The 72,089-nt window shown below is 32.7% G+C and overlaps 3 protein-coding genes across 3 annotated transcripts; all 3 read right to left on the minus strand.

Annotated features, from left to right (window-relative positions):
- Window positions 1–18,977: 18,977 nt before the first annotated feature.
- Window positions 18,978–19,897, minus strand: LOC114383304. The gene is made up of 2 exons (XM_028342952.1): window positions 19,277–19,897; window positions 18,978–19,199 (listed from the first exon to the last, which is right to left on the minus strand). Exons 1-2 carry the CDS (start codon window positions 19,622–19,624, stop codon window positions 19,161–19,163), a joined length of 387 nt encoding a protein of 128 aa, XP_028198753.1. The 5' UTR covers window positions 19,625–19,897; the 3' UTR covers window positions 18,978–19,160.
- Window positions 19,637–21,990, minus strand: LOC114383868. Its single transcript, XM_028343591.1, has 6 exons — window positions 21,771–21,990; window positions 21,587–21,660; window positions 20,765–21,127; window positions 20,259–20,651; window positions 20,005–20,106; window positions 19,637–19,906 (listed from the first exon to the last, which is right to left on the minus strand). The coding sequence occupies exons 1-6, from the start codon at window positions 21,988–21,990 to the stop codon at window positions 19,637–19,639; spliced, it is 1,422 nt and encodes a 473-aa protein (XP_028199392.1).
- Window positions 21,991–27,784: 5,794 nt separating this feature from the next.
- Window positions 27,785–30,626, minus strand: LOC114383183 (cytochrome b-c1 complex subunit 7-2-like). The gene is made up of 4 exons (XM_028342794.1): window positions 30,425–30,626; window positions 30,174–30,331; window positions 28,962–29,009; window positions 27,785–28,049 (listed from the first exon to the last, which is right to left on the minus strand). Exons 1-4 carry the CDS (start codon window positions 30,516–30,518, stop codon window positions 27,981–27,983), a joined length of 369 nt encoding a protein of 122 aa, XP_028198595.1. The 5' UTR covers window positions 30,519–30,626; the 3' UTR covers window positions 27,785–27,980.
- Window positions 30,627–72,089: the final 41,463 nt, after the last annotated feature.

Consider the following 72,089-nt stretch of genomic DNA (forward strand, 5'->3'; position numbering starts at 1 on the left):
GATATGTGGTTACAAAGGCATAGAATTGCCAAACCCCACTACAGTAGAACAAAGCACCCAACAGCTAAAAATAAATAACAGAGAAAACCCCCCTAGGACAGTTCCTCCTGCAAGTTGCTAGACCATTGGTTAAAATGAATATGAAACTCTTTGTCTATTCCTTTTAACCATCTTCCTCTTCACTATCACATAACGGGCACCTATACGAAGGCAAAGTGATGTGTCTCTTCCTCAAGTTAGCCTTAGTAGGCAATCTGTTTCTGAAAATTCTCCAACAGAAGGCAATTGCTCTTGGGGGGATTTTCAGATTCCAAATAATCTTAAAAGCTCTGTCGTCATTAACAGATCTGCCATCATTCTTGAGGATATTGTAGGCTGACTATGTGGAATAGGTTCCACTAGGATCAGCCTTCCAAATAAGGGAGTCCATACTGGTTGGGCAAATCTGGACAGCATCAATCTCATCCATAAAGGCTGCTACCATATCGATTTCATGGTCAAAGAAGTTTCTCCTCCATTGCATCCTCCATTCCCATTTATTATCAACAAGAATTCCCATTAGGCTGATAGAAGAATCCTGCTGGTAGCTCACTTGATACAAAGTAGGGTATTTTTCTTGAAGAGTTAAATCATCCTCCCTCCATTTATCCTTCCAGAACCTGATTTTAGCCCCATTACCCAACTTCCAACACAAATTATTGGACAGCCTATTAGTGTGCTGCTGCTGAAAAATAGATTTTAAGTCCTTCCACCAGTTAGAGAAAGCTATGGAGTTTCTGCCATGAATCAGAGCATTCCAGCCACCATACTTGGACATTACAATTCTGGCCCAAAAGTGATTCTGATTAGTCGCCAATTCCCAGCCCCATTTGCCCAGCAAGGCCTCATTAAATTTCTTCAAATCTTTAATACCTGTATTATGGTACTATCATGCAAGTACCCTTTGCTCAATTAGAAATACTGTTGATTGTTAGATAATGCACTATTAAAATCTTACTTTCAAACCTCTTAGCCTCTTATGTTTCAAAAATTAACTTTGTTTCTGCTCCCACATAATTTAATTTTAAGCTTGGCAAAAGTTACTTGTATCTTGAATTGATTAGTCTGCTTCAAGTAAATTATGCCAATCTGCTTGAGTAATTTAAGGATATGTTTCTGTTATCTGAGACAAGGAAGCTAAAGTTTGCAAAACAAAAGTTTACTTGAGATCTTCTCTGGCTTCAAATGGTATAAGAGAACTTAGAGAACAAACATGAAATTAATCAAATAACAATTATTGAAAGGGCCTTCCAAAAATATTTCCCAAACAAGACTTCTTTGGCCTCTTCGAAGACATTATTTGGGTCAGCAAAGAAACAAATCCTTGTTTTATTATTTCTACTTTCTATCCAATATTTCTAAGGTCATTGATATTGTCTGAGAACACAAACTTCATATTTTCAGGTGTCTCTACCTGCAATAGAAACATACAACATATTCATGTATACAGCTCTAGTGTCTTATCTAAGCTCGAGTCCACACCACATCATGGAGTTGCTTGCTGATTGATTTAACAGTTACTTGGTCATCCTCACCATATAGAATCCAGAAAGATTAGTCAAACCTAACTTCTGGTATATGAAATTTAGTATTGAACAAAATGTTAGAAACTAAAATCTTCATAGGGTGCACAAGTTTATCAGTCTTATTTACAGTTTTCAGCCCTGTATTTACTGTTCCAATAGAACTTAAATCTTGCAGTTGCTGGGGTGGGGTAGGACAATTTTTAGCATGCTAAAAATTCATGTCTAGCAGTTTGTGCTGGGGACATCACAAATTCGTCTGCAGAATCCTTGGAAGCAGCATCTTTGTACGAGCAGGCAGAAGTTATTTCCTTGTTTATTGTGCCATGCACATTGTCAACAACTTTAACATAAAAGAGATGAAGAGGTAAGTTACAATTGCAAGTCTTAAGTTATTTCCTTGTTTAAATCACACCAAGCTGAATATTGTTAGGCTTCTTCCTTGTGTCAACTTGTCAAAAGGTGCCCTCTTAGGAACAAAGAGGATAGGCTTAAAGTCCAAGTGTCCCTCACCTGAGAAGTGTTTCACAGGCAAATGCTCTTCCAGTCATTGCTGAGACTCTTGTAGAAAGCATAATACTCCTCCTTTGTGATCTCCTCAGGCTCTGTCATCCAAATGGCCTTATGCTTGTTCACCAACGAGCATTCATGTGACACTTCCTTGCTGAGGAAAAAAAAAATGTGGCACTTCCTTAATCTTCTTTAAATTTTTTTCTTCCTTCTCCTTCTCTTCGTCAACATCCTCCACCTAAGTACATTAAAAAATTAGATATTGAAGTAAAATTGTAATTCAAAAAATAGCAAAAAAAATAAATAAACGTTTTAAAGTACTTCTTTAGATGTTATTCCTTATGGTTCAAGTAGCAATAACGATGACAATTGTATGCATGTTTTGTTTGATATTGATTTCATTTTTTGCATAAAACAAAGAGGGGAACGACCAACAATTTGAAAGTTGTACATTCAGGAACTAAAGAATTCAAAATAGCTAGTAATAAGAGGGATTTGTTTTTGGGATTTTCTCAGCACCAAGAGCGGCTACGCAAGAAGCTTGCACTTGAGGAGGGAAGGATGTTTGCAGATAATGAACAACTTTCTTAACTACTTGTCCTTCAGACTTTCCTGGTTCTTCTTGTTAATATGTACATCACAATAGTATAAGCTATGGCGTAAAAACATGGTCTATATTGACTTCTAAGATTGTTAGGGGTCAAAAAGACCATGTCCATAAGCCATAGCCTTATACTATTTATATTTACATATTACCAAAAGAAACAGTCAAATCTGAACGGCAAATAGTTAAGAAAGTTGTTTATTAGCTGCCAATATGCTTCCCTCCTCAAGTGCAAGCTTCTAGCGTACCCGCTATTGGTGCTCAGAAAATCCCAAAAACAAATCCCTCTTATTACTAGCTATTTTGAATTTTTTAGTTCCTGAATGTACAACCTTCAAATTGTTACTCGTTCCCATATTTGTTTTCTGCAAAAAAGAAAATTAATCTGAAACAATTCAGGCTGAATTGTTATCGTTATTATTACTCGAACCATAAGGAATAACAGCTAAACAAGTAATTTAAAATGTAACTTTTAAATTATGTGGTATTTTTTTAATTACAATTTTACTTCAATATCTAATTTTGTTAATCTACTTAGGTCGTTTTTTAAATATAAATATGAATTTAAAGGTGATCTACTGATAATATAAAGTACTTGCTAATCACAAATTATGATACCTATCATTTTAAATTTTAACTTAATTTTAGAAATATTAATAAATTTATAATAAGACAATTTTTTAACATGTGCTGCAGTGATTCCTTTGACTTCACTATAATCTCCCTGCCATAATTAAGAATTAGAATTAGACCTGGGCTGCAATGATTCATTTGATTTCACTATAATCTCCCTTCTCAAGCCTTTGATTGTCTATGTTAACTTCTTTGCCTCTGATATTGTTTAACTCTTCAACATGCCATTGCAGCAATTATTTTACCAGGCACATACATTTTTAATTACAATTCCTTTAATTTGTATAAGGATACAAAAATAAAACACGTGTAGCTGAATGGCAAATAAAAAATGAAGGAAGCATGAGACTGTCAAAATATTATGTTTATACATAATATGTTTATATATCATAGCATGAGACTGTCAAAATAAGTAAAAGAAGCATGTACGTTAATGTATTATTTTATGAAATCATTAGGCCTTAGTCTTAGCTTGTTTTCATTTGGCTTTATGGCTACTGCATAAGGAATGAGACACAGTCATATGAGTTCTTTGTCTGATTTGACAGTAGAGGATATGAACATATATATGGGTGCTTTATTGTGATATTATTCAATATATCAGTTTTTTTTATGTTATGCCACTGCTATATCTAGTAGTATCTATTTTCATATCTAGGATGCCTTGAGGGTGTATTCTGATTTGGGGTTTAGCCGCAACTTGATGGACTTCATGGTTACCACTAAGGAGCCTGAATTTCTTAGAGATGTTGATGGGACGGAACATAGTTCTAATTCAGCTGAACAAGTATCTGGTAGCTCCAACAGGTTTGTGAGTGGAAGATATTCCACATTTTAGGTCAGAGTGAGACTACTTCGAAACAGGATGGGGTTTCTGCTTCGAATTTGAAGAATTTTAATTCTGTTGCTGCTGAGCTTATCTAGTTTGAAGTTAATTGCTGACACATTTGATTGGAGTGATGATGCCTAGGCTTGTGAACTTTCCTTGCTTGCAAAATGTGTAGATTTGTTGTTAGTGCATTATTTGTGGATTTCAGATTCATTTTTAGTAAGTTTTTGGATTGAAGGGCACATTGCTTCTTGGTTGAATAACCTGTTTGTACATAGCTGAAATAAAATTTTCAATACTAGCACTGCTGGTCCTTTTTTTTGCAATTCTGTTACCAGCATTTGGTTTTTTGATCTGTCAATTTCTTGGCTTATTTTACGTAAGATTTTGAATTAATTTAAGACATGTTTCTTCGGAGATAATTAGGCATCAAACGTAAATACCTCTTACAGCATACATTCAGACCTTTTTTGTCGCCTTGTGAGAGATAAATACCTCTTCATATTTTTTTAAATTTGTAATAAAAGGTAGGTATTCTTCTATTTTAAACACTTTGACTATATTTTGTTTCTTCTTCTATCACATCATATAATTTATTATATTTATATTTTTTAACCATGTATCTCAATATTTAATTAGATGTTAGGTGTTAAATAGGTGGTATGATGTCCACAAATTAATTATAATGCATAGTTGGTAATTTGTGATAACAACATCAGCATAAAGGTAATTTGTGATTGAACCATGAAATTCTAGCACCCAAATTTTGGAAAACAGCAAATAGTATCTGCATAGTTGGAAGATGAATTCACTAATCACCTGCACCGACTTTTCTTTTGTTTTACTAGTGAATAATCTGCGTATGCCATAAGTTTTGATTATTACTCTGTTGTTTTTAGTACTGTGCAGAAAACATGGGAAATCAATGTTTTAGTAATGATTTCAAATTACTTAAGAATTATCAATGTACATGGATTATCAATAACATCATTGATAAAAACTCAATTTGTGCGAAGGCTGAAGCATGTTCTTAACAAACCATGAAAACAAGTTTTTCTACGAATTCATACTTTAAGGCAATAACTGTTATTAGTGAGTGTCACAATTTTTTTTTCATTTATTATTTCTTCAATTTGGATGTTAAATTTGATGGTTGTGACTGCATGGTAAACTTACATTATATGCTGATTGGATGCTTTTGCTTTACTGGGGGTATTGTGGCAGAACATTGTCATTAAACTATTGATTGCTAGTATTGTATAATGATATACATTTGGCTACCTTTTTCCACAAATTTTGACTAATGTATTTATGTAGGCAAAGTTTGATATCGCAGAAGCTACGAAGGTGAAGACGAAGGTTATGTCAACAGTAGCGACGAGATAGCGGCAATTTAAGTCCACATTGACTAGCAAATTTGTGTTTGGTAAGACTGAAGGTCAACAAACACAGGATGTTGTGACAAAATATGGACTAGATCCTGAAGCGTGGAAACAATTTGAAGAAACCCGCCTGACACCTAACTGGGAGGTTAGTTGAATCTATTTATGGTAACTTCAAATGAATATTTTTTTGCCAATTTGATTATTTTAATTTCAAAAAAATCTCCGCAATTATGTATGTCACATTACAGGGTATTAGGAAACGAGCACAATCAATTCAAAAACACAACGACTGCCCTCACGTACTTTCACGTGGGGGATATGATTTGCTTGAGAAGAAATTGTTAGACCAGAAACGAAAAAGGATACAAGAGGAAGCATTGTTGAGTGAAAATCCAGCAAGTGTTGATGAACCCCCATCCCCAATAAAAAGGCATGTTAAGTGGAAGGTTGCTCGGACTAGGGCTGTTGGCAATATGACATCTGACTCCGCACAGGAAATTGCAGATAAAATAGTAAGTTCACCAATATGTTGCAATGTTCATATGTTTAAGTATTTTGTAATGAAAATGACTGCACGTTGTGTATTTTTGTGTCACTTGTTTTGTGTAAGACTCCTTAGAAGAGCAGGTAACGCAGGGTTCGTTTGTACCCCATGGTCGGCAAGACATACTGAACACTGCCATTGGCCGACCTGACCATGGGGGTCGCGTTCGGGCAGCAGGCTCAGGTGTGACTATTACTCAGTACTACGGAAGGGCATCAAGGACATGCAGCAGCTCATCCACGTCCATCAGCCAACAACAACTAGATGAAGTTGTTGCAAGGCTTAGGGAAGACATGACTGGCCAGATTAGGGAAGAATTGAGGACTCAAATTAAGGAAGAATTGAGGACTCAGCTAGAAGAGGAAAATAGAAGGAGCTTGGAAATAATGACCAATGCATTGAAAGAGGCTATTAAAAAAGAGTTGTCAAATAAAGGATCCCAAGAGGCACTCCAAATTCAGCCGGACATACAACAACTAGGTGCGCGTGTCAGCACACAGGGAAGTAATGTTGTTACCAATGCGCAGGCTTCACAAGAACATGATGCTAATGCCATACCATTGATGGGACTGTTTGTGCAGCGTAACGATGGTACACAAAGGTTTGTAGAAATATTACCTTACTTACAATTGAATCGGAGTTTTGTTTTTTCTTGCAGCTGTAATTGTTGGGTTTGGTTTGTGTTTTGTTCATGGTTTAGTTTGTGTTTTATATGCATTAAAACAAGCTTTGTTTATGGTTCATTTAAGGTTGGTGGCCATGGGGAAAATAATGGAGGGGGATTCAATCATACACACAGTGGCATATGCAGATGATGTTGTCAGGGTAAGTGTAGAAACAGTTATTGATCCTGAGGCTGAGGTCCCCTATGCCACCTCAGAAATACAATATGTGAAGCAGGCCGTCTATACATTTGTAGCTTGGCCCACACACCTTGTGAAAGCTGTATTAGATGAGGTAACATGTTTGATTTGACATACGTAAAGTAAAACATTCATAGATTACAGTACAAATACTCACCCACTTTCATTAACCATGTAGCATCCACAAAGTATTCCACACAACGAGGATGCACATGTGCCGAAGCCGGCTAATGTGGACGCAGATGATCCATTGCGTGGATTGATGAAGTACAGTTTCGATATTTACGACAAGCCACTTGAAGTCAGCTTTGATGGGAGCTTTCTTGGAATTGTAGATGCATCTACATCGATATTCATCACATATTCAGATGTTACTGAAATAATAGCAGGAGACAAAAGTCTGAACATATCTGTCATACAATTATGGTTAATGTAAGTAAAATCCTTCATTTATTTATTCCTCATTCATTCTATATCATGATCCACTACAATACTTTCAAATCATGTGAATAGGTATATGCATGAGTGGAGTTAGATATTCAGTCAAGGTTTCATGTATGCATTCCTTGAGCCACAGTCGTTGGTTTGTTCAAAGGATAGACGCAGCGAATGCGAACAATATCTTGAAAGATGGCTTAAGGAATCTGACCGAGAGGTGTACATTGGACCTTACTTCCATCAGTAAGTACTATTTAACAAACATACTTCAAATGATGTTTGGGTGTATACGTATCTAATGTGAATGACATGCAGGGCACATTGGCAACTCGTAATTTTGTGTCCTAGGCAACATGTTGTTGTTTGGTTCTGTTCTTTGCGTAGGAAACCTGATATGCATATCAAAGCTACAATTAATAGGCTATCTCATACCATATAACTTTTTACAAGCCTTCTTTAATGGTCATTATTGATTGGCATTTTGTTGTATATGCGTTGATGTGGTTTTTTAAAAGCAGTGTAATGACAAAATTGAAGAAGACCTTGTCTCCTGAAACTAAGGCAGTTGCACCTAAGTGGATTGAAGTAAAGGTAAGTCAGCTATGTACCATGCGTTAGTGTTGTCTAGTTAAGTCATGAACTTATGTAATGTATACGATGTTCAAATGTTTTCCATATGTAGAGTCACGTTCAAACCGGTTGTTATGAATGTGGATATTACATAATGCATTGGATCTGGAACATCATAACCAGCGACATAAAGAGTGATTGGTCCATGGTATGCATAAACTTCAGTACAATTGGAACTGAATTTTTATATTTGCAGTACTAACTTACAATTATGAATACTTGTAGTGGTTTGCTAATGACACACCGTTGGACTTCGACATCATCACCACAATTCGAAAGAAATGGGCAGCATTTTTTTTAAAGACAGCAATAAGTCAAAACGGCTAATGATGGCGTTGGAGTATTTTTTTTCCTGTATTTGAGACAATTGTTATGTTATTTGACACAGCGGCTATTTTATTTTCGGTCATGCTACTAATATTCTGTTCTTAGTATTACCTACTCAATTTCATATAATTGTAGTAATATATTGTCTTTACCCCCTTCTACTGCATTGCATCTGCATTTGATTACCACAGCAACAATTTAGTGCAGCTATAGTACCACCAAGCTTGCCACTGCAGCAGTTAAGTGAACAAATGAAGTGTTATTAACTAATAAGATTTCGTTACTGCTTTCAGCCCTTTGATGATGATTATCGTAGCCATCATGGGTGCCTTCATCCTTTCAGAAAAAATATATCTTGGAGGGTAAGTACTCAATACTCATATTCACTCCCAATGAACATATCTTGTTTTAGGCACAAAGAAAGAAGCTTAAACGTTTTAATTGACTCACTCTTGTAGCATAAACTAAAAGTTTGGTGTTTCTTACATAAAAGTTGAAACATGACAATCTTAAAAAGTTATAGTCATTAGAGCATGTTAGGATTTGGGCTGATTTAGAGGTTCAGCGCCTCCAGAGAAGAGAATGAAAATCAGAGAAGTTCTAAGATAAGGAATTCCAGCTTTTTCTCTTATTAATCCTTCTATTATTTACATAGTATTTATAGATCCTTAGAAAGGAATAATTTCCTTCTAGAATTGGTATAATCCTAGGAATATAACTAATTTTGTTATGGATGCTTTTTCCTCAGATACGCAGCATCAGCAGGAGGATTGTGGAAGATTGTCTGAGCTGGCAATTTCCTATAGATTCCTTCAGACGAAGTCCTTCAGATAAGTGGGCTTTTTGACCTTCCTTTTGACTATTGTTTCTTTCTGCACCCCTGTGCTTGTGTGTTCACCTTCTATGTTTGTTGCTATGTCTATGCTGCCCTGCATTGAGGTTTCTCTGTTCATAACAGAGCTATAGCTCTGAAACAGTGGATTTATCTGCAGCTGATTTCAGGGGTCATTAGAGCTATTCTCATAGTAATGGGACTTCACTCTTTCAGGTTGAAGCTGTAGTATGTGTCATATATTGATCCAAACATTAACTATTACACCCTTGATTACTTATATAAATATATGGAACTTCATGAGACTTCACTCTTTCTGGGTTTTTTTTCGTTTTCATATATATATGTTTGTTGTATATAAATGTAGCTTTGTTTTTGAAATTTGAATGGCATAACACAAATTTCGTCAGCAGGAAAAATACATCAACGACGGTCGTATACTAAATCCGTCTTTATATTGTTCTTTTCCAACAACGACGGGTGCTACGGACACCGACGTTGATATGCTGGAAAACAACGTCGGGCCTTTCTAACCCGACGTTGAAATGGAAGCATACAACGACGTGTGTTAGGCTACCCGACGTTGAAATGGGACAAAACAACGACGTGTTTTGGCATACCCGTCGTTGAAATGGATCACAACAACGACGGGTTCTTTTCTAGCCACTGACGTTGTTTTTTTCCATTACAAAGACGGGTGCTAGTTGACCGATGTCGTTGTTGTCGACATACAACGACACCTGGAACAAAGACGGTGTTGGGCCCGTCGTAGATGCTGGTTTTCCACCGATGTAGAAGCTTGTTTTTGTGGTAGTGTGATATAACTGAAAAAGTGTTTTTGGAGTTAAATTTTTCATAATTAATTAAATAAATTAATACCTATCAGTTTATTTATCTCATTTAATTTGTATTTGCTTTTATTGTATTTCTTGTGATTCTATTCACGTCTTGTGTTTTATACTTTTTTGTAAATATATCTTTCATGTTTTTGAACTAATTATACATTTACTACTTGTTTTGAAGAATGTGTGGTTTAGCACATACCTTTCTTACACAATCTCCCCCATACACCTATAAGACGAGTCTTATACCTGGATTTTTAGTATTACTTGAGATAGGTAAAAAGGGTAAGTAGTGTTAGCTTTTTAGATGTAAATTCTATTTGGTTATCGGAAAAGTCTCTTGTAGAGTTAGATTTTTCTTTCATGGCTATTGTCACTTTTAATACTTTACCAGTAGTATGCATAATATTTGGAAACAACATTCTTGGCTCTTGGTACAAGATTTAGAACCATAGAATTACCTAAGAAAGGTACATCGTACATGTGTAATCCATAAAGCTTTCACCTTCTCCATCGTAACATTTCATGGCAACATCATACACGTTTTTTATCATCACGTTTCATCCAAAAGAACACAAGATAAAATCATCATAACATGCGGCATTCAATTCCAAGATTGTCGACCACAGACTAGTGAGACATTTCAGAGGAAACAAGGGATTAGATCTGAAGAAGACTTTACTACTTAAGGCTGAACAACCTAAAATGAGGAGCTTAAAGAACCTTATCAACAACTTGAAAGACATATACACAACACTTGAAGTCTTGACCCAATACCATGATCTTCCTTTGAGATGTTTCACTTTTCAAATTTTCAATTTTAGCTTTAATTTGACACATGAAAAATTTGACCAAATATTATTGCAATATCCCTTGGAAAATAGAAAGTCTTCATAGTGTTTGAGACATTATCCTTTACCAGCTATAATCACTATAACCTTAGAGGTTTGTGGAAAGGAGCTTACGAGGTCTGAGCAAGGAAAAGAAAAAGGTGGCATGGATGATTAATGAGTACTGCTCTTTTTAACCACATCATTGACTGCAAACTACACAAAATATTCCTCCTCCCTCACAAAACTTTTGCCAGATACCTCAGCATTGGGACCCTGATGGAAGGCCAGTCCATGTTTTTTCTCCCTAATGGCACCCACACTCTTAAACAAAGTCGGTGTCTTCTCTTGTCAACAAGCATCCGGACTTTGAAAACATGGATTCTCCGATAACAATAAAGTCTTATTCCACTAGAAAGGGTCGGCTATATGACTTATATGTATGGAGGAGGAATTACTCACAAAAATTGGATTCTCCAACACCATGAAATCGTCTTTGTTCTCATCCAACTCCGTTGGGAAAAACGACGTCATTTCTTGCTACATCGAATTCCTTGCCAACAACTTTCCGTCACCAAAAATTAATAACCTTGTGAACTTCATACCACGTTTGAAGACATGTTCTAGGCGCGTGTATCTCCGTAAAGTCACGTCAATTTTGAGATAAAAAAGCTGGAGCTACTATTGGTAACTTCTACATGAATGCGGATCAGGTCTCAACAGAAATCTTAATACTCTTTCATTCTTCAAATTGGTTCTTCCCACGAGCTCCACCTGTGAACATGGTCAGGTAGTGCATGCTGGTCTGGGAACAAAATCTAGGGATATTCAGGGGTCTCGATTTACTGGTGACCCAAATCGACTCAATTGGATTAGGTTTTGTAAAGTGTTCGGATGAAATCCAACTTAATCCAATTAAAATTCGATTTTAAATAGGTTACACAATATGTATTATTTTTTTGAACCCAACCTAATCCATACTATGTAATTAAATTTATTATTATATATAAATTAATTATTAAATGTAAAACACATCAACTTTTTCTTCTCCTGAATTTTTGTATGAATTTGGTATTAGTCTTTTCTATTTCTATCAATATGAAATTTTAAAAAATGGAATTATTATTTTTTATTGTGTACTAAAAAAAGTGTCGAATGGTATATATGAAGTATATGACAGTTGATAAAATAATTCTTGACCGTGATCTTTACTTGTTTTCTAGGTATAAATAAATATATTGTTAGTCTTTTCTGCTTCACAATCTATTAATAACAAAAATGAATTCTTCCAATTTTTAACTCATAATTTATCAAATTATTAAATTAAATCATTTATAATTTTTTCTTTTTAAATTATTTTTATATTTGATTATGTTCCCGTATGCTAATACAATATATTATTTTTATCTAAAATAAAAATATCGTATTGACATTAAAATCATTTTTATTAGTCAAATATTGTTATAATTTGATCTCTTTTAAGTGTATTTAATTATTATATATTTATAAAGTCTTAGATAAAAATAAATTATTATTTTAAAAAATATTTTTTACAAAATAATTTTAAAAAAAATATATTTAGTCTGATAAACCTAACTCGACCTAACCTGTTTATGATCAAATTACACATATTTAATCCAACTCAACCCATAATTTTTTTTATAGATTGAATGACGAATTTAGCCAAACCCACAATGAAACCCCTGACAAAACCCCACCATATTAAAATCATCATCGGAGCTTCTATGTTCTTGAAGTCGTCGAAGATTTTTCAATTGTTGCAGTAGAGATTTGTAAGGGAATAAGCGAATTAGAATTCGTGGATTAATATTTAGAATTTTTATCATGAATTATTATTCGGTTATTAAGTGTACTTTCATTTGGTTCAACTTTAAAAAATAAATTAAAATGAAAAAACATCTAGAAATTTATGTATAAATTAATTTTAACTTATGAAACATAATTATTTTATATTTCTTATTTTCTTTGGTTACAAGTATTTATGAAAAAAAACTAACAAAATAAGATAATTATTCATTTTATTTTCATAAGACTTAGTTGGCAAACATTTCTCTCAGAGAGTACAGGATTTGGAGTAAACCTTTTAGCAAAACAACTCAAGTCAATAGCTATGTGAAATCAAGGCTAAGCAGTAATTTCTTTTTTCAGTAATGGAATTTAAACTTAGAGTGCTGCTAAGTGCACCCAGCAAAATTTATAAATGGCAAAAATGCCCTTGGCCTTTTTTTCCTTATAATAGCTTTTTTTTCCTGCGCTTCACAGCTGCCATTTTTGTTCGTTGTTTTTCTCTGTTTTTGTGGTTTTCATATGGTATTGTCTCGGATTCATTGGTTCGTTGTGAATAGTTAGGTGCGGTGAAGGTAAAGGTGCATTGCGGTGGTCGACGGCGGCAAACGAGGTACACAGAAGGTGGTGGCTGTGTCACGAACGTACAGATTACTTACGAATCAAATTGATCTGTAAGAAGAGTAAGTATTTTTAAAGTGTGATGTTTTTTTAATTCAGTTTCCATTTTTTTAAAATTATTAATTTGTTTGTATGGCCATTTTTTGTTTAAGTTGGTTAGATGGACGAAGATGAGTGGATGTATGAAATAATGTCTAAACAAGCGGATATGGATTATGAAAATGAAGAAGCATGTGGTGTGAATGAACCACATGTTGATTGTTCCGATGCATTCAATACTTCTCAGGTTATAATGTTAATGTTTGTCACATATTTAATAAAATGAATACGGGTAGAAAACTTAAATTATGTGGATTGCTTTGTAGGTGTTTGAGTGCCGAGAGGATGTTTTGCGGTAGGCTCGATCCGTTGCTCATGAAAACGGATTTGTGGAGGTGATTTTAAGGTCGAACACAAACACAGGTAGTAGAGGAAGGACTACATTTGTGTTAATTGGTTGTGAAAAGAGTGGCGAGTATAGGTGTAGGAAAAAAGAATTTATCAGAAGAGACATTGGGACTAGGAAATGTGGGTGTCCCTTCAAGCTTCGTTGCAAGCCAGTGGTTGGAGGAGAAGGTTAGATGGTGAAGTTGATTTGTGGAGTGCATAATCATGAATTGGCCAAGTCATTAGTTGGACATCCATATGCGGGATGATTGACTAAAGTTGAAAAAACACTTATTGTTGATATGAGGAAGCCCATGGTGAAGCCAAGAAACATTCTGCTAACTCTGAAGGAACACAATGTCAATAGTTGTACGACCATTAAACAGATATGCAATGCAAGAAGTGCATTCCGTTCTTCCATAAGAGGAAGCGATCTTGAAATGCAACATCTGATGAAGCTTCTTGAACGTGATCAGTATATTCATTGGCACAGAATAAAGGATGGAGACATGGTTCATGATATCTTTTGGTGTCACCCTGATGTAGTGAAGTTAGTCAACGCTTGTAATTTGGTATTTTTGATAGACAACACCTACAAAACAAACCGGTACAGACTCCCACTGCTCGATTTTGTTGGGGTGACACTGACTGAGATGACATTCTCTTCCGGTTTTGCATATATGGAGGGTGAACACGTTAATAATTTGGTATGGGCTTTACAACGCTTCCAAGGCCTTTTTTTAAAGCATGATGCCCTCCCTAGAGTTATTGTCACTGACAGAGACCAAGTATTGATGAATGCAGTGAAGGATGTATTCCCTGAATGTACAAATTTGTTGTGCAGCTTTCACATAAACAAGAATGTGAAGGCCAAATGTAAATCACTAATTGCGCAAAAAAATGCTTGGTATTATGTCATGGATTGTTGGGGATGTCTGACTGATTGTCCTTCAGAACAGCAGTTTGATGAATGCCTGAAGAAGTTTGAAATGACTTGCACACCTTGGCCAATGTTTGTTGACTATGTCAAGGAAACATGGATAATACCACACAAGGAAAAATTTGTTTCCGCCTGGACTAATAAGGTGATGCACTTAGGAAACACAACAACAAATAGGTATGAAACTGTTCAACTATTTCTATTAACGTTGATGAATTGATGGAATTGTATTATTGTATATGTTTATTTTTATTTGTGTATTTGAAATGTAGGATTGAATCTGCTCACTCGTCCTTAAAAAGACTGTTACAAAATAGCATTGGAGACTTATGCAGTGTGTGGGATGCCATGAACAATATGATTACATTGCAGCACACAGAGATTAAAGCATCATTTGAAACAAGTACACATGTCGTTGGACATGTGTTCCAAAAAACCTTATACAGGAGGCTTCTTGGAATGGTTTCAAGGTATACTTTAAATCAGATTGCTGCTAAATTAGAGCGTGTTGACTATGCTGGCAAGAATCCCTCAAGTTGTGGTTGCATGGTGAGAACCACGCTTGGTCTTCCTTGTGCTTGTGAGCTATCCAAATATGTTAGTGGTTGCGTCCCACTGGATTCAATCCATATGTTCTGGAGGAGACTCAGTTTTTCAGACCAAGGGTTATTTGAGCCCGAGGTGAGCATCAAGGAAGTAATGGAAACAATATCCAAAAGATTCAATGAACTTGATGTTTGTGGCAAGTTTACTCTGAAGACTAAACTTTCGGAAATTGCATACCCTGATCAGAATTGGATGTGTCCTCCTCCAGCAAAGGTTAACACAAAGGGGACATTGAAGAAAGCTATGAGCAGGAACCCAAGGTCAACAAAGCGCGATCCATCTTACTGGGAGTATGTAGATGCCTTTGAATCTATGCAAAATAGCAATTCGTCGGTGAGGCGTACTGCATCATTCTCTGAGCAACCGAATCAAAGAACGATGATGCCCATGTTGGACCAATTTCAGCCATTTATGCATGACTTCATTGATAAGATTGTTGATGTCAAAGCTGATAGTAACTGTGGATATCGATCGGTTGTCGGTTTATTAGGTATGGGTCAAGACTCTTGGTCGGTGGTCCGCAACCATTTGCTTAAAGAACCTGCCAAATTCTCATAAGACTATATCAAGATCTTTGGTGGCACGGAGAGATTTGAGGAATTAAGGATGTCACTACTTGTTGATGGGTTAACCAAGGTATGTAATTTATGTATTTGATTTTTAAGACTTAACTTTGAAATTAAGTTTGACGTGTATATTTGTTTCATTCGGATGACTACGGATAAGTGGATGGATATAACGGACATGGGACATGTCATTGCATCAAGGTATAACATAATCATTGTATCCTTGTCTAAACAACAAAGCACGACATTTTTTCCTCTTAGAAGTCAACCGCTGGCAAATTTTTCATTGCATTGTATAATTTATATCGGTCATGTGTATGGCAATCATTTTGTTGAGGTACATTGTAGATATGAAGTGTTTTTTTTATATTTATGCAATGAGTTTTGTAGGATTGAGTTAACACTTTTTTCACATGTACAACAAGTTTATTTAAAAGAATGTTGTCTCTTACCGCCTGTAGCATTGTTATGGTCTAGCAATTGTCATCCGCAAGCGAAGTCATGGCCAAATCCATATATTAGCAGAATGCAGCATTACAAGAGCTTCATGATGTTCAAGAGAGACTATGTTGAGATAAATGATGATTGAACATGTAATTCAAGAGAGACTACGTCTACAACAAAATTATTACTTAATTCTAAAAAAGCATGTATGATATATCATTGTCTGAGTTGATAACACATTGTGAAACAACGTGTATGATAAATTTTTGTCTGCATTAACATAAACCGCGTGAAAGGACCTTGCACAGCATGACTACGCATGCAGATCTGATGCAAGCTAAAGCATGTCACGTCATTGGTGTAGTTTACAACACATACAGAAAGCATGTGCATGCGTATTTTTAATCTTTATAAAATGCAACACTGATATTAAAACTCATCTATATATATGACACAACCTAACACTGTAAAAAAATCACAAGTTTCAATTGTAACCCAACTCTTACAAAAAAAACTATGGCATTCTTGGGAGAGACAAGCAGTCAGACAGTTGAGAACTCCACATTAGGTTTTATTTTTCCAAATGGATCCATTGTTCACAATGACAGTGGTGTTTCCTTTCAAGCTTCCACTCCAGTTCCCATTCGAGTACCTAACGGGTGTGATTTTCAAACGTTAAAAACCAGAATACACAATACCCTTAAGCTAACCGACAAGCAATTTTTGGATAAAATTTACTACTGGTAGCCTTTCACATATGCAGGTAATCAATTTCGATTTCAATGTATGCAACTGAAAGATGATGTTGATGTTAACACAATGTTAATGTGTAATCATGAATTTTCGTTTATTGGTCCGATTGAGTTATTATGTAGCATTGCTAGAACCCCAGATGGTATTTTAAACTTACTTCAAGCTACTATGACCCCTACTCATGATGCCCTGCTATATTACAATGAGAGGTGGAACATGTCACGCCAAAATGAGTTTGTTGGTTACTCGTTCACAGGAAAAAATCCCAAAAAGTTTGACATTTCCACCGGATGTACCATGGATGAACTGAAGGATTTGATCAAGCAAGTTGCGCCTACTGGGATTCCCCCTTATGGTATTGATGAAACACAAATGGTAAGGCGATTGTTTTTTCGGAAACCAAGTTACCATGAGTATTCAGAAAAAGTTATAAAATTTGAAATAATTGAATTCAAAACCAACGATGATGTGATGAAGGTGTTGATTGAGTCTAACTACTAGAAAAAGATTGGGCCAATAGAAATTTTAGTTGTTTTCAATAAACCTGTACCGGAAATGGAGGACGAGTTGTCCTTGTCGCAAAATTAGCATGAGTTAGTTGTAGTATTTGATGTAAATTTAATTTCGTTCAACTATGTTGAAGTTAATGTACTGTTTGAATTCATGTATCGCATAATCATTTTTTTTCTGGAAATGAAAGATGACTTGTCGTTCTCTGTTAAATTTGATTTCTACTACTTTTACTTTTTTGTCTGTCTTGCAATTTTATTTTAAATATAAAAAAAAAACAACTACAACAACCGAAAAATAACAATTAATTATTTAAACTCGAGTAGTTCATTTCTTTTAAAGAAACTACTATAAAATTAAAATTTAATTAAAATACATTTTGCCATCAATTAAAAATAATTTAATGTTGAACTAATTAAAAATATTTAACAAAGTACATTTAACTCTGATGCAAAATATGGAAATGAAGAAAATAAATAAATTATATGAGTCAATTATTAATTTAATATGTTGTATAATGCTTCAAATGAGAAGGTTTTATTTTCAGTCTCTCAAATTAGAAGGTTTTATTTTTTAGTCTCTTAAAATAAAATATAAATGTTACGCCTAATTATAAAATTATAAAATATAAATACGGATTTTTACCTGAGGAGAGAAATTAAAAAAAAAACATTTTTTTTAATTTGGTAGAATAAAATTATAAAAAAAAATTAATTAGAAGTTTTTTAAGCATGTGTGTCCATGTTTTCAACTTCTTTATTTCAATTTTCATTTTATGTTTAATTTATTCTTTTCTACACCCTTTCCACAAATAATTCAAAATTAGATTCATTAAATTAGTTGTAAGACTCAAGATTTTGTGGTTCTTAATAAATTTAATCCAACGAAAAAGTTGTGTTTAAAAGTGTGTTATAACATTTTCTAACTAGAAATATCTACTTTTTACTCTTTAAACATCTTAAATAAATCTCACTATAACCCGTCATTATTTTTACTCTTGACAACTTGAACAAATTACCACTCTTAGCCAATAATTTTTAAAAAAGTTATTAATACAAACCCCACACATAATCTCTCAACCTTATGTTTTGATATCGTAGCATTTCTTAAAGGTACAAATATATTGACCCACATAAAATATTTAAGCATTGATACTTAGATAAGTACATCATGCTTCCCACACTCTAATTAAACATTCTTCCTCAGCACCACATCTTTTATTAAAATAAAATATTTTTTAGTCTCTTAAAATAAAATATAAATGTTACACCTAATTATAAAATTATAAAATATAAATACGGATTTTTATCTGAGGAGAGAAATTAAAAAAAAACATTTTTTTTAGTTTGATAAAATAAAATTATAAAATTTTATAAGCTAGATTAGGCAAAGGGAATACACAATCAATGGAAATAAATAAAACTAACATTACTAATGGAAATAAATAAAACAAACATTACTAATGAAATGGGTTCAAGTACAATATCTGTATATATTGAATATCAATATAAAATATATAAATAAACTACGACTGATCTGTGCGCCACCTGCGTCGAGACCTAACATATACTAGTTGGTCCTGTGTGACACTCCTGGCCATCCTGAGGCATTCTTCGATCACCTCATGTGTCGATGAGCCTGGCGTGACCACCCCTAGGCTCAGATGGCGCTCCAACCTCTCAGCAATCCCATGGCAAACTTCTTGTTAAATACAAAACAAACAGGTTACACAAATTATTATAAAAATATTGACGTAAATTATTAGTATTATTTACCACTGCATGTCTAGGCTCCTCCACAGCGGGCCTCGCAGATGTCAACGGTGCTCCTGCCTCCGGCACGTGAGGGATATCTGTCTCTGGGGCCTGAGTGGCAACTCGGGGCTGCGGAGCATGACCATCTAGTAGAGGATCTGATGGCTGGCCTGGTGTCATGAAAAGATGTGAGATGCGGAAGAACCAGTCCATGTAGTCGCTGGCACACTGACCTGGCACAACGCACACCTCACCTGCTGGAACCATATGATACGAATAGTGCATCCACCTGTCGTGTATATCATCATACGACACCCATGAATCGACAAGCGGAGCAGGAATGGTCTGGGTGTATCCAAACTGCCGCATGACCCTCTCTGGTCAGTAATACACAGCAATAGGCCCCCAGTGCAGGAGACCGGAATAGCATGAAATCATATGGAAGTCCCGAACCGGTCGGTGTTTCCCATATGGGATCCAATAGACATCTGGAATCTGGAGTCGGTCCAGGCGCTCCCTGTACGTCGATGTATGTATGCTCTTCACGGTCTTCTTCGTCGCAATCCACCTACAGGCACGCGGTGAATCCTCGTCGTAGTCTTGATAAGTAGTGGACTCCGCGACTAAGGGAAAGTGCTCATATATCCAGCACTATAGGGGTAACATCAAAATGATAAACATTAATAAGTCTAACAAAATTTAAAGTTAAACATTATCGAACCTCAACGAATGAAAAACATGTTTGTTACCTGCAGCAGTGTTATGTAACCGCCAAGTTGTCGACTACTGCTGATAGAAGCATCGTTCAGCTGGTCGTACATATGCACCCCCAATCGTACCTCCCGGACTGACTGAGGTCATGAAGGGCCTCCAAATACACAACATGAACATTGGTTGCACTCTTGTTAGCAAACAGAGTGCAACCCAAAAGATGAAGAAGATATGCGCGAGCCGCAGCTGTCCAATGACCTGCTTGGCATCGGCGCTCGTAGATATCACGTACCCATTGCAGGTGTACATACGATCCACGAAACTGCCCTGTCTCAACCCTGGCAGCCTCTGTAGAGACCATCAATAAGTCCACCAGCATCAGAACCGCATCATCCACGTGCAAGGGCTGAAAGATGTGCAAGTTGCCAACCACGGGCAGATGCAGAAGTGAGGAGACGTCATCTAGCGTGATCGTCACCTCTCCCACAGAGAGATGGAAACTAGATGTCTCCCAATGCCACCGCTCGAAAAACGAGGACAAAAGTCCCCGATCGCCAGTGTCTACTGAACACGCGATCAGAGGACTTAGTCCTGTCCCAGCAACTAGTCCCTCAATGGCAGAGACAGACCTGCCTAAACTATGGACCTTCCTCCCATGAGAGGATAACTTCAACTCAGGACGCTCCTGAATTGAAGTATAAAGGAACGCAAAATTCGTTAAAATCATCATTTAAAGGAAAACTAATTTTAATCATAAAGTATAACTACCAAGTAACTAAAAATAAATATTATAAATACCTCTCTCGTCCATACACCGCAAGCAACATGATCCGCATACTGGGTCAGCACGGATGGGTCGCTCGGACCCCCCGAAAATCCCTCATGTTCATCCTCAGCAGCCTGGGTGCCTATGTCTGCAGGAATGTCTGTCCCAGTGTCCTCTACATCAGCTGGTGCCATCGGGTCATCCGGAACTACGTCAGCCTCTACATCTGGCGTAGGGAGCACTGGCTCATCGTGCGCCGTAGTCACAGGTACTCGCTGCCTCCGTGCGGATGCGGTATGTCGTTGACGTTGTGGAGCATCATCGGAATCATCACGATCTCCTCTGCCAGTAACGTGACCTAAGGCACGACCTAATCCTCTGGTCCTAACCATGATCTACAAATCAATACCACAAATTCCATCACTGATTTCATTGACTCAAATTTCATTGGTCTAACGCAAATTTCATCGACTCAAAGTCACGCAAGTTGTCAGGATTTCATTGACTTTAGGGCTGTCATTCAGTCTATTATTTATTTGCAAAGTTGTCAGCATTACATTTATTTATTTGAAAAGTTTAGTTTAAATGTGTATTTTTTAGAAATTTTAGACAATTAAAAATCTATCAAACCAACCAGAATATATGCCATACCTCGTACATTTGTAATAATGCATGTATTAGAGGTATGCACCATATTCACCAAGCAGAATATATGTCATTCCTCGTACAATTGGTAGTGGCTCAGTTCCTAGGGTTTCCTTTGAGAGGAACAGTTCTTGAATTTGCAAGAACGTGGTATATATGATCCTATGCCACCTAGTTCCATTTTCCTAAGCAAGCAAGAAAGAAAGTACCAATGGTGGGGGAGAGGTCATTGATGGAGTTAGAGTTGGAGATGAAGCTGAGAAGAAGACTACTCTTGCCAACACTAGAATCACCAATCAACAAAACCTTAAAGTAGTAACTGTAGTTGCTACTTTCAACTCTTGAAGCAGAACCCATGTTTTCTTTCTTTCTTTTTGTAGCTTCCAAACTGACCAAGAATCACTCCACCATGATGATTATCGCTCACTTTCAAGAATTGAGAAACAAAAAAGGAAGAGAAGAGAAGATGAGACAAGGAGGTGAAGTTGGCAGGTAGTCCAAGCGGTTGAGAGTTTGGTCTAGGAAAGAAAACCTGTTGAGAATGGTTAGGACAAATGTCCTCTTTCGTATGCACTTTTTTTAATGTGTCATAGATTGGATTGAGTCCACGCATCGTTTCTTGTTGCACACAACATTTCTTTCAAGCATGTCGGCCATATTAGAGTTTTGTCTCCTTCCCACTCAAAACACACACTCTCCCCCCACTTGATTAACTTTCCCACACCATCATCATTTTTACTACTTCCTTTTTCTTAACTACTCACTCCATTTTATATTCCTTTATGTCCATGTATAAGAATTAATAAAAATTAATTTTAACCTATATGTTTTAATAGAATTAGCTAAGGTTTTTTAAGTTTCTCTCTAAGTTTAAAACTCTTTAAAATATGATTTTTTTTTACAGATTTGAAATATATTTTTTAGCATGAACAATGACTGATTTTTTATCCTAGATTAAATAAATATTTTGATATTCTTAACTAATTTTTTTTCTCTTAATATTATTTACCTATAATTGAGGGTAATCAGTAAATACGAAGGGATACTTACATGTGACTATAGCTTTGGTTAGCTTCTTTATATTGTTTTTAGGTATGAATAAATCTAACCAGGAATGCATTTCACATGGATAGGGATTTGTAACAGATTTTAGGTACCCACGGTACCATGATAATATATATTTTGTTTGCTGTTTTTTTATATATAAAAAATATCTATTTATCCACATTTCACTAAAAATATTTTATGCAGACATGTTTGTCCTAATCATGTTACTTTTGAACTTAATTTGCTGAGGTTGTCTAGGCGTTTGAATCAGTTTTTCGATACGACATTCAGTTCTAAGTGGCAATTACATAAAAGGAAATTACATATTTGCATTAAATCAAATTGAAATAATTAATATTCTCCAAAATGACATTATTTATCAAATATTTAGCATACATTCAGAGGTGATCCTAATAACCAAAATTCCTAATTTAAAAAAAAACTCACAATGTATCAAATATTTGGCAATTTTTAAAATGAAGTTGTGAGTCTTACGGATCAACTAGATCCGTAACACTCACATCTCCACTTTCAAATCAGCATTCTACACTATCGCCGGCAACAATGGTGGAAACGACATGGTCACGGCGCTTACCTCGACGGTGGACAGTGACGAAGCTCCCTCGACGGTGAACGACGGCGTTGCTCTTCGCGGAAGCCTCCTCAATGCACCACGGCAACCTCCTATTCACGGAAACAATGGTGGCAAGCTCCTCAACGAAGAAGAAGAAGAACCTCTTCCCGCAACCTCCTCTTAACGACAACGAAGAAGAAGAAAACGAAAACGACTGGTGACGTGAGAGAGTCTCGCGTTAATGCAGGAAGAAGAAGCAGAAAGCTTATGAGGAAGAACAAAAGAAAACCGCAGGAACAAGAAGCAAAAACGCAGGCAAGGTGGGAGAGAGAGTCTCGCGTTAATTTTAAAAAAAAAATAAGTGAGGGGTATGTGAATGTATGTATACATGATTTTGATGATGTCAAAAGAAGAATCAAACAAGGCTCAGAAGAATCAAACAAGGCTCATTTTGCTTCAAGATTAATACAAGATTGTTTCAACAAACAAAGCCTTGATTCAAGATTTCTTCAAGATCAAGCCTTGCCTCAAAATGAAAGGTTTCAAGTCATTCAAGGCACATGTAATCGATTACCAATACATGTAATCGATTACCAATGGTTTGAAAGTGTGTAATCGATTACACATCATATGTAATCGATTACCAGAGACTCTGAACGTTGAGAATTCAAATTTTAAATGAAGGGTCACAACTATTCAAGAAAAACAACTGTGTAATCGATTACACTAATTCTGTAATCGATTACCAGAGAGGATTTTCAAGGAATATTGCCAACAGTCATATCTTTTCATTAGATTTGTGAATGGCCATCAAAGGCCTATAAATAGGTGACTTGGGCACGAATTTTATGCAGAGAGTTTTGCTTGGAAAAAATGTCTTATCCTCTCAAAAGACAATGAGAGAGATTCCAAAAGAACTTCATTGTCAAATGCTCTCTCAAGAAATCCTTGATCAAACACTTGCAAAATCTATAAGGATTCTTACATGATCTTCATTGTAATATTCTTCTCTTGAAGAGAGAATTCATCTTTCATTCTTCTTATTCAATGAGATTGGTTAAGAGACTGTGAGTCTCTTGTTGTAAAGGATTCCTGAACACAAGGGATGGGTTGTCCCTGTGTGGTTCAGACTTTGTAATGGATTTTACAAATATAGTGGAAATCTCAAGTGGGTTGCTTGAGTACTGGACGTAGGCACGGGTTGTGGCCGAACCAGTATAAAACTGTGTTTTCCTTCTCTCTTCCCTTATCTCATTTATGTTATTGCAATCAATTTTGCCTTGCATGTTTATAGAACATTATTAAATTGATTATTGTTGCTTCTTCTGCATTCTAAGCCTATCCCTCTTAAGATTATTGAGGCCACAAGGTCTAACAAGTGGTATCAGAGCGGGATTCTTGTATAAAGTTTAAAAACTTCAAGAATAGATATGGCCTCATCCAAATTTCCATTTCCTGAGGGAAATTATATCAATAGGCTCTTATGTTCAATGGTGAGGGTTATCATTATTGGAAAATCCGAATGCAAATCTTTATAGAAGTCATAGATCTAAAGATATGGGAAGCCATTGAATTTGATTCCTTTATTCCTACAATGGTAGAGAGAAATGCAACTATATAAAAAAAAACTAGAGAAGAAAGAAGACGATGATGAAAGAAGAAAGAAGAAGATTCCTCTTTAGTCCCAAAATGCTAAGTGCGATCAACTTGGGCACATGAGATTCAATTGTCCTGTGTTTAAAAGAAGAATGGAAAAATCCGACAAGATGAATTTCAAAGAGAAGAAAGAAAAGAAAGGATATATCACTTGAGAAGATAATGTCATAAATTATTCAAGTGATTCAGAGAAGAAAATCATAAGTCTGGATATCATGATGAAAGACTATGAAAATGGAGAAGAGCAAAGTCGATACATTGATAGCAATTTCTCCAAACACATGACATGCATCAAAGTTTATTCATTTTTCTCTCCAAGATAAATGAATATGTGATTTATGGAGACAGCAAACGAAGGCCACATTTCTCCCCAAGAAAAGTGAATATGTGATATATGGAGACAACAAACAAAGGCCACTTGATCAACAACCCCAACAAGTAATATCAAATGATACCAATGGGTCACTTGTCTTTGATTGATTACTTTTGATGCTTATTTTCTACTTGAGTTTAGACTGTTCTTGATGATTGTGATTGAATTTGATTGACTGTGTTTGATGATTGATTGATTGTATTTTTGATTGTGTGTTTGATTGTATTGTTTTTTATGTTTGTTCCTGATTGAGTTTTTGATTATTTTTAAAGAATCTATGAAACTTTTGAAATTAGTTTCATGTTTTAAGAAAACTATTTCAAATTTAGAAAAGGAAATTTTGAAATTGAAATTTGAAAATTAAAATTGAAATTTGAAATTTGAAATTTGAAAAGTTAAATTTGAAAATTGAAAATTGAAAATTAAAATTTGGAAGTTGGAAGTAGTTATTGGAAGTTGAAAGTTAAAAATGGAAGTTGAAAGTTGGAAGGGGAAGTTACTAAAAGTTGAAGTTGGAAGTTGGAAGTTGGAATTTAAAATTTAAAATTTAAAATTTAAATTTTAAAATTTAAAATTTGAAATTTGAAATTTGAAATTTGAATTTTTTTTAATAGAAATTATTATGTATAGTTAGTTGATTATTAATTTAATTAATTTGATTTGAAATATTTGATGATTGATTGTCTTTGATTGTGTTTGATTGATGTGTTATTGTACTTATTTTTTCTTGATTAAATTTGAATGATTGTTTTAATGCCTTTTGGTATCACTTGATTCTAATACATTGCAACAAGTGGTAACATCTTTCTCCTCTCTATTCATGATTTGTTTTTGATGTTGACAAAGGGGGAGAGAAAGATAAAGGATAAAATAGTAAGAAAAATTATCTATTGTTTATGAGACAATTTGTTTACATATGAAAAATATGAAATCTTCAACTGTCTCATATAAGCAATCATTGCAAAACCAAGGGGGAGTAAATTATATGCGAATAGATATTTTTTCTTTATTATTGCTCCTAACCTACAGGTGGTTGTCATCATCAAAAAGGGGGAGAATGTAAATCATGAAGATTTTGATGATGTCAATAAGAATTAAGAATTTTCTTGAGAAAGGGGGAGAATGTAAATCATGCAAGCTTTGATGGTGTTGAGAAGAAATCACATGTTTGTCATCATCAAAAAGGGAGAGAATGTGAATGTATGTATACATGATTTTGATGATGTCAAAAGAAGAATCAAACAAGGCTCAGAAGAATCAAACAAGCCTCATTTTACTTCAAGATTAATACAAGATTGTTTCAACAAACAAAGTCTTGATTCAAGATTTCTTCAAGATCAAGCCTTGCCTCAAAATGAAAGGTTTCAAGTCATTCAAGGCACATGTAATCGATTACCAATGGTTTGAAAGTGTGTAATCGATTACACATCATATGTAATCGATTACCAGAGACTCTGAACGTTGAGAATTCAAATTTTAAATGAAGGGTCACAACTGTTCAAGAAAAACAACTGTGTAATCGATTACACTAATTCTGTAATCGATTACCAGAGAGGATTTTCAAGGAATATCGCCAATAGTCATATCTTTTCATTAGATTTGTGAATGGCCATCAAAGGCCTATAAATAGGTGACTTGGGCACGAATTTTATGCAGAGAGTTTTGCTTGGCAAAAATATCTTATCCTCTCAAAAGACAATGAGAGAGATTCCAAAAGAACTTCATTGTCAAATGATGCTCTCTCAAGAAATCTTTGATCAAACACTTGCAAAATCTATAAGGATTCTTACATGATCTTCATTGTAATATTTCTTATCTTGAAGAGAGAATTCTTCTTCCATTCTTCTTATTCAATGAGATTGGTTAAGAGACTGTGAGTCTCTTGTTGTAAAGGATTCCTGAACACAAGGGATGGGTTGTCCCTGTGTGGTTCAGACTTTGTAATGGATTTTACAAAGATAGTGAAAATCTTAAGTGGGTTGCTTGAGTATTGGACGTAGGCACAGGTTGTGGCCGAACCAGTATAAAACTGTGTTTGCATTCTCTCTTCCCTTATCTCATTTATGTTATTGCAATCAATTTTGCCTTGCATGTTTATAGAACATTATTAAATTATTGTTGTTGCTTCTTCTGCATTCTAAGCCTATCCCTCTTAAGATTATTGAGGTCATAAGGTCTAACAGAGTATTATGGCCTTTTCACTACTAGTGCTGGGTACACCAGCAAAAATGCTGAGTGCACCTAGCAACACTCTTAAACTTATCAACTAATGCAAACTACTAGTCTCGTACTAGACCAATAGGTTATTCCAAGGAGTTTCTCTACCAAAACATTATTTTTTAATATCACTTATATTTGTCCATGGTAGTATTTGTTGTTTGCAACAATTCATTCCCCAAATATTGAACTGAAGCAAATATTGAATTAGTTTGTTTAAATTTATTTATTGAAATAAACATTTATTTTAATAAAATATAAACAATTCTATTTTTTTAATCCGTTTGTCTAAACTATTTCGACTTAAAAAAATAATTTTCTAATTATTTTAAGAAACAAATCCTCTGTTTATTAAAAAAAACGTTTATATAAAAAACAATCATTTTAAAGTTACTTTTTTTTTTAAGTTTAAAAAAACTCACCCATTGTTGTTCTTGGAAACAAAAGCCGATGTAGACAAGACAAGACAGAGATGATCTTCAAGGATATATACAAGAAAAGGGCAATGATTTCAATAAAAGCAAAAGAACTTGCAAGCTATAAATTTCAAGGCAAGAAAAGTCTATTGTTGCCATTTATTATAAAATGCCTGCGGCAAGTTGATACCATTAAAAAATGCATTCCATATAAAGTTTATACCAACAAAGCTGTCCATATTTTCTTCTTAAAAGAAAACATTCTATCACAACATCAATACAATTTAAACCTCCCACTTCAATCAAAATAATTAATGCACTCAAGGAATGGATCGTTGATATAGGGGCAAACCTCCCAATGCTTCACGTTCGGCTCTCTCCCTCTTCACCTGCAAGTCATGGGTAGCAAAGCATTTAGTGACAATTTTAACAGTTATTTGGTTGTTGATTGTTTAAATTTAAGGATTAACACTTTCTTCTCACATGTACATAAAATTATCACAAGTGTTTACTAAAAGGAAAATTCTAAAGTATTCTGAAAGTAATAATTATCCAATCAAAAGATAACATGTAAGTTTATAATACTTTATAATAAAATCTAACTTGTTTCGTGAATTACTCTTGCATTATACAAGTAGCTTATAAGTCACAACTTAGTAGTCAACAAATGACCAGTATACATATCCAGTAGGCATACAGCTCACAAATCCATGCTTCATAATAGTAGCCAACTCTATCACAAATCAAAAGTCATGTGTAACTTCCTATCCCCCCCTCCACCTCCAAAAAAAAAATTTAAATCTTATCATTTCTTCTTTTCTATGATTTACCAATGTGCTGAAAACAGTTTGTTGTAAAAGTAGTTGGCATTACTTTGCCCAAATATAGTTGTGAAAGTAAAATTTAGTTTTGGACCCTTATCCAAACAAACTATTAAAATGCTGTTTGCAAGCATGGAGGGATAAACTATTCTGAGCAAAAAAGGGCTACAGATATGAAGTGAAACACAGGAAGTTTTAAATTTATCCTTACTTGAAGAATAGAATACAAGTGAATCATCAAACATGCTAATACATTTCATGAAACAATTGAGTTCTGTCCACAACAAGAGCACTAGCAATCCAAGCAATGCATGTTAGAATACTACTATTCACATTGTCAAGTTTTTTTGTCAGGGATTTTACAGGAGGAAAAGCATGGAGAATCAAGAAGGATGTAATCAGCCTCCATCAAATATTATAATGAAACACCCCACCAACACACACATCTAGTTATATATATCACTAGTCACTAGCACTTACAAGAGTCAGCATATCCTGAAGGTAGCCCCTGAATGGTGTTTGCATTGCCTGTCAAAAAGACGGAAACAGAAAATGAGAATTAAAAAATTAACATAATACTTAAAAGAGTCAAAGGCATGATGACCTTCATACATTCCCAAACATGGACATTAAATCCTCTCAGATACATCCTTAGAAACAAACACCACAAATATCCCGTTAGAATGTATTCACAGATACCATAGTTGCAAAAATTTGAATTGTCCAATATTATGAGCTAGTTTCACATCATGGTTGCGTTACAAAGACCAAACTTCTCGAACCATCAAATGCATTTCACATTCCCAAGTGATATATTAAATAAAAGTATGATTCTCTATATTCTCAAATTCAGACTATTCTAAGCATTAAGTAATAGACTCATACACATCCACCATCATGTCTTAAACCTAACAAACTGGATCCAGTCACATAGCAATTCAACACAAAAGATTTTCTTTTTCATCCATCTTGCTCGTAACTTTTCAACAAAAGCAACAAGAAAAAAAAATGGAACCAAGAACCCAAACCAAAAACAACACCAAGACCATTGTAAAGCAATTGATTCATACACGTCCATCATTCCTTAAAACTTAATTATTTGTACCCAGTCACATCTTACAATTTCAACATGAAAGATTTTATTTTTCGACCTTTTTTGCAACAAAAAGTCAACAACAGAGACAAAAACAAGAAGTACAAGACGCAAGAACAAAAAACCAAGACCAATACCCAAGAACCTGGCACCATAGAACAAAGAACCATGACAAAGGACAAGAACCAGAAATCAGAAAAAGAACCGAAAAGGACAAAAAGAAAAAAAGAACCCGAAGTCCAAACAATATATTCATGCACATCAACCAACTTTTAAACCCTAATTAATTGGACCATGTCACATCTTAATCTTAGCATTTTAACACACGGTTTTCTTTTTCATCCATCTTTCTTGTAACTAAACCTTGACAACACAGTAAACAGCAACAAGAACAAGTTCATTGAAACCAATAAATTCACACACACACACACATCCATCATATCTTAGAACCTAATTAACTGGACCCAGTCATATCTTAGCATTCCAACACAAAACGTATTTCCATTTTCACTCATCTTTCGTAAACTAAACCCAATACCAGCAATAATAACAACAACAATAGATATTAAAAAATAAGAAAAAAGGAAAAAGAAAAAAACCTGAAGATTGTCAGGGAGGTACTCGTGCTTCATGGAAAGATCGATGGCGCGTTTAAGACGCGCGTGGCGAGCGTCCACCACCTCTTTCGGAAGCCGATTCAGCGCCTCCTTCACATCTAGATCGTAGTAAGGATCGTACAAATCGTCATATCGGAGCCCTAATTAACAAAATCCAACACGATTTTCACAAATCAATCAAAACTAGGGTTTTGGAAATTCGATCGAAGAGAGAGAAAAAAGGGGGAACTAACCGTATTTGCGAAGCCGTCTGGAGAGGGATTTCATGTGCTGAGCGGCGAACCAGTTCTTCTTCGGATCCAGAAACCATTGAAGAAACGACGCCATGACTGTCTTTGCTTTCTCGCTCAATCGCTGAGAAAGAGGAACCAATGCTTCTTATTTTGCACCACACCACTCCGTTCTTTGCGTCTACTAGCCAACGACGTGTCGTTTGTTACAACAATTCCAATTTTTTGTTATATTATATATATAATAAAATGGCGAAACGACAAAGGGTTTTTTTTTTTTCTTTTCAAAATTATCAAATTGAAGTAAAATTTGAATGAATACTCATCTTCTTGAATTTAAAGAAAGTCATAAACTCTCTTAACACTTTTTTTTCATTCAAGTCATAAAATACTTTATAATTTTAAATTTTTTTTAATACAACTTTGAAGTTGTAAGAGGTTTTTTTATTGAAGTCATAAAATATTTTACGATTTGAATTTATTTTAGAACAACTTTAAAATAGTAAGGATATATTTTTTCTTTTTTCATTTAAAACTTAAATTTTAAATTTTTGGTAAAGTCGTAAACTATTTACTCAAAGTTGAGAATAGTTTTTTATTTTTAATTATTTAATGAATTAATGTATATTTTTTTAGGTTTATTTAATATTTTTCTATATTTTTTATATATTTTATTTAATTTTTTCTATATTTTTTTATTAATGTTAAGGATTATTATTTATTTTTTAAATTAAAAAAATAATGCAAAAGACATAAATTTAAATAAAAATATTAAAATGTAATACACATATTTATTTAAGAAAAATATTAAAAAAAATTTACTAATATTAACTTATAATTTATCAACTAATATTATTTTTTAAAAAAATAATTATTTTTTACAATTATCATTTAGTAAATTAATAATTTCATACAATATTATTAATTAATTTTATTTTATAAATTATTTTAATATTAACAACCTAAAATAATTTTGTAATAAAATTAGTTGTTAAAATAAAATTGATATAATACATTAATATAAAATGAACAATACAAATTAAATACAAACATAAAATCAATAAGTAGAAACAATATTTAGACTGTTACTACGATCATGTCCTCTATAGAATGAGTATTTCTTAGGTCTATTTAAATTTAGTTCGTTCATCTCATTATGTATTACAACTAGTGGCTAGCCTTCTCGCTTTGTCTCATTGCTTCAAAGGATAAGACATAAAATATGAACTCAAATATTGAGATCATTCATATTTTTGTTAAACAAATATGTGTAGTACATTTTAATATTTTTATTTAAATTTAAGTCTTTTGCATTATTTTTTAATTTACAAAACAAATAATAATCATTAACATTAGTAAAATAAATATTAAATATAGAAAATATATTAAATAAAACAATATACAAAAATATAAAAAATATTAAATAAAACTAAAAAAGAAAACATACATTTATTCATTAAATAATTAAAATAAAAAACTATTTGGGACTTTGAAAAAAAATAAAAATTGAAGTCGTAAATGGAAAAAGAAAAAAAAATACCCTTACAACTTTAAAGTCATTTTGAAAGAAAAAAAAAGTCATAAAGTATTTTATGATTTCAATGGGAAAAAAATCTCATAAGACTTTAAACTCCTAAAGTATTTTAGGACTTCAATGAAAAAAGAAAAAAAAGTCATAATATACTTGACGACATATAATTCAGAAGTCGTAGAGTAACCTACTACTTATCCCCTTTTTGGGCATTAATTTTAAATTTACTCCCATTTGATCATTTCAAAAAACAAAATGCCTCATTTCTGACGTTTTTCCATAATAAAATTGCCAATTTATTAATAGTATATAATCTATACCTATTATTCTATAACTATTATAAAAAAAAACATAATTACATTTGGTGTCATATTTCTTCTAAATATTTTTACCCTCAACTATTATAAATTACTACAACATTTTATTTTAACATCCAACAACAAACATAAGTAACATCTTTCAAAATAAGTTACATTTAATTACATATAAAGGTAATTTTCAGGTTGAAGCATGAAATGCCTTTTTTGCACTAGTAATAATAATATTATTCATTTCTTTCAAAAATTAATGCTAAAATGCCTTTTTATTTATTGTCTTTTTTTTTTCTTTTTAGTAACATTTGTGTTTAGTACTTTAATGGTTAAAAGTTTCATTTAATTCTATATCATTTTAAGTTGGACCAATATGATTCTTTTGTTGGTTTGAAGTTAATATTGTTAGTATTGTATATAAAAAATTAATTTAAAATAATTAATTGGAGCATTATTGTTGTTTTTAAATGTTATTATGATTATGATTATGATTTCAGTTTTTTGAGTAACTTGTTCTTGGTTTTGCTCTAAGGTTTATGCCTTTTCTATCCCCAAGCTCTCATAACTCTCTTTGGGAGCATCTTATCCAAATTGGTGAATCATTTTGTCATAACGTGCACCACGATGGGACGAAAAAATAAAATTAGATAACTTGTTTCCCAAAAAAAGGAAAACTTGGGAAGTCGCCACCAACATTTATTTAAGAAAAACATTGGAAAAACAAAAAAGATAAGGAATGGTCTACAATCTGAGAAAAAATGATTTGTGAGTCGTTTACACATGCAGAAGGTGTTAGCATCCCACGCGCCTGTCATGAAGACAACAACATTTAATCAAGTGTGCTAAAAATAAAATGACTTTTTAATTATTTATTTTCCCTTGAGAACATGAGTTATGTTTGTTATATTTTTTGTTTATTTAGAAAAAGAAAGAATTTTTTTATTTTTTTAGGATAAAAAGAAGGGAATTTTATGTTTTTTTTAGGTCAACAAGGAATTTGCCCTCGTTTCTACATATCCTTAGGTGCAATGAGAAAATCAGACTTACGTAGTTCTTTGTAGAAAAAGAGTTTCTGTGTTGGTTGATTTTATTTTTTTGAAAGATTTTGATTTTGCGGTAAACTTTGTGAAGTCAAGCAAGTCGAAGACCCAACATAAAGTGTGTGGAACGTGAAAAAAAAGGAGAATTGAGTGTTCATTTATGTGAGAATTTTACCCTTTTAGAGAAGACTTTAATTTTGTGGTAAATTTTGTGAACTCAAGCAAGTTGAGGACCCAACATGTGATTCACAAAATTTACTCACACATTATTGAAACACCACCAAACAAGTTCGAGACCCAACATGGAGTGCATAGAGTGTATGCATGTACTAAAAAATGCTAATATGGATTTGCAAAAATAAATAAATAATTGACATAGCACTAGGCAATCAAATAAATAGAATGGGGATAGAAAGAGATATAATAGGAGTGAGATTACACTTAGTAATTAAGTATGCAGGATTGAAACATGGGGTAAATAAGATGAATAACGAGATATTTACGATACATTATTAATTATTAAATAAATAGTAGAGACAATAAAGAAATAAAATAAAATAAAGAACTATTCACTAATATTTTTACAGAATGTTGACATGGCGGGCCTAGTCACCATCCTAAGTGGCAAGGGTGCATATGTAAAGTAGAGGGTGTAACCATCAGTTTTATTTTATTTCAGACTAAACAAAAAAAACAAAATGGCTAGGCCCAAACTGAAAGAAGGTGAATGCATTGAGAAAGAGGGTGTAAATAACAATTTCTATTTTATTTCAGATCACAAAAATGGGCTAGGCCCAAAAATGAAAAAAGGTATATGTGTTAAAAAAATGGTATAAGCAGTGGTTTCTATTTTATTTTCTCAAAAACAGGCTAGGCCCAAAATAAGAAAAGGTGCATTTTTTTTTAAAAAAAAGGGTGTAAATAGTGGTTTCTATTTTATTTCAGACCTCACAAAAATTGGTTAGGCCCAAAATGAAAAAAAAGAGCATATCTTAAAAACTCGGTGTAAACAGTAATTTGTTTTTTTGGGTTGGGTTGGAACTGGGTCAGGGTGACCCGACCCAACCCACGATTATGCAACAAAGTTAGAAAACCCTAGTTGCCTCACCCAAAAAATAGTGCGACCAAGGGGGAACCACCTCCACGAAGGGTGGTGCACCTCCACCGCGCCATTGGTGCAAGGCCCAATGACACAAGGCCGCCATGGGGTCGATGACAACAGCACGAAGAAGGCATGGCAGTGCAAACAAAACAAGAAAGGAGAAGCAAAGATGATGACGAAAATCGTGAAAAAAAACAAAAAACAAAGGGCAATAATGAAACGAAAACTACGATTCAATCCACAGGAATCTCACCGGCGGCTAAGGTGCCCACCGGCGAGATAGAACAGAACGAAGCAAGAGATCACGAAAAGAAAGAAGGAAGAAAGAAAGAAAGAATGGGGAAGAGAAGAAAGGAAGAACAAGAGATCGGAGGGAAATGTGAGAGAATGAGGGAATGAGGGGTTATCTGGTGACCCCTCTCTCTTCTCTGGCGACGTTGCCAAATGGCGCCACCGGATTGACCCATTTTTCATCCTCAGAATCCACACCTCCTATGTGCATTCATTCACATACTTTCCTCCTTTCCTCTTTTATGCATTGTGTTCCCTCTCTTGACCTAGTAGGCTCTCCTTGAGAGCCCAATAGGTTACACAACATTTTTTTCTTTTCGTTTTCTCTTTTTTTTATTGTTCTTTTTTTCATTTTTTTGTTTCTCCTTTTTTGTTTTTTTTTTCATTTCTTTTTTACTGTTCTTTTTTCGTTGTTTTTTCTTTTCTTCTTTTTTTTTGTTTTTTCCTTAATTCTTATTTTTTTTTCTTTTCTTTTTTTTTTCATATTTTTACTTTTTATTTTATTTTTTTATTTTTTTCTGGGGGCCAGGACAGAATTAGGGTCTAACACATTTGATGGCCCATGGATAGCATCAAGAAACTTTAATGAGGTCCCTTTTGCATCTAAGACTATGAGAAGTTACTTCTCTTATTCTTGAGCTACTACTTTGTTGATTGTCTAAATGCTTGTGGCCTTATGGACATTGACACTATGGGTGGTTTTTTTTACTTGGTGAAGGCACACTAATAATGGCTTTCACATCCTTAAGAAACTTGATCATTGTTTAACGAATGTTGTCTAGAGATTGATGTTCCCTCATGCGCTTGTAGAGTTTCTTCCCGTTCATGGTTCATATCATAATCCTATCTTAGTGTCCTTTCTGAAAGATTAAAGCAAGAAGTTTGAAGCTTCCATTAACAAGAAGCTTCACTACTACAAAAAGTGTTTTTTATGATGCGCCAACAACGACGGTTGCCAAAAACCGTCATTAAAGACAATGCGACGATAGTTTTGCAATTAAGTGGATTGACAATGAAGATGATTTTATAAAAATCGTCATGGAATCAAGAGTTTAATGACGGTTATTCAAAAAATCATCATTGAAGAGTGAGTACAATGACAGTTTTTTGAAAATCATTGTAGTTGTTCAACTACGATTTTACAAAACCATATTAGAATGGTATAACTTTTCATTCATGTGCCTCATTATTCTCTTAGTCTCTCGTGCATCTCTCTCTCATACTAATCCTCTCCTCTCACTCGTGCCTTCTTCTCTTCTTTTGTTTGTCGTTGTTGTCGTTGTCAAGACCCTTGAAGGTAAGAACTCCCTCGAAGCCCATTAGTTTTTTGTTTCTATTTGAGTTTCTCTCACTCTCGAAGGTTCCCCTCTCACTCAAGTGTTTCTTTTTGGGTTTCTCTGACCCTCGAGCCTCTGCACCCTCTCTCACTCAAGCTATCACTATGACCTCTCTCTTGTGAAGCTATGTTGTTACAGTTCCTCTCTTAACTCTCTCCGTCAAAGCTCTCTATAGAGGTAAAAACCCATTTACGTCATGTGTTTCTTTTCCTTCTGAGTGGGTTATTGGGGTTGAATCCATGGCCCCTTTGATTGCGTTGTGTGTGGCTAGGGCAACAATGATTAATTAATTTATTTTCTTGATTACTCAAGTGTTTTTTCATCTATGAACTTAGGATTCTTAGTTCTAAACTAGTATGAGCAAGATAGTGACCTATTCTAAGCATTAGGAAAGCACTTCATCATAATTAGGAAAACACAATGCTCTTTTATGCTCAAGTGTTTTTTAAAGTAACCAAACTAGTGAACTTAAGATCAACTAATTTTGTTCTTGTCTGAGTTATCATCATGAATTTGATGCTCAAAATTGCTAACATTTAGACGGTGTTGCATGATGAAATCAAAGGCACTTGTGAATATCATTCATTGGAGAAAGTTGACTATGGTTCAATAATAGCCAATGAGATTTGTTACAAGAAAGGAAAATTTATTATGTTATAGTTGAGTGCATTGAAGCAAACAATAGATGATGCAATTTGAAAATGTAGCTTAGTTATAGATACTTAGGTTACCTCCTAGTAATTCACTTCTTTAGCAATGCTTGTTACTCTAAAGTGGATGTATTGTTTTGGATAGGGTGGTAGTTACCATTGTAAAGATAGGAAGTTGGTGTATTTATTTTGATGAAGAATATCAAATTGTGTTTGTGAATACCTTAATAAGGGGTGACAATGTTTTTATTTAGTTTATGTTTGGACTATACTTATGTAGTGTGCCAGTGTCTATCATGTGTAATGACCATGTAACAATGATACGAAGTTTAAGATTTGATTTTCAATTAATAGTTAATGCAAACAACATATTCATGCTAGCGTGTTTTTCACTTCCCATCCTATCCCTCTAAAAGGAAAAATAGGTCTATACCCAAGATGACAAATATGATCTTTTAAGGCTGGTGTATGGGCTTAATTATAAGCAAAATGAGAGACAAAGTTAGTAAATGCAAACAACATATCTGAATAAGCCCCTTTGACAGTGACCTATTCAGAGCAATGAATAAACTAAAAGAGCATTGCACTTTAAGTCCACAGTTGATCTTAGTTTATTTTCAAATTATGTCACTCGATGTTTAATTATGCAATCAAATACAATAAGCATAAAAGAGCATTATGGTCACTTCATGCAGCATGTGGCAGGACTAACCTTGAGGGCTAGTTTTTTAGTTTATTCATTGCTTCATTTTGGAAAGCATTGCATTGTCTATTATTACCTTGTGGCTATACTAACCTTGAGGGCTTGTCAGAAACATTTCAACCTTCTTTAAGCCAAGAGTGCTCTACATATTAAAACAATAGAAGGAATCGATTAGTAGAGAAATTACAATTCATGAACCAAAACATTCTTAAGGATGTTGCAATCAAGCTATCAATCAACGATAATAGTAAAGGAAAACAGTTATGAGTCATTGCTTCAAGACACAAACACACACTACTACTAGCTTCCCTCGTGTTCAATAATGTTTCATTTGCTATCACATAAAAATGTCCTCTAAATAAACAACTGACATGTTTAAAGGATAGATAATAGAAGAAACAATATATTTGTGAAAATATTGTTACTCAAAACTCTAGTCTTGGCAACTAACATATTCAAATGCAACATTGGTTGTTGTTGTCACACCTATATGAGTATAGAATAATCTATATAGATAGAAAGAACTTGGCACGTATAAGTTTTTAAGCCCAAAACACAACAACCAAAAAAACATGATTTAGCGACTAAAACATTTGGTCGCTAAATCATTAAATTCCATGGCTAAAACAATTAGTGACCGAATTTTGTGCGTCGCAGAAGCCCTAGTCGCTAAGCCCTTAGGGACCGAATTCAGTTTCGGTCTCTATTTAGGACCGAAATATTTGGTCGCAAGTACATAAAATTCGGTCACTGTGTATTTGATTGCTATTTTGCTGGGTCTGTTTCGGTCGCTAATTCGATCACAAATTAACAGTTAAATTTTAGAAAAAATAAATTAAAATAAAATACAGTCGCTAAATAACTATTTTTTAAATTAAATTAGAAACAAATATGTTTGGTCGCCAATTTAGTTGCTACCTTCATAATATCATAAGAAATAGAAATAAATTCGCTTGCTATTGAATAATGAATTTTTAGATATAAAATAAATTAAAACAAAATTTGGTTGCTATTGAATAATTATTTTTTAGATAAAATTAAGAATAATACATTGAGTCCCTAATTCCATGGCCAATTTTATAATATAAAATGAATTAAAAATTAATTAGTCACTATGTAGAAATGAATTTTAAAATAAAATATACTAGTTGCACATTCAATCACTAAACAGAAATATGTTGTAGTTTTGTTTTTTAATTTATGACATTTTGACATGCTTAATAATTATCAACTATAAATATAATTCTTAATTAAACTATATAATGAAAGTTATAAATAAAAGTAGACATTCATAATGTGTAAATATATCTAATAACAAAGTTCTAATTTAAAGATTGATAGTGCAAATTCAAAATTTTCAAAGTTTAATAAAATGCAATGTCAAAGTTTAATAAAGTTCAAATTCATAACTAACATAACAAAATCAAACTAAAATGAACAATAATCAGAAGTCAATGGTCCTTTCACATGCCATGAGGACGATTAACTTAAGCATCATCAACATGGTGCTCAGTTCCATCCGTTGTGGTAGTCGATGGACTAGGAGTTGACATGATAGAATGAATATGCAAGTGTTGTAATATATGTCACATTTGCTCAATTTGATGATGAATTTGCTCATTTTGCTCTTGCATCTATTGTTATGTCTCCTAACTTTGCTGGTCATGATTCTCCATCAACTGCAACATCTTTTCCTCAAGTGTCCTCTCCTTATATGCCTTTGCCAAAAGCTCAACATTCAATTTAGTAATTGTCTCACACATTTCCTCTATTTCATCTTCCACAAGAGTAATAGAAGTAGATGGAGCTAATTTTGAGCAACTAAACCTTTTGCTCAAAGTACCTAGCCCAAACATGTTCCCCTTGTAATTTGGACCTCCAACAACATTCAAATATATTTCATTATCATTAACAAAAATAGTAGTGTTAGGGGAATCCTGTGTAGATTCCTTTATCGAATGTTGTAGGATTTCCTCTTAGCAATGTTGATATTTCTCCTGCAATATAAAATGAGATATGAAGATAAATTATTAAATGTGTAGACATATAAGGATTAATATTCAATAATTACATTGCAATGAAAATCAATGAAGCATATATATATATATATATATATATATATATATATATATATATATATATATGAATAAAGTGAAATTACCAGCTTTTCAAAGTGAGTTGCAATAGATATGGAACCACCACAATATGCTGAGGCTCATCTATCAACAGTTCAATTTGCCTTGGCAGTAAAGCTCTTGTTTAGGAAATTTGTAGAACCCCAATGTTGGTACAAGGTTGTTCGAACATTGGCTAGTATCCAAGTTGCTTTATCTTGACCATTCTTGATCTTGTTCATTGCATTTTTCAAAATGTGTGAACCTTTTGTCTCAAAAACAACTTTAATGGCTCGTTTTTCTGCTAGGTACCAGCTATACTCTTTTTGCATAAAATAAGAAACAAAAACTAAATTAGAAATTATACAAGAAACAATCCATTTTAAATTAAACCACAATTCAAATTACCTTAAACTCTCTAAACCACCTATTGTGAAGGTCAATTGATACCTTCAACCAACTTGCAGTTAGTTCATCAAAATTTTCCCTAATGATCCCTGATACGATATTAGAACATCCATATGCTGGTTGAAACCTATGTAGAAAGACATTGTCAATACCACATTTAAAAACATTTTAAGAAAAATTAACAGTTAAATAAAATGCACTTACTCTCCTTTATGTGCATGAATGAAAAGCCTCCGATCAGCAATATGTTCACAGTTTGGATTAGGTGGGTACTCAGGTGTAAGAGAATCATCTGATGCTAAAGGTGAAGCATCTCCAACAAGGGTAGTGGGAATTGACTCCCTTACAAAGGTCAGATTTGGTTGGTCTTGAGCTGTAGGAAGTGTGTTTAGTGTTGGTGCAACGACATGAATCAATGGCTCTGAGATTAATATGTGAAAGGAAGAGGTGGAAAGGTTGGTGGTAATTTAAGCTCCCAAACTAACATCACGTCTTCTATCACGATTAAATGTTCTGCGACCACCACCTCTACCTCTATCTGCCATCTACATGTTTGATTTTGTTACACATGTATATATATATACATACACACACACACACACACACACACACACACACACACACACACACACACACACACACACATATAAGAACAAATAAATAGAAAGTGAAGTATCACAAGCAATACACTTTAATAAATAAATAAATCCAACTTGTTAATGAAAACTTACATAAAGATGTTTTCTACACCAAAATAGATTCACTTATCTTCTCTTTCATATTCACTACAAGAGTAAAAGTAATAATTATTACAAACCACATTTGTACAAATGTATGTATGTATACATACATACACACACACAATGAATGTAAGGCATGTAATCAACTTTAATATATGAATTACCTAAGAAGTATTTGTATCATCAAAATCACTCTCAATCTCATTCACACCTAATATGCATCCATCCTCGTCTAGTTCAACCAAGTCTGGTTGTTTAAGTAAATCTACATCTATCTCTTCTCCACCTCCATCAACACCTACAAGAAATTCACTAATGACATTAGGGTCAACTTCCAACACTTCTTGAAGCCTTACAAGCTCATCATCTTGGTATGGAGCCTCTTGCTTAGTTAATTACACATTAATCTTGTGCCTTGGATATGATGGACCTAGAATTAAGACATTTAAAAACATAAGTTCTCTCTTTATGCATCTGCTAGGGGGAAGATTATATGGAGTTAATATAATCGGCCAACAAGAGTAAGTCTTCCCAAATTGACCATAAGGACTAAAAACCTATTTGAACATAACCCTAATTTGACATTCCTAGGGTCCAAACTAAATTCTGGATACATTCTATCAAAATGCTTCCATGTTTCACCATCAGATGGATGACACATGACATTCGGGTTCCTCAGATTCTCACTATGCCAACTCATGTGAGGTGTAATGGCCATTGAAAAGTACAATCTTTTTAGTCTTGGAATGAGTCAAAAGTACCACATTTTTTTAATAGGAAACTTTTTTCATTCTATTTCCTATTGATTGTCAAGTACCGATCACTTTTACAAAAAAAAAAAACAATCAGTTATACTCTGATATGAATTTTCTTTGTAATACAACAAGCATACGTTTAGGCAATAATCAATTTTCAAACAATCGAGACCCAATTTTTGCACCGACCTCTTAGCTTGATAAAAATTACCAACCATAGTATTGTTTTTTTTTGGCATGGTATCACCCATAAGTTGAACCATATTTAAAACACCCCTCTAACATATTATAATAAGATTTCAAGCTAAGAGAGGTCAAAAAAGCTGACAATTCTGAATGATGCTCACATCCTTCCCACAATGGTGCTTGCACAGTTGTAAGCATATCAAAGAACTCTTGAGCTTCAGGATTAGGATTTTCCTCGATACATTCTATCTCAATTACACCCTCTTGTTCTATATATTGGCCAATTGATGGTCCATCATGATCCATGATCATTTGCTTATAAGGATTCAATTCTTTCCTTCGCCCGCCACATCTGTAGTATGAACCTTGCAACACTACTAAAGGAAATTATGGTAACTCCTCACCGTGGTTTGTCCACCGGTAGTAATTAGGCATGGACCCTTCCTCATAAAGATCCCTTATCACATCATCCATAAACTTGAAAACTTTACATTTGCATTTCTTGCAGGGACACCTTGTTTGTTCACCTTCCATTTGAAATTTGTCATGGCTAGTAACAAATTGTAAGAACTCATACACTCCTTCTCTAAACTCATTTGTCTAACATTTATTAGCATTCAACCTCTGATACATCCACCTTTAGTTCTGAGGAATCTTCATTGATACAAACTATCAACAATAAATCTCCATTAAGAAACGTCAAGAAGTAAGAAAATATAATCATTAAATGGAATGATTTGGTAGTATTTAATGGAGTGTGTTCATACAAACACACAAGAGACATACTATTACATCAATCAAACCACCACTTATATATGTGTGAGGCACATCAAAACCTTACATCATTTATTTACAAAAAGATTTAAGAAATTATCATTTTGATATCCAAGAAAAAATTATTTAAATTTTATAATAAAAAAGTATTACAGTCCAACAAATTGAAAAAAATTTTTTTAATCCAGCACATTCAAGAAGTTAAACTCTAGTTGTAACCATAACTGAACAATTTAATACTAGTCAATATAAGAAATAATTTTAAAACCAAACGTTACACTTGATGGAATTGAAACTTTTTGGGCCCTCAACTCAACCATAAAGCTAGTGTAGTTTTTTCTTCTTCATGAATTATGAATTTAAGTTGCTTATTATTCATTTGAATTGTTTTAAATTTAATGTCACTGTCTTCACCATTACACGATTGACTATAGTGATATATCTAAAAAAATTATGTTGTAGGAACAATAATTATGTATATAAATTTTTATTATTAAATTTATGAAAATAATAATTATTTTCATAAATTTCATAAATTTTAACATTAATTTTATTGGACAGTATTTTTATATTTGATTCATACATTACAAAATTAAACCTAAAAAATTATGTTTAATAATAAACACGTTTTATATAAGAAAAATAATTTATTATTTATCTATTTAAATATAAGTTTATGGATATATCTAAAACTTGTGACGTTTATCTGTTTTAATTTAATCACTTTACTTTTGGATGTTAATTTTCAATAGTTCAATAGTTGTTTTTTGTTTATTACATTGGAATTAAATTATTTTAATTTATGATAATTTAATTTTTGTTTTCTTTTCTAATGTTTTTTTTATCTCCATGTAAAACATGGCCATTTATTTTTTTTTCTATCAGAAAAACTTAATGCCGTGTGTCACACGCAATATACTACTAGTTAATTTTTTTTAATGTTATTCATATATAAGTAATGATGGATTTAGCCTAGAATTTCTTAAAGTATTCCCCAAAAGTTGCGGTTGATGAGCTAAAACTTTTCCAAGTCCTCAACAAAAAAAAGTATAGTTATTTTTTTAATAAATTATGAATTTTATTATTTATCTAATTGTTTTAAATTTTAATGTTACTGTCTTACCCGTGACATGAATATTGGCTATAGTGATAGATCATAAAAATTTATGTTGTACAAACAATAATTATGTACATAAATATTTATTATTAAATTTATGGAAACAAAAATTCTTTCAATAAATTTTAATAATTTTTTTGAAGGAAATTTTAATAATTTTTATTGTAGAGTGTTTTTGATATTTGATTCATACAATACAAAATTAAATTTAAAATTTTATGTTTGATATATAACAGAATCAAACACATTTTATATAAGAAAGAAAATATATTAAAAGAATTTTTTTGTATAATTAAATATAAGTTTATGAATATATCTAAAACTTTTGACGTTTCTCTTTTTTGGTCACTCTAGCTAGGATGCTAATTTTCAATAGATCAGTAGTTCAATTTTTTTTTCTCTTTTAAGTTGATTATTACACTGGAATATATTTATTTTAATTTATTTATAATTTTAGTTTTCTTTTTCAATGTTTTTTATCTCCATGAAAAACATGGTCACTTATTTTATTTTATTTTTTCAGAAAAGATGAATGCTCTGATACACACAGTAAACTATTAGTTTTTAATGTTATTCACATATAAGTAATGATGGGTTGAGCTGATAATTTCTTAAAGTCTTCTCCCAAAAGTTAAGGTTGATCAAGATGATGCTTTTCCAACTCCTCCTCCACCACACCAAAAGCGTAATTTTCTTTTCTTCACAAAATGTAATTTTTTGAATATATCTGAAACGTTTTAAGTCTGTCTCTGTTTTGGTCACCCTGGGATGTTATATATATGGCTTGTTGGCAGTGTTAACCTCACCCGTATCAATCTAATTCAAATATATCTGTCACTTTGCTAGCTTTGTGATGATAACCACCAAAATATTAGATAACCTCACAATCTCTCCATGTCCATACTTATAATATTAGATAACTACATAAGTCAAACAAATAATATCCTTACTTACCTCCAAATCCTGCCTTTGGTATGGTCTACTTACAAGGATGAATTCCTTTTCCCCCAAAACTGATCCGTTTTATAATTTGTCATGTATATGTGACAAGGTACATATAATGAAACTATGCATTTGCTGGAACAAGATAAGAACTTATTGAGATGCACTTGGAGTTACATAGTTATTTACAAGCAATAATAACATCAGACAACAAGGTCAATTGGAATTTGAGGTTATCAAGTGGAAGCATCAGTAGCTCTTAAAATAAGAATAATTGAAAAAAATAAGCAACAGAGCATATGAGCCTCTTTATTCACCAACAATGAGACTCTTTATTCACAAAAAAAAACAGTGAGACTCTTGAATTATGCATTTTACAGCTTGAAACTTTGAACATACACCTTAAAAGTTCAAAACCAATAACGGAGTTAATAATTTTTTTTTGTCAGAATCACAAACTCCTAGTTTCATGTAATTTGGTAGGGACAAAAAGCCTCCGATGCTGAGAGTAATCATAAATAGCAGAAAAGAAACAGAGACCCTAGAGAGAGAAAGAGAGATTTGTGTCGAAGGAAGAGTTTGCTTGAAGAATAGATAAAATAAATAAAAAGTGGTATCTTAAAAGAATTGAGAGTATAGTATACATTTTATATATGTCAGTGTATGACTTTTTTCTTATAATATAATTAATTTTATTATTTTTTTAAAATATATTTAATCTTAAATCAAATTTTATAAAATGAAATTATTAATTTATTAACCGGTACATCACAAGGGAACACACACTAGTAACTTTTAATTAATTATTAAGTTTTGGTTAGTGTATATGTTACACTAAAGTCATATTGGACCTTATTGGATTTCAATCAATCATTAGTGTATATGTTAAACTAAAGTCATATATTGGACCTTGATTAGGTTTCATTCAATCATTAGTGCATTTGTTACACTAAAGTGATATTGAGCCTTATTGAGTTTTAATGAATCATTAATGCACATGTTTCACTAAAGTCATATTGGAAAGTGGTGAATACATAAGTAACACATTGAACCTTAATAAATCATTATTGGGCCTTGGTTGGTGAATATGTTAAATCAATACTTAATTACAAAATTCATCCCCCTATTTTGCTTATTTCACTAAATTGGTTTCCCTATTTTTTAATTCACTATCTTTGTCTTTGATTTTAACCATTGGCTATCAAGAAAATGTTTGAGGAATGACTAAAATCATGATCCTTAGAGTGAGTGACACACTGCTTTACTACTATACTCACGTGCCCATTTGAATATTTAGTGTATAATATAGTATTAATAATATTTTTATGTGAAAATAGTTCAAAATTTAAACTTTATTCTTTTTTAATTGATTATATTTTTATAATCTTATATTATCTTTTAAAGTATAATATATAAGATTATAAAAATATAATAAATTAAAAAAGAATAAAATTTGAATTTTGAACTATTTCCGCATAAAACTTATGTTAATACTATATTTTGCACAAAATATTTAAATGAGCACTTGAGTGTAGTAATAAAGGAGTGTGCCTAAGGATCATGGTCTAATCCTTCTTCAAGCATTTTTAAAATTCTTATTGTTTAAGAAAAACATGGTCAACTTGCTAGTCTAGTCAACGTTTAAAATTTAATAGGTAATGGTTAAAATCAACGACTTAGATAGTAAATTTTGAAATATAAGAAGACTCAGATAGTGAATTAACAAATAGGAGGATCAATTTGGTGAAATAGGCAAAATAGGGGATGAGTTTTGCAATTAAGCCTTAAATTAAAGTCAATTTGGGAATTTAGTGAATGCATAAGCAGCAGATTGCATCTTGTTGGGCCTTGCTCAGTGCACATGTTGTATTAAAGTCAAATTGGATCTCATCAATGCATAAATTCCACTTACACCATATTGAACCTTAATCAATCATTAGTGTTACACTTATGTCTTATATTTTAAAAAGCTTAATTTTACAAAATTTGATGATGACATATTTTCATAATATAAAGGGAATTTATTTATTATAATTTTTAAATAATTTTATAAAATAAACAATTATTTTGTACAAAACACAAATTAAAAGACTAATGATAAGCATGATTTATTTATCTTAATCAAATAATATAAATATTGGTTTGTTAATTTAAAAATATTACTAATATATTAATTTTAATAATTTTCAAGTATAAAATGTATTTAAGTATATTATATATTTATTATGATTTATAATAAATTAAAAATTTAGTTTCTTAATTTTTTTCAGAAAAAATACATTCAGTCACTAATCTCAAAATATAATTTAGTCTTCTAGCGACCAAAACAATTTCGGTCGCTATCATCATAACAGTTAATTCAGTTGCTTTAATACTATTGTATTTATAGATATAGAGCAACTGAAATAGCGACCAAATTTTTCAGCGACTCTTTATTTCGGTCGCTGGTGCAAGTTAGCTACTACGATTAAATTTGGTCGCAAGTAGCGATAGAAACTGTTCAGTCGCTATTTTGATTGCTAAATTGCATTTTTCTAGTAGTGTAAATTCTTATATATATATATATATATATATATATATATATATGAAACACTATTATTAGCAATAACTATAATGACTAACCTAGTTTTGTGTTAGATAGAAGTAAAGGAAAAATTAGTTGGGGACTAGAGTAATTAGTTAGAGGGGATCAATTAGATATATATGGGGAAAGGGTGAAACTGTGAAAGGATTCATTCATAGAATTAACAAGCTTGTAAGAAAGGGGGATCCTTAGAGGAAAGTCAATGTTTGTGTTCGTTTTCATTCAATAAATAAAATCATTCTTTAGGTTACTAACAGAACTAGAATATATTTAAGCCCATCCTGTGATCTATCTTCTCAACCTCACCCAAGTACACACATAAAAGGATCAAGTGAGAAAGAAATTCAAACTATCAAACACCATACAAACAATGTTTAATAAGTTTCAATGAGGAGAAAACACAATAAAAGCACCTTTGAATCCAGCACACTACTCCATAATCATCCACATGAATTTATTACTTATCCTCAAAAGGACTTTTGAACTCCACAATGTTGGACTGTCCACTCAAATGCTGCATGATTTGAATCTCCCTCTTCATGTCCTCCTTGTCAGCTTTGCTCATAAACTTCCTCCTCAAAATGGACTTATAGGCATATTGCAGGCCAATTGAATCCTCAGTGCAGAGATAAATCACCCTAGATTGGCCTCTCCCCAATTCTTTCCCAAGTGTGAGTGCTCCATAACCCAATCTTATATATTTGAAATCTTAACCAAATCATTGTCAGTCTCAATTTACTTGATTATTAGAAAGATAATGGGGTGTTGGAACATCAATTAAACAAATGCTCCATGTCTCAAATTATAAATGTGTCAATTATAGTAATTTCAATTCATAATAATGCATGTGCCGCTCTTTTTGGGTAATTATATGTTTATATTATAACCCTTTTTAATTATAGTAATTTTAGTTCATAATAATGCATGTGCTACTCTGTTTGAATTTGTTGTGGGATTTGCATAATGCTAGCTATAGATTTTCAAAACCTCATAGATTTGAAGTGTGAAATTAATTGCTAAGTAGAATAAAGCTGTTGTAGAAACAATTTTTATAAAGAAAAAGTAAAAAGAGACTCAAATAGGCTCTAGTTAGCCATAATTGAATATATGAGAAATTGAGAATCAACGTGATCAAATGAAAAATTAGGATTTCAATTTATGTAAGATTATTGGATGTTAATTTGCTCATCTAAATTCAAGACAAAAAAGATGGGAAGAATTTACTACATGCATTCAACTAAAACTAATTATAAGAGTATTTTACCCTTGATTCTTTGGATAAATGAAGCCATGCTAATCAATGAAATACATTTATTTTCAGTTTAAGTTGACTAGATGTCATTTTTCATTTAGGGTGATTAATGAATTATGACCTGTAGAGCCAACTCGAGTGGTTTTCCTTTGGGGTGATTAATGCACACACACACACACACACACACACACATATATATATATATCAATCATATTTCTTCTCAAATTGTTGCATTTATCTCTAAACTTTTGGTTTTCCTTTAGGGTGATTAAAACACTGCATTGCTCAAAATTACATGTACAACTAATTGTTCTCAAAATAATTTATAACTTTCACTTATTTAAAATAGTAAAATAATTACTCTACACGAGATATGTATTTGCATTAATTCTTCACTTGTTTAGTTAGTCTTCATGCTCTAAAACTACAGTGTGTTAGGTATAGTTTAGCAAATAGTTTGTGAATGTGCTTGTCAATATAATTCATTTTTTGACATTTTTGTTTTGAGCGTTCTGTCCCTGTTGTTTGTTAGATACAACCTTATGGTGTGATTTGTTTTATTGTATGGCTACAGTTCAACTTTTAAAAGCTAATCTTATTTATCTTCTTTAAAATTTCTGCCAATAAATTGTTCATTTTACTAGGTTTTCCTGTAACTTGCTTGTGAAGAAAATCCTTCTTTTATTTTACTTAGTTTTATGTGGAATTGCTAATCTGAAAATAAAAAGATTGACTTGTCGAAAGCTACCTAATCAGTTTTAGCTGAATTCCTGATATTACTAGGACAAAAGAATATTCAGCTTGGGCCCTAGAAATCCCAACAACTTTACACCTTTAGGCCCAAATGAATGCTTAGCTTAATTGTAATTAGAATTTAGAAGAGACACAAGTGTGGAGGGTAAGCAACTTAAAGATAAAGAAGATATATATCTGATATAAAGAGAATTGTGTGGAAGGTAGAGGTCATATTTTTTTGTAAGTTTCTTGGCTTAGAGCTAGGCCTATTATATCCCTGGCTAGGTTCAATTATTGTTAATTATGAAAGTGGCCGTTGACCATGTCATTCCAGTTCTCTATTGAATTGTCTGCGATTATCTACTAGCATAGCATAATAGTCAATCTAAGCAACAAGAATCACATATGTCAAGAAAAAAACTTTATTACTTGGTTTAAACTTTAGGATCTAATACTTTGCTCGATTCATTGATAATTAATAGGAGTTTGATTGTTTTTATTAAATAAATACAAATAATTACATTTATTCTCTCTTTGGGAAGCTGCTTTTGGTAGTTTGGGTAAACAATGTTCACTTTTTTCACGTTTTGTACAATACCAGCTGAAACATTATTCTATAAAGCCCTAAATGTAGAATGGTGGATTTTACCAATACAATAAACATAGAAGCATAAGTTACTTTAGCCAATCGCAGAGTTATTACCATTACTCTTTTTTGACAACTGATTTTTTAGAATCACACATATCTATATGGCTATGGCTGTAAAAGCATTTCCTAATTCATGGACACATGGATCAAAGTTGGATGAAAGCATTACGCATCAGTGATGAGTATAAGAATGGGGTTGAACAATTCATGAAATTTGATGAATGAAATGCATCAGTTATGGGTGGAAAATATTTTTGAACAAATGTTTTATGTCCAAAGATTTGTGTGACTCAAGATGGTCAATGGTTCTACAAGGAAGAACAAGTGGTATCAGTCACCAAAATGATGATTCAACACTTGATATTTGTGAGGCACCTTCTTTCTCCACACACATGCCTTCCATAATTGAAGAACATGAAGTTGATGATGTACATACAAATCGTAATGATCATGATGAAGGCTTATGGGAGAACATTCCTACGTAACTGCGTTATATAAAAGCAATGTTTATGATATTACATAATATGTAATCAATTTTTTTTAATTTGCATATTTACAGTTTATTACTTTTGTATACTTGCAATTGATGTTAATTTTAAGTTTGTTTTATTTGCACAGAGTCATGGCAACACCACCAAAGTCCCTTCTCCATTCATCAGATCATTTTGAGTGTACATCTAGGAGGACTAGACAATCCACATGACTCAAAAGCTTGACTGTTAGAGACTTGGATTAGCCCAGACCAATGGTTAATGTCAATCCTACCACTGGGAGAGGTTTAGGCCCACATAAAGAGAAGTTCCACAACTATTTGGAGTTGGTGACTTGAGAAAAGATTCTTATTGTTCATCCCAATTGGAAAATTATGTCAGAATCTCCAAAGAATCAAACTTGGGATGAAATTTTGGTATGTCCACTTAACTATCTATGTTTTTTAATGTGTTTTATTTAAGTTGAAAATGTTGTGATTCACTAACTCTTACATAACAATTTCTTATGCAGGGAAAATTTAATATTCCAGAAGCATCCAATGCCAAGAAGAAGGTGATGTCATTGGTGGCCACAATTAAGATGGAGGCAATTCAAGTCATCTCTGACCACCAAATATGTATATGCAGACAAGGATGGTCAAGATGATAAGATTCCTTGTGACCAAACTCCTTGTTTAAAGTATGGTCTGGATCAACAGAGTTAGGAGGAATTTGCTGCAAGTCGCAAAACCCTACTTGGCAGGTTAGATGTGGATGTATTTTTCTTTAAATTGAAATTGAAATTTATAATTTTTTTTATTAATTTGTTGAAATTCTATCTAATTTATCACATGGAATCATAAATAAGGCTTAGGAAGTTCAAAAGTACAATGATTGTCCACACTTACTGTCTCGTGGGGGTTATGAGTAGCTTGAGAAGAACCTCATGGAGGAGAAAAGGAAGAAAATACAGGAGGAAACAATTTTGGTTGGGGATTCAGCAATGCTTGTTGACCCTTCATCTCCCATTGAAAGACATGTGAAGTGAAAGTCAGCCCGCACAAAGCGATATAAGAAAATGACATTTAAGGCGGTATAACAATTTTCTTATAAAATTGTGAGTTCATTTTTAGTTTCACATGTAATTTATATAATAACAACATCATTTGATCAATCTACATGCCTTGTTTGTTATAGGACTCCTTACAAGAAAAAATGACATAGGGAAGCTTTGTTCCCTATGGTTGTCAGGATATAATGAATACTGTCATTGGACGACCAAAGCTCATAGGTCGTGTTCGTGCTGCGGGAGTTGGTGTGACAATCAACCAATATTTTGGACCCATGGGCTAAGTATGAGCCCACTTATCTTTGTACATATTAGATTTAGATTTTATTATTTTTGGGCCTTGTATTTAGGGCTCCATAGTGTAGGGAGGGTATCCTAGTAATGTAGGATTTTTCAGCCCTTTTATTTTAGGGCGCTTAGACTAGTTTTTGTATTAGGGATAATTTTGTAATTTCACAAGCATTAAGTGCACTATTTGATGTGTGTGTTGGGAGAGAAATTTAATTGAATTGGGAGAAGCCCAATCCAATTAAATTTTGGACCAAGCTAAGGGAGAGGTGAGCATTTGCTTGCTGCACCCCATTGCCACGTCATATAGTCACACTTTGTGCATGTCCTTCATACTTTACATGCCTCATGACATCTAAGCACACTTAGTAGAGAATCTTGAACTTGATTTTGGATTAGTGGGCTAAACCATAACTGAATTTTGGCTCCAAATTTGGCTCCACAAATTCAAATTCAAATTCAATTGAAATTTGAATTTCATTTGAATAGAAATTCAAATTTCCCTCCAATTTTTTGTGACACTCAGGCTATAAATAAATGCCTTTTGTGTGAATTTTTTCAACTTTGATCATTTGAGAAATTAGACTTCAAAGTTCATACCTCATTTGAGGCATAAAATTTGTGCCCCCTCTCTCCCTCTCCCTCCACTCATCTTCTCCTACCTTCAAGCTCTTATTCATAGCCTCCTATGGTGGTGAGCTTGTTCTTGACTCATCTTCTCCTTGAAGTGACATCTCCAATCACCTTTCCTTCTTCTCCATTCCACTGCCATTTAATCTTGAAGAAGCAAATGATTCAATTGATGAAGAAGGTCCAAGGCCTACAAGCTCTACTTGGAGCTACATCATATATATATATATATATATATATAATATTTGTCTATTACAATTTGTCTAGGTCTGATTTTTTTAAATTGCAGGTGGGATTTTCTATAAAACAAAATAAACATTAAAAAAAAATAAACAACATCGGTTTCTATAAAACCGTCTTAGAAATGGTATATTCTAAGATGACTTTTCAGAAAACCGTTTCAGAAAGAATATATTGTAAGATGATTTCTTTGAAACCGTCTTAGAATATACACTTTTTAAAAATCATCTTAGAAAGTATAAATTCTTAAACAGTTTTTTTGAAACCATCTTAGAATGTACACTTTCTAAGATGATTTTCAGAAAAATCGTCTTTAAATCCTCACGTTTTTTTTAACATTTTTAAAACAAAAATTAATACATTCTAAGACGGTTTCTAAAAAAATTGATGTAGAAATCGAGATTCTTAAATAGTTTAAAAATTGTTGTGGAAAGTGTTAAAAAATCGTCTTTGAAAGACTCTTTTGTAGTAGTACTTGGACATCTCATCATGATTACACTCCTTTGGTTGCCAACACTTGGGCGATTATTGCAAGTAATACTTTAAATAAGTTGGGGGCAATTAAAGATAAGTCCATCAAGTTTAATGTGGATATTTTTAGCAACATCTTTAGAAGGGAACATCATATTGAGGCCAGATTAAGGGGGGTCCATAAAATTCTTGAAAATGCATATTTTTCTAATTTGTTGTGTTGGAAAAAAGGGCTCTAGAAGGAATATGATCTTGTTTTAGCCCAAGAAGAGACTCATTGGTTTCAAAAATCTACAGAATATTGGGTGGAATTTTGAAACAAATGTACAAGGTTTTTCCATGCTCAAACTGTCATTAGAAGAAGAAGAAAAACAATTTGGCCTCATTATTTTTAGATTCCTTTTGAATTTATACTCTTCATATAAGAAAAATGGACTTGAATATGAAAAATAAATGTTCCATCATGTTTTCCCCTTATTTCATATTGGGTATGTGAGTTAGAAATTATATAAGTGTAAAATTTACTCACACAATTATTATAATTATTTTTTCCAAAACCATTATTACGATTGTGCTATAAAATTAGACTCATTTAATTATTTTAGAGTTAAGTTAACTATTTATATTTTTTCTTTTTTCTTATTTAAATATTAATAATTATGAAATATATAGTTTATTAGGAAATATTTGGTAATTTACTTTAATAAACTATAATATTTGATATGTTTTATTTTATAATGATAACCTCATGAAAAAAATTGATAATCAATATGCTTAATGTTAAAAAATACACATAATACTAAAAAAAATTCATTTACAATGAATTATTTATAATATACTATAAAATGATGCCAATTTTATTTTTAAATGTTTTTCAATTCACAAGTCGAATAAATTTGAATTTGAATAATTATAAAGTTATATTTACTATTTTTTTATTTTATACATTTTATATAAGTATTATATCACTATTATTACTTAGAGAAAGAACAAATCATGATAAATTTTAATAGGCTTAAAATGTTTGAAGATAATATCTGCTTAATTAAAAATATAATTAATATTTTTGCACAATTTTAATGTGATTATATTTAATATGATACTAAATATTTTTAAAAAAGATAAATTTATATATATATATATATATATTATAAATAATATTAAATGCAAATAATACTAAGTACAAATTTTAAAATTTATAATTTAATCAAACTCGTGTAACATTGTATGGGTATAAAATCTAATATTTTTTATTTGGACAAAAGTTTTTCTATAATTTATTGAGTAACAAAAGAGGGAGTTCTTTTTTTTTTTTTTTTTTATCTTGTCCCATTTCTATTTAGGTTGTGTTGTTCTATGATTTTTTCTCAAAATAAACATAAAATAATAGATATACTAAATTCTTCAATGCAATGGACAACCATAAGTTGATATGTATTTATTCTCAATCAAAAGTTTAGTCACAATTAAAGTTTCTCATCTCTCTAACAATGTGCCTTGCGGGGAAAATGATTCTTATGTGTGTGTATAGAAGTAGATAGGTGGAAAAATTATATATATATATATATATATATATATATATATATATATATATATATATATATATATATATATAAAATAATGGCAATGCAAATTTATTATCTAATTAAAAAAAATTCTAAAATAGTACTGAGTCCTTGATATGAAACTATATTAAATACTCCAAGAGAGAATTATGTTGTTCACAATAATTCTATTTGACTTGAGTTGGATTGTCTCCTATAGAAGATGCTTCTAGTCTTTATCGTAGAAAAATATTTTTTTTTTCTAAAACTACTTTGTAATAAAAATAATAAATATTTTTGTAAAATATTTTAATTAAGATTGTGATATAAATATTACTCAACAAAAATTTCATGTATCTAATTATTAAAAATAGAGTCAATTTTAATATTTAAATTTTATTAATTAATTAAATTCAAATTATTTTTTAGTATAAAAATTACAACCTCGTAATTTAAATGTTAAACAATAGAATATTTATATATGAAACTATTTAAAATGATTTTAGAAAATTTTTGTGTAAAAATAATTTATAAGTTTTCAAAATAAAAATAAGAAAACAATGAGAAAAAATGAAAAAAAAAATAAAAGGAAGGTTTAAGCGGGAAAATTTTTATTAAGGAGGTGACATGTGTCCTTCCAAAACCTTTCTTAAAAATAAGAGTTAATAGAATAGAAGTCTTTTCCGTGTTTATGTTATCACTATGGAATCACCATAAGTCTTGACTTACAATTTTTGTTTTTCAAATTTAATGTCTATCTTATCACTATCGGACTACGTACAAGTCTTAAATTATAAAGTCGCCTTTATTTTTTCTACAAACATGGTTTAATTTCTGAGTTAAGTACACATTTTTTAGTAGAGAAATAAGAATAAAAATAAACATTTTTTGGACTCCCAATAAACTTGCACTATCCTCCCAATCCAGTCTTTTATTATCCAAACTTTGGTCTGCTTGACCATTTAGAAATAAGGATGGAGTTGGGAGCACCCCTTTTGTACTAGGCTAACTGTAGTGCTGGAATCACTCACACTCTAGAAGCAGATGATTGAGCCTTCTTTGCCATGCTACTCCCAAAGCAGACAACTAAATAAAAGTGAGGTTCCAATATTCCTCGTAAATCCCACTAACCAAGAACCTTGGGCAATCCCTTAATTAAAACTCCTCCATGCAACATGCATCCCGTGTTGGTGAATCGAACCATCTAAATTAAATTTAATCCAAGAAGGTGGAGGCGAATTCCACTTCACCAAAATGGTTCTCTCCACCCTTTCATTCTTGTTAGTAAGAATAGTGATAGCACTCTGATTTAAAGCCAACGTTAGCCCATTGATGAACCTATTTGATCAGCTCATATAGTTTGAAATTTGCATTATGAATGACAAACTTATTCCTCAGTTTCCAAACATTGTAAACTACACATTGAAGAATTAATGGTTGGCCAACGTAAATATGAGGAATGCATTTTTGCATAAAAAATATTGGTATACTCTAGAATCCCCCAAGGAAATCCACATCTATTTTATATGAAGACAGTCCTTTATGATATGTAATGGTGTTTCATCATAAGCTTGGCAAATGGAATACAATCCAGCACTGTATTGATGGTGTTTCATCATAAGCTTGACAAATGGAACATAATCCAACACCTTAAAGGCCTCTTTGATGGTGAAGAAAATTTGTAGACTGCATTTAAAATGTCCTGAATTAGATTTTGCATCTTTGGCTGGCATTTGATCTTCCTAATATCCTTCCAACTTCCAAGGGAACACTAACATGGGTCATTAATAGATCTGACCAAATATAATCAATCTTAGTTGTGAAATTTTCATCTGAAGTATACACCAAAATAAATCTCTTAGGCCCAAATTCAAATCGGGGAATGATCATTGACAAAGTTTCATATATAACCTAATTAGGGAGAAAAGATAATAGAAAATTTAGATCCCAATTTTGTTGATCTGTAACAGAATCCTTTACTACCTTCTGACCATGATCTTGTGGAATAGGATTTATTATATGTTCCTCCAAAATAATCCTAGACTAACCAATAATCAATCCAAAAATTTTCCTTTCTCTTGTCCCCAATGGACCATCGCAATCCTTGAAGAATGTATTTCCATGTATTCTGAATGGGCCTTCGCACCTTCAAATAATTCCAATTTTTAGCAATAGTAATGGGTAAAGCATCATCACCCACATTGTATTTGCTTCCAAAACCTTTACCCATAAAGCATCAAGTGATTGTATTGATCCCCAACCAAGTTTCATAGCAAGAGCTTTTCTAAATGCACTTAAAATCTTTGATACCAAGTACTTCTTCCACTCCAGGCAAACAAAATTTACTCCAAGCAATAGAGTGCCATTTCCTTGAATCAACACTACTACCCCAAACAATTTTTTTTTCCAGCTAGTCACAAACTCCTTGCGATAGCAATATTGTTTGCATGACACTACCCCAAAAAAGATGATTCTACATAGGTTCTTTGACACTTTTAAAGACGGTTTTGAACTATCTTTGTAGTCAACGACGTGAAAAAGTAAAACTTTCTATGACGATTCCTAAAAAATCGTCTTAGTAAAGCTGCACATTCTAAGACGACTCTCAGGAAAATAATCATTTTAGAATGATTACATTCTAAGACGGTTCTTCTTAGAATATAATTTTTTTAAAAAAATTAAAATAAATTAAGGGTTCTAAGACGATTTTTTGGAAAACCGTCTTAGAATGCCTACAATCTAAGATGTTTTTTTTTTTTCAAAGAACCGTCTTAAAATATTTTTTTAAACAAAAAATTAAAATAATTTGAAGATTCTAAGACGATTTTTTGAAAAATCGTTTTAGAATGTAGACATTCTAAGACGGTTCTTTTTTAAAAAAAAATTAAAAAAACCAGACAACATATATATTTCCTATGTCTATTTGTTTCTTTTACTTCATAAATTATTTTATAAAGTAATTTGTTTCTTTTTCCTCTTCCTTTATATATCTTCTCATATTATAAATTAAATCATAATTAATTCATTATAAGACATTATAATTAAGATATACATATAAAACAACACGAACTAATAGAATATAAAACTACTACTATGTAATTTAATTTATACAAAATCAATTAATTTATTCTATTAACTTTTTATAAAATAATTAAAAAAAGTATGCAACTCTGCTGTATGCAACACCACATTCAATCAATCATGAGATGATTTTTTTTTAAGCAACCTTTAAATTACCACAGATTGCATGTGTAAGTGCCGAGTTGATGGTTGTAATCTTTACCTTCATAATCTTGGAACCATAAATTCTATACCTAACACGCTTTCCAACAATCTCAGCAGCCAATATAATATCTTCCAGCATTGCCTCATGTACAACAATAAGTGTTCTAGTGCAAGGACCTGAACATCAGAACCTTTCTTTGGTGGTCTTACTATCCTCCTAGTGGCAATCAAGATTACGTCCTACACGTTTAAGGGTCATTAATATATAACAAAATGAAGCATCACATATTTTAAAAAAAAATTATAGGTGACGGGAAAAGAGAGACAATTTTTATGGTTAATGTTATTGTGCCAAACAACTAGCTAAAATACAACGATTGAAAAGAATGGAAATTCTACTCATTAGCTGGTACCTGGAATGGCAATGTCCTATGCATGTAGAGTATCTGCTCAATTAATAATTTGGTGACCATATATCAGAAAATTAGCAACTAAGTATTTTATAATTTTTTTGATAATTTGGTGACCATTCATCAGCAAATTTTCTCATAGCAAAATTGTATATGTGAATGAAGTGTTGATACAAGCCAATAAATGCATGTCAATTACAAACATACCCGTGTAATGAACATAGTTTGACGATGACAAGTATCCTTATGCCTCCCGTGTGTGTGTGTGTGTATATAGAAACAAAAAGTACGCTTATGCCTCGAGAATGAGGTGTATACTTTAGAATTGATTGTGTTTATCTTTAGGACCATGTATTGATAGCATTACTATTTATCCATCTATTCCTTGTACTCTCTTCAAAATAAATTTATTCCCTATATATTGAGTTTGATAGAGAATGGGTGAAACAATGCAGGTTGGAGGAAGAATAGTTGAATATAAAGGGTTGACAGGGTATAGTTCTGCATATGTCTCCCATAACCCATATTGCCTTAACCTGTCAATTAAAATCCACCACAAGTCTATAACAATTATATATAAGTAGTCTAAGTCAATTTACAAGCTTTTCCATAGGAAATTAATCTGTCCATTGGAATCAATTTTGGCTTTTGAAAATGAATTCAATTAGAATATATCCACCATAAAGGTTTTTCTTACATATTGTCATGTTAGTTAACTTCTATTAAAAAAAACTATTTTAAGAATCACATTTAAGATAACTTCTTATTGATTGACAGTCCTGTAAATGTCTTTACACTTGCATTCTATGAAAATTCAACTTTTTAAAATATGCCCATAATATAATGACAAAGAAATCTTGCCCTAAGATCTTTCTAAACTAAAAATATCAAAAAAAATCCTAGATTGAATTTTTAATCATTCTAAAAGTTTAAAGTTTAAATGTATACAACAAGCATAAAAAGGTGACTAACTTGTCAGGGTGATTATAGAGTTTGTTGATATATTTGTCCAGTTCCATCTCCTGCATTATTATCATTATTAACACATAATGTCACTTGATGTACCACAAAATGAAGCAAGAAATTAGCACTTACACACATTTAACCATAAGGACAAAATGAACTTAGCTAAATTGTTTTATGATATGAATTAACCTCTTGAATTGGTTTGTTGTGATCTTTCAGGTTCACAAAATCAGTGACCCCAAATTTTTTGGCTGACCAAGAACAATGAAATGGAGATTTTCATCGGTAAGTGACTAGCAATGTAATTAACCATTTAATCTTTAAAATATGCAAAATAATTAAATGAACAAAATTCATGTAATTGAAAATTTCCCTAGAAATGGTACCAAATTAAACAAACTATGTTTTATAGAGTACAAAATATCAAAACTAATACATATGGCTCAGCCAAAAATTGCTATGCACCACCACCTTTAGCCTTGTATAATTTTTTTTAGTAAACTAATAACATATTCAAGTATCACTCCTTTCAAAGGGATAATAACCATTAACCAAAAGTTATAATTGTCTATCTTAAAGCCAAACATAATAACTAATTACAGCACTAACTCGGTATTCAAGTTTCAGGTTGTTCATGATTAATAAATATTACATAGTAACTAATTTTTTGCCACATATACAAAAAACATGAACAAGTATGCAACAACAATACACACAATAGTACTTAAAATGGTTTTAGAACAAAACAGCAATTTCACTCATGCATCGAACTCTTGAGTCTAGTTCAATGGATTCCACATGACAAAAGAAAGGCCAAAAATTTTCAAATAAACATGTTTACTTCTTTGTGTTTATAATTACTTGCCACTTAATGGGTGGTCCTAAATTAAATGAATGGTGTGCAGGAGTATACTAGTCAATGGAAGAAATCATTATTATGAAATGATTTAAAAATCCAAGTCCATGTATGTAAACATTCCTTTGCTGGGCACTATAAATTGAACCTGCTATGAGCTCTCAACAGTCTCAAAATGTATCATGCATGCATATAATAAATGATTCAAATTCATCCAAATTACCCCCATCCATGAAGCACAACATTAAATAATACCAAAAAAGAGCAAAGCATGGTAAATGAATGCAACAAACAAATAGAAGGTGAGGATGAAGAACAAATCTAACACAACAAACATAATGTCACGTCATGTGTAGCTAACCAAAAAACAAAATCCCAATTCCGAAGTTGAGACATATTGTTTGACATGATTTAATAATTAAAAAAAAAGGTTAAGAAAAGGAGAAATGAAAAGAATGAGAACCTTTTTTTCTATCACCGTGGCAGTTAGCGAAGGTGGAGACATAGGCGGGGTCATCGGACAAGTAACCTTGGGGGGCGGAGCACGTGGAGCTTGGATTGGGCGATGAGGGGCAGCGATGAGGTTGGAAAAAGAAGGAGATGAATGGAATTGGTGATGTGTGGCGGCAGAGGAGAGGTTTAGGTTCCCCATGTTGGCACTCTTCTTAATGATTGATCCATCCGTCAGCCTCACCTCCAAAAGCTTCACACCTCCGCCCCCACGCGAAGGACATGTCCGGGGCGTTATGGCCGTTGTTGTTGCAATTATATGTAAAAAATTAATAAATACATTATCAAAAGAGTCATCAAGATTGTTTGCAACATTTTGTAAAACTAACTCGAATGTGGATCTTAAAAACCTGGCAGAATCCGCAGTGTTGCGAGCCATTCGGGGAGGCGTGGTCGTTCTCCAGCGGCGTGGCGAGGATGCCAAACGAAGCGTAGGAGGGACCAAACGCGAAGGCTTTGTGGTGGTGGTGGGGAAAGTGAAATGAGCTGAGGAAGAAGGAGGATGGAGAAGAAAAAAGTGGGTGAATTAGGGTTTTTGGAAAATAGTATATAAAAACACACTCAATTCTAAGACGGTTTTTAGAAAATCATCTTAGAAGACAACCTTCTAAGGCAGTTATCACAAAACCTTCGTGGTCCAAAATTTCATATTTGCAAAATTGCCACCGCTTGACTTTCTAAGACAGTTTTCAGGAACTATCTTAGAAAATACATCATAAAAAACTGTTTTTGTAGTAGTGTGGTGTATGTAGGAAAAGTTACAATGATAGATTGTGCCAAGACTGCTCTACCAATAAAAGATAAAGCCTTCGCACAACAATTACTCAGTCTCCTTTGAGTACATTCCAAAAGATGTTTGAATGTATGCTAACACTTGCAGCCATGGAGTAGAGGAATGCCCAACTTATGACCTAAGTCATCAATAAGGGAAAACCCCAACATGTCACTTAATTTCCCATCAATAGCATTAGTCACATATCGAAAATGACACACCTATATTTCCTCAACCTAGAAGGGTTTCTAGATGTCCCAAATGTAAAACCCAAAAATTTACAACTTAGACTATTGTAAATACTACGTATGTGTGCTATGTGAAAGCTTAATTGATATTGAAATTAATTACAATGATGATTTAAGTTAAGTGATTTATAAAGAAAAAATAAATAAATTATATGTATATTATTTTCCATGTGATAAGTTTTAATGAAATTTGACTTGAATTAAAATCAAAATTTTGTACCGTATAAATTTATAATGTGTAGATATTTTAATTATGTTTTGCCTAGAGATTTATCATTTTTGGTTAAAGTGAGATTTCCATTTTTGGCCAAAGTCTACTTTGGCCAAATATAATCAAAGTTGCAAAAGCTAGAACACCCTTTTTTAGGCATAACTTGGCTGCCCACACGAAGCCCCATCAACCATCAAATTTGTGTGAACGCACCTCTAAAACCCCTTAAAGCCTAATAGTTCACAACCTAAGGCAAAGTTCCTAAATATCTAGTTTATGAGAGAACAAAAGAAATTGAATGTGTGTGTGTGTGTGTGTCATGGATGCTGAGCGAGAGAGAGAGATGGTCATTTCCCTTTGTTATGGCCATGGGGTTTGAAGGAATAGAAAAGAAAATGTTGAGTTCTTGAAGAGGAGTTCTTGCCTTGACCTTGGTGTTCTTGATCTCTAAGTGATTATTTCTTGTCTTACCTGCAAGATTCATACTCAAAGCTTAAGGTACAAAGGAGCTATCTTTCTTGCTCTTGCTTGTTCATGGAGTATTCTCCATTAGATGTGTTGTAGGAGCATAGGAAGTTAGCTTTCCACAAATCAACACTTTAAGTCCCTTTTCCTTTAGATTTTGTGTTAAGGTTATTAGAACTTGTAAACTATTGTTATTTTAGGTGTTCAATGTGTGGAAACATGTTGGATAGGTTTGAGATTCCATTTGGGTTGATTTGGAAGCCATTTTAGGTGTTCAGTGTGTGGAAACATGTTTGATAGGTTAAGTTTCCATTTGTGTGGAAACTTGTAAAATCCTTTTTCAAAGCTTTGCTAGGTTGTGACGCTTAAGCAAATAGTTACTTGCGCTTATGCGAGATGACCTGCAGGGGAAAATGGGCTTCTAGTTTTCAAGCTGGAACCAAGCTTAAGTGTGACTGGAACCAAGCTTAAGGGTGACCAAGCTTAAGCGTAGGCTGAACCAGGCTTAAGCGAGATGACCTGCAAGGGAAAATGTGCTATTGGATTTCAAGCTTAAAGCGTAGAGTGAGCCAGGCTTAAGCATGGTCAAGCCAAGCTTAAGCATGATTAAGCTTAAGCATAGGGCGAGCCAAGCTTAAGGGTGAAACCTTGCAGAACGTGTATGAATGACTTCCAAATGGATTTCAATTAGAATTTCCTTAGTGTATAAGAATTATGAGATGCATAAATAGGTTTTTAAGGTTATGTTAGGATTTAAGTATGAATTCCTTGCACTTTAATTGATGTTATTGAATTGTTATTGTCTCAATTAGAGATTGGGAGGACTTGTGATCATCGGGCAAATGGTGTGCTGGAAACTTTGGTTGGTGTGTACTTGTATGATGAATTTCAAAATTATTAGTGTGACTAAGGATTATGAAATCCTTGAGGGGGAGCAAATAGACCAAGGCATGAGTGCATTTGTAGAAACTAGAATTCAACTCTAGTATTATTAAAGACTCATTATGATGAACAATGAATAAAGACTTAACAAGAGTGCGAATCTAATTGGACTTAATAAACTTTACATACCTTTGCATATTGGAGTACATTATTATGAAGTGAACTTAGAATGAGCCTTAAGTCTTTTGCTTGGAGAACATAAATTACGATAAACCCCACATAATCTTGAGTGAATAAAAACTTACATAAAACTTAATAAAACGTGGGATGGGACATGGATTCAATTCGTGGAAATATGTGAGAATGCCTTGGGCATTTGCTTGTGGTTTATAATGTGTTTAAAATGGTTTAATGTCTTTGTTGGAAGGAAAGAAGGAGAAGTCCTCTTTTCCTTGTGTGAGAATCATGATGGATACATTATACTCATGAATGCATGACAAATTGTGGATGCTAGTTGGAGAGGAAGCATGGAAGTAGTCATGTGGGAAGTTCTGCTTGTGTTATGATGAGAGGTAGGGTTGGAATAATCACCTAGTGTACACTACTAGAAAAATTAGTTTTAACATCACTACATTAATGTCTGTTTTAGATAAAATCGATGTTGACAAAAACGTGGTGACATACTTGTAAATAACACGACTTCATTAACATCAATTTTTCAAAAAGCCAATGTTAACGAACTAATGTTAACATCAGTTTTTATGGAAAACCAATGTTAATGAACTACTGTTAACATCGGTTTTCCAAAAAACCAATGTTAACATTAGTTCGCTAACATCGATTTTTCAAAAACCGATGTCGCTAGAGACTAATGTTAACAACGATTTTTTTTTATAAAATCGATGTTGATACTTTTATATATTTAAATCTGAAGCACATTTTTAGTACTCCCTCGTTGTCTTATTTCATTCAAAACTTTCCAAAGTCCCTCACTTTCTAAGATCATTGTGCAACCCTAACGCCGCTATTGTCATTGTCGCTTTAGGTCCCTTATGCCACTATCGCTTGAGCTCCCATATGCCACCACCACTTGAACTCCTTTACGCCACCACTTCTTTGCTCTTCTTCGCATGTTTGGTCTCCTTGTGTGTTAAATAAAACAGGTTTAATGCCTTCTCTTCTTCTTTGTTCTTCACCACTATTGTTTGGGTTTAACATTGGGAAGGTTTGGGTTTGTGACACTGTTGAGATTGGGAGGGTTTTCACGCATAGATAGGTTTTGTTGCTTGTATGTACTTAGGCTAAGAAGATTGTTGCTTTGAAGTTGAAGGTATTGATTATGAGTGTATGAATATAGGTTTTTGATGATGCAAAAGTAGAATTAATACAAGGTTGCTTCAACAAACATTCAAAGGTTAAACATTGCTTCAAGATTAATTCAAGGTCAACCAAACAAGATCAAGAAAAAGATAAGGCCTCAAACAATCTCATTGGTTGATAAGCTTTTGCCTCAAAACACATTCATTCCAACATATCAAGGCACTGGTAATCGATTACCAGGCAGTGTAATCGATTACCAGAAGACAATTTTGCAAATCTGCTTTTCGAAAGGGTTTTGAAATTTGAATTTTGAAAGTTGTAATCGATTACCATTGGTGTGTAATCAATTACCAGTAACGAAACTCCTAAAATTAAATTTGAAAAATCATGACCCTTCAAAATATAACTATGTAATCGATCATCAGAAACTTGTAATCGATTACCAGTGAAGAATTTCAAAAAAAGCTTTTTGAAAAGACACATCTCTTCAAACCATTTTGAAAAGGCACGAAGGGCCTATATATATGTGTGTCTGACTTCGAAAAGCAAGAGAGAGATATTCTAAGAGAACTTAATTTCCAAATGCTCTCTCAACAACACTTGGGCAAACACTTGCAAATCTATTGAGAATTCATCCAGGAACTTCAAATTCTATTATCATCTCTAAAAGAGAGAAATTTCTCTAGGAACTTCAATTTGTATCATCCAATCTAAAGGAGAGAAATATTTCTGTTCATCTCAGAAAGTCAGTTGTAATCAAGAGACGGGTTGTCTCTTGGAGAATCTTTGAACACAAGGGTGAGGGATCCCAAGGTGTGTTCAAATTTTGTAAATGATTTACAGAGATAGTGGAAAATCTTAAGTGGGTTGCTTGAGGGCTGGACGTAGGTACGAGAAGTGGCTGAACCAGTATAATTCGAGTTTGCATTTCTTTCTTCCTTTATCTCATTTATGTTATTGCAATCAATTTTGTCTTGCATGTTTAAAGAACATTATTGAATTGATTGCTGCTTCTTCTTCTGCATTTTGAGCCTATCATTTAGAAGGGGGTTAAAAGTTTATTAGTGGGAAATTTTGAAACTTAATTCACCCCCCTCTGAAGTTATTGAGGTCACTTGTCCAACAAGTGGTATCAGAGCAGGATTCTTGTTTAAAGTTTAAAAACTTCAAGAATAATTATGGCCTCATCCAACTTTCCATTTCCTGAGGGAAATTCTATTAATAGGCCTCTTGTTTTCAATGGTGAGGGTTATCACTCTTGGAAAACCTGAATGCAAATCTTTATAGAAGCCATAGATTTAAATATATGGGAAGCCATTGAAATTGGTCCCTTCATTCCTGCAATGATAGTGGGAAATGAAACTATAGAAAAACCTAGAGAAGAATATGATGATGATGAAAGAAGAAGGGTTCAATACAATTTAAAGGCCAAAAATATAATCACTTCTGCATTGGGCATAAATGAGTATTTTAGAGTCTCAAATTTTAAAAATGCAAAAGAAATGTGGGATACATTACAAGTAACCCATGAAGGCACAACTGATGTTAAAAGATCTATAATAAACACTCTCACACATGAATATGAACTATTTAAAATGAATCCAAATGAGACCATACAAGATATGCAAAAGAGATTTACACATATAGTTAATCATCTTGTATCATTGGGAAAAATATTTCCTAATGAAGATCTCATTAACAAAGTGATAAGATGTTTAAGCAGGCAATGACAACCAAAAATAACAACAATTACAGAATCAAGAGATCTTACTAACATGTCTTTTGCAACTCTTTTTGGAAAGCTTCAGGAACATGAAATGGAACTTATGAGACTCCATCAACATGAAGAGAATGACAAAAAGAATAAAGGAATTGCACTCAGAGCCTCATCATCTTCTATTCAAGAAGAAAGTGACAAAAAAGACTTGAACGAAATAGAAGAAGATGATGATTTCAAATTTTTTTGTGAAGAGATTCAATAATTTCTGAGAAACAAAGGAAATCAAAGGAGATCAAATATCAATCCAAAGAAGAAAGGATAAAATTCCTCCTTATCCCCAAAACGCTATGAATGCAATCAACCTGGGCACTTGAGATTCGATTGTCCTATCTTTAAAAGAAGAATGGAAAAATCTGACAAGAGAAATTTCAAAGAAAAGAAAGAATACATCACTTGGGAAGATAATGACATGGATTCTTTAAGTGATTCAGAAAATGAAATCATAAATCTGGGTCTCATGGCCAAAGACTATGAAAGCGAAGAAGAGGTAATGTCTTCAAACTGTGACTTATCTATTTCTTTTGATGAACTCCAAGAATGCTTTAAATGATTTGCATAAAGAATCTATTAAACTTGCCAAGTTAGTTTCATATTCTAAGAAAACTATTTCAAGTTTAGAAAAGGAAATTTTGAAATTGAAATTTGAAATTTGAAATTTGAAATTTGAAATTGAAATTTGAAGATTTAAAAATTGTTATTGCCAAATTTACTTTTGTTACTAGTTCTACTTTGTTAACATGCTTTTACTGTGGTAAAAAATATCATAGTGCATCAACATGTTATATTAGAAAGAATGATAGTAGCATAATGGTATGGGTTCCAAAAGGATCCTTACTCAATACTAACATTCAAGGACCCAAAAAAATTTGGGTACCAAAATCAAAATATGATTATATGAATGATGGACTCCTTGAAGCAAAGTTGGCACATTGATAGCGGTTGCTCTAAACACATGGGGGGAGATGCATCAAAGTTTATTCATATTTTCCCCAAAAATAGTGAACATGCGATCTATGGAGACAACAACAAAGGTAAAATTGGTAGAGTTGGAAAAATAGGTACGAATCCCTCTACCTCTACAATTTCTTTTTTTTTTTTTACTTATTATGGTCTTAAGCATAGTTTATTAAGTATTTATCAATTATGTGATGATAAAGGCCTTTTCATATTATTTGATTCTCATATATTCCAACAAGTGGTATCATTTTCTTTTGGGCCAAGAAATGATACTTTGAACAGTATGACATGCTCTACTCTTTTAGTTCATTATAAACTGCTAAATGTTTTTCTTTTCTCTGCTCATGATTTGTTTTTTTATGTTGACAAAGGGAGAGAAATAGATAAAAGGTAAGATAGTGAATTATCTAATTCGTTTGAGACAATTTTTTTATGAGATCTATGAAATCTTCAACTGTTTCATATAAGAAATCATTGCAAAATAAAGGGGGAGTAAAATGACCCAAATAGATATTCTTTTTACTCCTAACCTACAGATGGTTGTCATCATCAAAAAGAGGGAGAATATGAATCATGCAGGTTTCAGGTTTTGGTGATGCCGAAAAGAATTCACTTGATAATGATTGTCATCATAAAAAAGGGGGAGAATATGAATCTTGCAGTTTTTGATGATACCAAAAAGAATTCACTTGATAAGGATTGTCATCATCAAAAAGGGGGAGAATGTGAATGTATGAATACAAGGTTTTGATGATGCCAAAGTAGAATTAATACAAGGTTGCTTCAACAAACATTCAAAGGTTAAACATTGCTTCAAGATTAATTCAAGGTTAAGCAAACAAGATCAAGAAAAAGATAAGGCCTCAAACAATCTCATTGGTTGATAAGCTTTTGCCTCAAAACACATTCATTCCAACATATCAAGGCACTGGTAATCGATTACCAAGCAGTGTAACCGATTACTAGAAGACAATTTTGCAAATCTGCTTTTCAAAAGGGTTTTGAAATTTGAAAGTTATAATCGATTACCATTGGTGTGTAATCGATTACCAATAATGGAACTCCTAAAATTCAATTTGAAAAGTCATGACCCTTCAAAATATAACTGTGTAATCGATCGCCAGAAACTTGTAATCGATTACCAGTGAAGAATTTCAAAAAAAGCTTTTTGAAAAGACACATCTCTTCAAACCATTTTGAAAAGGCACGAAGGGCCTCTATATATGTGTGTCTGACTTCGAAAAGCAAGAGAGAGATATTCTAAGAGAACTTAACTGCCAAATGCTCTCTCAACAACTCTTGGGCAAACACTTGCAAATCTATTGAGAATTCATCCAGGAACTTCAAATTGTATTATCATCTTTAAAAGAGAGAAATTCCTCTAGGAACTTCAATTTGTATCATCCAATCTAAAGAAGAGAAATCTTTATGTTCATCTCAGAAAGTCAGTTGTAATCAAGAGACTGGTTGTCTCTTGGATTGTGAGAATTGTAATCAAGAGATGGGTTGTCTCTTGGAGAATTTTTGAACACAAGGGTGAGGGATCCCAAGATGTGTTCAAATTCTGTAAAGGAATTACAGAGATAGTGGAAAGTCTCAAGTGGGTTGCTTGAGGACTGGACGTAGGTATGGGAAGTGGTCGAACCAGCATAAATCAAGTTTGCATTTCTCTCTTCCCTTATCTCATTTATGTTATTGCAATCAATTTTGTATTGCATGTTTAAAGAACATTATTAAATTGATTGTTGCTTCTTTTTCTGCATTCTGAGTCTATCATTTAGAAGGGGGTTAAAAGTTTGTTAGTGGGAAATTTTGAAACTTAATTCATCCCCCTCTTAAGTTATTGAGGTCACTTGTCCAATATTGATCCTTGAGCATTTTTGTTCTTATCACATGATCTCTTAGAAAATATATGTTTTGTGAGCATTTATTTTAGATGTTTCATTGCATATTAGTTTTCATTTTTGATTTTTGACATGCATTTGGCATTGCCACATGAGCTCTATTTTTGAACATGTCTCTTATTGCAATACAATAGCATGGGAGAGAGATATTGATGCAGAATCTTTGTGTTTCTTTTGGTAGGTTGTATTTTAAATTCAATCCAACGTGTTGGTTTTTATTAATGGCTTAATCATTTTGATCTCTATCTGACCCTGATTGAATATAAACACAATTCTTATTACAAATAGTTTGGTTACTTTTGTATAGTGTTTAACTATATATTAAAATTATAAAATAAATAACTGAGACTACTATTTAATTTATAGTATTTTGTTACCTCTTATTATATGGTTATGCATGTGAGTTGGACTGATTGGTTGGTAGCAAATATAATAAATTCCTTAATTAAGATATCAGGTTTGATTCCTGATTTAGGTATGAAGTTGTAAAGAAAGATTAATTAGGTGTCAGATAATAAGAAACTTGAGAACTAATACTATATATTTACTTGATCATTTCGCTGGTAGTACCTAGTTAGTTTATTTTACATGTGCATGGATTCTTGCTGAGTTCTTTTTTTTTTTTTTGCATTGTAACAAAACAGTTGAAGAATTGGGCATTAAGGAGCTTCTGCCAGCATATTGGAAACCCAATCTCCAATCTAGTGATTTGATCACAGGGGTCTATTTTGCTTCAAGTGGCTCAACGTACAACCCTTTGACATCAATATTAGAGATAATAGTGTTTAACTATATAGCTTTAGTTTTTGTGTGTTCTACTTGATCTTGTTCTTCCATATAATTTTTTAACAATATGTATGTCCATATTACACTTTACCAACTTAGAAAAATTCGTACAGTTAAGGAAATGATAAAAAAAATTACATTAAAAAAGGTTACACTATAGTAAAATCGTGTAACTTGTTTAAATCTATAATGGTTGTGTGTTTTTTAATAACATAGATAGCTATAAGTGAATGTATGCTAGTGCTAACTAAAGTGATTTAAGAAATAATTAAGAAGCCAAGCTTGCTAACCAATATGTATGCCTTTTTTTGTCTACCATATTACCAACCATCCCTCATCTCTTTTTCTGCCATTCCAGTTCTAACCTTTAAATTGTTGCATATAATCTATTATGTAGGCAAACATTAGTGGTTAAAACGTTATTTTTTTTGTTAATTCAACATGTGATTTTTTATTTTCTTTATTTCTTTCTTAATCATCATATCCATCTTATATCTATTGTATATGATGTATCGGATTAGTTTGCATCATATTATACACCCTCCACTACCTATAGAACAACTGTCACACCTTTGAATAACCAAATAAACATTATTTTACAGACAAAGATTTGTTTACACCAACCTGTTACAAAAATTAAGTCCTTTCTTTTCTTTTCTTTGTTTTCCCTTTTGTTTACACCAACCTAATTAATTAATTTTTGTAAATGTTATGTCATTTGACTAGATAAGGTATAGATATTAATGTTCAATGTTGAATGTCATTTGTAGGAAAATTTCGTTTTACACTCGACATTGTGATCACAAAATTGATTGTTGGAAAATTGTTTTGTGACTATCATCACAGATACGAATGTCGTTCATACTTTTTTTAGGCTATTTTTTCTTACGACTGATTTTTTAATTTCTTTTATGTGATTAATGACTATTGCGCTATATACAATTAATGTTCATTCTGAGTGAACCTTGGTTTCCCGTTTGAGATTCAATACAATGATTCTTCCAAATAATTTGGATTAATAGTTGTATTGAATCTTGAATTGTTTGTTTGGACAGTTTGGAAATAGTCATTTTTTTATAATAGATTCATACGTGTAGGTTAACTTTATTTTTTTAAAATTTAATGAAATTTTGGTATAGTGCACTTCACTTTGTTCTCTGGATGCATACTTGATTGTGGTGGAGTTCATGTCACCACTTTCATGTTGTGTACTTGGAGATCAATGTGAAATGTTGCCGAAATTTCTTCTTGAATGGCATAGGGTCACACCTTTAATTAAAAAAGTGAGGTTTTCATGCATGGAATCACCAACTTTTTGAGAACCACAGAGTTATTAATTAGATGAATTGAAGTTGGATAAACACAAGTGTGGGGTATCATGGTACAAAGTGAAGGATGATGACGAGTGTAGCGATGATGAAAGCACAAAGAAAGGCCCTCTAGCGAAGGTGTCATGGTATATTTTGATCATTCCAATGTTTAAGTGTTTGTTTGCAAATGAAGATGATGCAAAAGACCTCACATAACATGCAAAAGGGAGAAACTACGATGGAATTCTCCGCCATCCTACCAATTCCTCCAGTGAAAGAAGATTAATCATTTGTATCCTAATTTCGGGAAAGAGGCAAGAAATCTTAGGCTTGGACTCATCACTGATGGAATGAATCCCTATGGTAGTTTAAGCACTCAACATAGTTTGTGACCTGCTTTGCTAGTAATATACAACGTGCATCTATGGTTTTGCATGAAGCAAAATACATGATATTGTCTATGATGATATACGGCCCAAGACAGCCAGGAAATGACATTGATATTTATCTCAATCCGTTGATTGAAGGCTTGACAAAGTTGTGGGACGAGGGGGTTGCCATGTATGATGGGTATCGAAAGGAGACATCCAAGTTATGTGCAATGCTATTTTGTTTTGTTTTTTATTATTTGAAAAGGATTTGATACAAATAAAGTGTTGATTGTCATTGACTAATGTTTATTAACTATGTAGGATAAACAGGGAGCTGAGGGATCGACAAAACTTGTAGATAGGCCGAAACCTGATGACAATCCTCTATACCAGATGACATTGATGATCCCACAGCCTTTGGTAGGTGTCGTGGGATGCAACTGTGTTTGGGGTGTATAATGATAACTTCCCCTTGTACATAAAGCATGAAGATCTTTCTGAAATAGCACATGATAATCAGTGTCTAAACATCTCTATTATACAAATATGGATTCTATAAGTCACTTTACATTACTGTCCATTACCTAAATGATTGTTTTAAATTGATGCATACTTTACTTTATTTTAACAACGATAGGCATATGATTAAGACAAGTATGCAAGCAGGGAATGCCTCTGTGTATGGATTCCTTGAGCCAGAGTCCATACAGAGATCTGGGCAATCACAATTTGAATTAGAGGGTTATATTACGAAATGGATGC

The sequence above is a fragment of the Glycine soja genome, chromosome 14, assembly GCF_004193775.1.
Source record: "Glycine soja cultivar W05 chromosome 14, ASM419377v2, whole genome shotgun sequence".
NCBI lineage: Eukaryota > Viridiplantae > Streptophyta > Magnoliopsida > Fabales > Fabaceae > Glycine > Glycine soja.

Coding starts and splice junctions, on each gene's coding strand:
- LOC114383304 (XM_028342952.1), bottom strand. CDS start 19,624: ATGCGGCAGTTTGGATACACCCAGACCATTCCTGCTCCGCTTGTCGAT. Junction 19,200..19,276: donor AGGAGCCTAGACATGCAGTG/GTAAATAATACT, acceptor TTTAACAAGAAG/TTTGCCATGGGATTGCTGAG.
- LOC114383868 (XM_028343591.1), bottom strand. CDS start 21,990: ATGCGTGGACTCAATCCAATCTATGACACATTAAAAAAAGTGCATACG. Junction 21,128..21,586: donor TGACCTCTCCCCCACCATTG/GTACTTTCTTTC, acceptor ATTGATTTGTAG/ATCATGGTTAGGACCAGAGG. Junction 19,907..20,004: donor GTTACATAACACTGCTGCAG/GTAACAAACATG, acceptor TTACCCCTATAG/TGCTGGATATATGAGCACTT.
- LOC114383183 (XM_028342794.1), bottom strand. CDS start 30,518: ATGGCGTCGTTTCTTCAATGGTTTCTGGATCCGAAGAAGAACTGGTTC. Junction 30,332..30,424: donor CAGACGGCTTCGCAAATACG/GTTAGTTCCCCC, acceptor TTTGTTAATTAG/GGCTCCGATATGACGATTTG. Junction 29,010..30,173: donor ACCTCCCTGACAATCTTCAG/GTTTTTTTCTTT, acceptor TCTTTTTGACAG/GCAATGCAAACACCATTCAG.